General features: G+C 44.7%; 1 protein-coding gene across 1 annotated transcript; it reads left to right on the top strand.

Annotated features, from left to right (window-relative positions):
* Positions 1-30,165: 30,165 nt before the first annotated feature.
* On the top strand, positions 30,166-55,989 carry LOC308276747 (protein SSXT-like; the record flags this gene model as incomplete). Its single annotated transcript, XM_080715586.1, is given in 3 exon segments — positions 30,166-30,307; positions 54,978-55,181; positions 55,184-55,989. Coding segments are annotated over 3 exon segments (1,152 nt in total).
* Positions 55,990-72,089: the final 16,100 nt, after the last annotated feature.

The following is a 72,089-nucleotide window of genomic DNA, read 5'->3' as shown; positions in this document are numbered from 1 at the left end:
AGATGAGCCAACATCAAGGGCTGCCATAGCTTGCACCAATATGCGCTGTTGTTGCAGTGTTTGTTACCGAATCCGCCTGATATATCCAACCAAGAAACAGCAAGAATTCTTGCTTACCATCAGCAAGAATGCCCAGAATGCCATGCCACCCCAATCTTTTAAGAAACCCAATGTTCCATGTATTAAGTCCATCCATTGTTGTACTGTGGCGACTTCTACGCGGGTAGAATTAATTGTAACGATGGACGCTCGAAGCTCAACCGTGGTGTGCTCAAATTCACGGCTCCACTTCCCTAGAAGCATCCTGCTTAATTGACGAGATAAATCGCCTGCACGGGAGAAATTTTGATACTGCATATACGTTATACATAATCCAGATAATTTATGAATACATGGTACCATGGCCATCTGCCCCAGAATGTCAACCTGTTCTTGTAACAGGTCTACTCTTTGATTTACCATTAATATGCCAGCTTTAAGTTGTCCATTTATTTGAGCTTGCTGAGCCATGGCAGTAGCCACATGTGAGGATAGGGCATTCATAGTGGCTGCAGTATTTATAGATGTCGCCAAAGTGGCAGCAGCTGTAACTGCTGCGGTCACAGAGGCCACAATCACAGCAATAAGAGCATAAATTCCAAAATCTCTCTTCTCTCATTTCAGCAAGACTGGAAGGGAATTCACATCCACTCTTACTGGCCAAGGGACTGCTATAGGCAGTCGCATTACTACTGCCCAAGGGTGCATAGAAGCATTCCAGCAGAAAGTTAGAAAACAGGTATCAATAAAACAACCTAGACTATCATTAACCAAGGAACTATTAGAAACAAGCCAAAAAAATGGAGTAGTCACACAAACAGGAGTGGGCCCAAACAGGAATCGTGGTCCCATAGAACAATTTACCTTGACGCTATCCTCAAAAGTATCGGAAAAATTCTGAGAATAGCTGCAATTTTTTACAGTTCCCCCTAAAATCATAGACATAGCTGTTATATCAGTACAGCCTCCTGCTATCCCACAGAGAAGCCAAACATTAAAGGGGTTGGGCGGCTTATACTGTGTAGGATTTTGATATGTATAATTATATCCTGCCCAAGTATGATTGCACATAGCATAGTAGATATGCCTGGAGAAAAACTTAAATCATAGCCTGAAGAGGCCCAGACTACCTTAGAGTCTTGGCAATCAGTCCATTTAAACGGCCAGCTACGTGGGCTATAACATTTTGGGGCCCACCGCGGCTGTGAAGGGGCTGTCTTGTTTTCGGGATGTCCATATCTAGAAAATGCTAAAGGAGCATATCCTTCTAAAACAGTAACATTTCCTATGGGACTGGAATCATTAAATGGCTGAATTTTTCCCATAACCTGATTATATAGCTGCACACATGGATTGGAACTATCATAGGTATCATTCAAAATTTTATTAGCATAAAAACATAAACTGCCATTTAAAGTTATATTGAATAATGCATAAGGTCTAATTTCTTCATCAAAGGGAATCCAGGGCAAATTTAAGGAACTATTGGTCGTAAAGAACCGAGGAAAAATGGTGGCAGTGGTGGACACAGGTAAAGGGAGAGGGAAAGCAGAAATAATTCCCCAAAGATCCTTTTCACCCATTCCAATGTGAAACATTACCAACAGAGTTAGCCATATCCACTTGCCGCTTGGCATCTTCCCCTGGCTCCTGTACATGGCGCACCAATCTTTCAGGGACCCAAATTGGCGAGTCTTTGTCCTGTGGGAAAACACACACCGACCCTCGAGCCCACATTAGCACTGGATCCGGACCATTCCATGCTCCTGTAAGGATATTTTTCCACATTGCTTGCCCCGCATAGCGCTCATGAGGCCTGTGATGTCTTTCCACTGCCGTTCATCCATTGGCATCCAGCGTTAAAAAATTTAGAATAAATAATATAAGATTTAGTTTATCTTTTGGTGTTCTCCATTGGGCCCCTATTCCCCCTTTTTGTTTGATTAAAGCGGACTTAATAGTGGCATGGGCTCATTCTACTATGCCCTGGCCCTGTGGATTATATGGTAATCCATGATTTAATTGCATAGCCAGTTGGGTACAAAAATGAGAAAATCTTTGAGAAACATAAGCAGGCCCATTATCAGTTTTAATTTGGTGAGGGACGCCCCAGGCCACAAAAGCCTGCAGACAATGTGAAATTACATGTTGGGCCTTTTCCCCAGCATGAGCAGAGGCAAAGATAATTCCGGAACATGTATCCATGGAAACATGTACATATTTAAGAGAGCCAAATTTAAGAACATGCATGACATCCATCTGCCATAGGTGAAGAGGTCGCAAACCTCGAGGATTTACCCCTTTAGTGGGCTGCGGCAACAATGTCAAACAATTTTTGCATTGTAATTCAATGCGTCGAACTTGTTTTTTAGTAATCTTAAATTTTAGTCTCAATGTTTGAGAATTTACATGAAATTTATTGTGAAATTCTTGAGCCTGCAACACTTTGTCTTCATTTGAAAAAACAAGCACAGTTCGGGTATGAAAATGTGCAATAGCATTGCCTTCGGCAAGTGGTCCGGGAAGTCCTGAATGAGCTTGTATGTGGGTTGCATAGAATGGACACTTTCAGTTCCAAATATATTGTTGCAACTTAGCCAATAATCGAAGAATAGTAGATTGTCCCTTAATATGTCCTACACATTCAAGGCTATTAAGTGCCTGTACAACATATAGGCTATCCGAAATTAAATTAAATGGAGTTGAATCATAGAGCATAAATACTTGAATCACTACTAAAATCTCTATTGCCTGCGCTGATGAATGGGGAAAAAGAAAAGTTTGTGGATCCGAGCCTTCTTTGAATATCACCCCCAAACCTCCTTTGGATCCATCTGTAAAAATATTTGGCGCTCCAGCAATCGGTGCAGATTGAGTGATTTTAGGAAAAATAATAGGATGAGCCAGAACAAACCTGAGCCATGGATGTTGCGGATAATGATTATCGAATTGTCCTGTGGCCATTACATGGACAATGGCCCAGTCGGAATTGGTGGCAGCAAGAGTGGCAAGTTGTTCTTTAGTATATGGAGTGATGATAAGATCAGGCTGCACCCCAAATGCAGTCAGAGCCGCCTTTAGTGGCTTGATGATTATTTGCGCAACACAGGCTGGATACCATGGCAACACTTTATTGGGATAATGAGAGAGGTGTATCTATATAATGGGCCCATCTTGCCATAACACCCCAGTTGGTGTAAGATCTGTGGTAAGAATATGTAATAGCAGTTTTTTCTGATAATCTATATGATCCACTGATCCACTTGTGCTTCAGATAATCTTTTCTCTACGAGTTGAATACAAGTTCACGCCTCAGGTGTTAATGATCGTGAAGAAAGTAAATCTGAATCTCCTTTTAGCAAATCAAACAAAGGTTTTAGGTCAGCATTACTAAGCCTGTAATACGGCCGAATCCAATTTATATCCCCTAAAAGTTTTTGGAAATCATTTAAAGTTTGTAAATTGTCCACCCACAAGCTAACCTTGAGATGACAAATAACGGTATCTTCTAATTTGGTGCCAAGGTATTGTTTAACATTTCCCTGTTGTATTTTCTCTGGAGCTATAATTAAGTTCCATTATTTAAGACATTGTATAGTTTTTATAAGCATTTTGTCCAAAATTTCTGGGGTTTTAGCACATAATAAAATATCATCCATATAATGACAAATCATGGAAGAGGTAAATTCTCTCCTAATAGAGTGTAGGGCTTTATCTACATATATTTGGCACAACGTAGGGCTATTGGCCATACCCTGTGGTAGCACTGTCCATTCATATCTTTGATCCACCTGCTGATGGTTAATGGACGGTATTGTAAAAGCAAATCGAGAGGTATCTGCAGGATGCAGTGGGATAGAGAAGAAACAGTCTTTGATGTCCAACACAACAGTGGGCCAATTGGCAGGGAGGGCTGATATGACTGGTAGCCCCAATTGCACTGGTCCCATGATCTCCATACTATTATTTACTGCTCGGAGATCATGTAACAATCTCCATTTACCTGATTTCTTTTTAATGACAAAAATAGGGGTATTCCATGGAGATGTGGAGGACTGTAATGTCCTGCCGATAACTGCTCCTGTACCAGCTCGTGGGCTGCTGTAACTTTTTCTTTAGGAAGGGGCCACTGAGAGACCCACACTGGCACATCTGTTTTCCATTTAATCTTCAATTGTTCAGTAGCCCCATGGAAAAACCCAGTCCTCTTTTATCTTTGGGATTGTTTCTTCCCGTCATGGGAATAGGGGTCTTTTGGCCTTCTTCATACTGGCCAAGCCCACCTGTCCCTGAATAGCCTGCATTATGCATTAGTTGTTGACTTTGAGGGCTATATACAGATTCAGTGGTCAATTTTGCTCCCATTTGCTGTCGCACATCCCGCCCCCACAAGGATACCAGAATTTCCAGAACAAAAGGTTGGAATGTCCCTGAATGACCTTCCTGATCTTTTCAATTAAGGTGAACTGTGCTGCAGCTTGGACTTTTTGCATACCCTAATCCCTTAAGTAATTGATCTGTTTGTTGTAATCCCCAGTCTTTTGGCCATTCAGATAATTTAATGATACTACGGTCTGCACCTGAGTCCAAGAGACCCCAAAAGGAGACTCCCTGTATAATAAATTGACACATGGGATGGGACCCCCATATCCATAGTGAGCCATGCTCCAGGAGGACCTGTAGAACCAAAGCCCTTATCTTTTTTTTGCCTTTCCTTGCCTAGGAAAAAGAGAATGCTTGCTAGACAACAGAATTATCTGAGCAATGCGATCCCCATCATTTATAACAGAAATTCCATGAGGGGAAGAAACTAATATTTTCACATTGCCTGTATACTCCTGGTCAATAACTCTGGATGTACCACTAGACCCGATAAAGTGGTGGAACTTCGACCTAGAAGCAGTCCTACAGTATCAGAAGGGGTCCATGAAAATCTGAATCTAATTTTTGAACTCCCATTTCAGGCGTTAATACGAATCTGGTGGTGGCACAGACGTCCAATCCTGCACTTCCCGGGGAGGCTCTTCGAACGGCGGCAGAGGCTGTTGAAACCTGGGAATTTGTCTGATTTGCGGTCCTTGAGGCGAACTGACCTGTTGCACTGCCCCATACATTTGAGGGCCCTGAGGCATGGGGCCCCTCTGCCCGTTTTTTGGCCTAGCACCTGGTTGTACAGGGGGAAGGGGATTGCCATCTACATCCCAGCGGGAACGGCACTCCCCAGACCAGTGATTGCCCTTTCTACAGCGCGGACATAATTTTGGAGTCCTCGCCAGTGGCTGGGAAGAGATATTAGGGGCATTTTGTGGGCAATTTTTCTTAAAATGACCTTGCTGACCACATTGAAAACAAGCCCCTGATATTCCTTTTGCTTTTTGCCCATAAGACCTTCCTTGCAATCCAGCTACTATGGCAGCAGCAATAGCTTGTCCCTGAATAACGGTGTCAGTAATATCTCTGCATACCTTGAGCCAAATTTCTAGGCGTTTGTTTTTATAGGGACGTATTGCATCCCAACAGGGCTTATTGGCTTGCTCATAAGCTAGCTGTTTAATCAATGGCATGGCAGCGTCCACATCAGGGAAAACCCGAGAAGCTGTTTCCACAAGCTGTGATAAAAAATCAGCAAAAGGCTCATTGGGTCCTTGAGTAACTTTTGACAGACTGGCCCCTAAATTACCTGTCCCTGATAACATCTTCCATGCCCTTAATGCTGCTTGATTAATCTGCCCATACACCTGCTGTGGGTACCCATTTTGATTATTTGCAAACGGTCCCTGTCCCATTAGCATATCTAAATTCCAAGCTGGTTGCCCTGCCTAAGCATTAACATGGGCTTGATCAGAGCAATATTCTATATAGGCTGACTTCCAATTAAGATAGGCCCCACCAGACAGTACAGCCCTGCACAAATTCATCCAATCATTTGGAGTCATGGAGTACCTTTCAAAGGATTCCACCAGTGACAAGGTAAACGAGGCCTGCACTCCATATGTGGACACAGCTTCTTTTAATCTTTGTACAATCTTCCAATCTAATGGCTCACGATACCTTTGCTGATTCTGGTCAAGGAACACAGGAAATGCCCCTGGGGTGGGTAAGATTTCCGCCCAGGAGCTAACCTCGGGTTTCTTCCGCCTATCAGACTTTCCCTTCTCAGTAAGATATGGCGGCTGACTAGGGAAGAGAGGGGGAGGAGCGGAAGGTCCAGGGGATTCCTTTTTTCTGTTATAAGACACTTGGAATATGTGCCATGATTCTAACAGGGCTTCCTCCTCCTCATTTCTCTTTGGTGGGACAGGCCATATCTCTCGTTCCTCCTCAGAGGAGTCACTTTTGGAGGACTCCTCGTCCCTCTGAGAGTCTATCTGTTGACCTTGCCCTGAAATTTCTTCTTTTGCTTCCTCTAAAGCATTAGAGCCTTCAGCCAGTACTTGATGATACCTCCCTGTTTTATCAGTCAGGCATGATTTAATTAAGCTCCAGATAGCCAATGTCCCTGGTGGAAGAGCCCCTTCGGCATCAGCCCTAAGAAGATTCTGACCAAGATGTTTCCACTGAGGAGTATTAACATATCCTTCCTCTAAAAACCACGGAGCTACAGTTTTAACTGTGTTAAGAAAATTTTCTATAGTGGCTGCTTTCACTTTCACTCCTCCCTTAGACAGAATGTTACAAAGAGCCTCTTTGACTTTCATAGTAGCAACCTTGGACCCCATGATAAGTTTTACTTCGGTGCTATCTGCGAGCCTTGTGCTTCGTCGCTAAATCCTGCGAACCTACACAGCGCTGTCCCTACGTCACTTACCTGCGAACCTTTTCCACGGCGTTCCCCGTACGGGCCACCACTTGTCCCGTCCCTAAGGCTCCGACCTGCAGAGCCCCAGGAAAGAAGACACAAACGCCGAGTCTGCTGATGATACTTTTTTAAATGTGTACAGCAAGCAAATATATAACAGCAGCATAACCCCTCCCTCTTTACCCTACCAACCCCAAACTTCTCACAGCTAGGGCATGCACCCTCTCATAGGCAGGCTGGTGGTAGCATGATCTGGTAGGGTCACTGATCATCCTGCAGGCATGTACTATGACACACTGCGCATGCACAAGGAGATGTCAATCTTGTGAGTCTTATGACTTGGCAGCAAGCATAGGCGCCATCTTGAGTGAACGCTGGCAACAAGCCTAGGCACCATCTCGGTCCAGCCGAGTGGGCCCCGACAAATATATAATGTAAAATGTTTTTTTCTGATAATCCTAGATAGGAACCTACCACGTGAACTCAGTAAAAAAAATCCCAGCAATGAATAAAAACGCTCATGTTTCAGTGGCTCAATACCACAATCATTTAAAATCTAAATAAAATTAGATCTACTAAAATACTGCAAACAGATATTACTTGAGCCCTGTTCAGAAATAGGAAAAGCTTTATTACCCCATTTGATTTTTAAAAGACACTATTTATTAAAATCATACATAGTGAATCCTTGGCAATTTAGTGAGACTCTGTTTCAAAAATATATATATAAAATAAGGCAGGGGTGTAGATCAGAGGTCAAATGTCTGGGTTCCATCCCAGATCTTCCCCCCAAAAAGTAAATAACTCTAAGAGTGGGCCACTGATGAACGCAATCTCTTTCTAAGGTTTAGATCATTTATTTTACCCTGTGTGTTTTCTGCAGTATTCCACACAAATCGACTGCACTGACGTCTTCATATTGTCTTTAGAGGATTCCACTACATGGGGAATTTTCATAGGACTTGGAAATTATTTGTTAAAACTGACAACTTTCACCTGGGGTGGTGGCACACGCTTGTAATCCCAGCGTTTGTGAGGCCGAGACAAGAGGATCGCGGTTCGTGGCCAGCCTCAGCTACTTACTGAGGCCTCCGCAACTCAGTGAGACCCTGCTTCAAAATAAAGAACAAGAGTCACTTATTTGCAAGTTGCTCCACTGCATTTATTCCTTAATGCAGTGCTTTAACTCTGTCCCTTTTTCTCTGCCTTTGTAATAATATAATTAGTTAAGTTTACAGCAAAAACAAATAAATAAAATAAAGAATATAAAATAGAGCTGGTGGTGTAACATGGAGGTACCATAACCCTGGGTTCCCCCACCAGTATCACAGAATAAAAAAAAAAATTGACAGGTGTATTCATTTCAAGTCATCCCTATCCATACATGCCAGTCTGGTATGGAGCTGTATTTCAATTTTCTGTATTTCTATCTTTCTAATAAACTTCTTTAAATCTTAAAAAACAACAATTGACAACTTTCTTGTACTTTTCACAGCTGCTTTAATCCAGTGTGCACCTGTACACGTGGACCAAATGAAGACTTCTGCACATCTCTTACAGACAAGGTTTCTCCCCATCCTGTGTTTTTTGTATCTGTGAATTGGTCCAAGATTGCTACGGGCATCCCCCAAGATTCACACTCATAGGCACACTCTCAACTATGCATTTTTCTGTGGGAGTAAAGCGTTCCCAGTGTACATTTGGGGTGACTCTTGTGTGAGTTCTTATATGTCTGCACAAGAACCGCATCCTTTGAAGGCTTTCCCATAGTGCTTACACACAGGACTTCTCACCAGTGTGAATCCTCTCATGCCTCTGAAGGTTACCAGAAGTACTAAAGGCTTTCCCACATTCCTTACACACATAGGGCTTCTCCCCAGAGTGAATTCGCTCATGGATCTGAAGGTAACTGGAAGAACTAAAGGCTTTCCCACATTGCTTGCATACACAGAGCTTCTTGTGAGAGTGAATTTGTTCATGCCTCTGAAGGTTACTGGAAGAAAGAAAGGTCTTCCCACAGTGCTTACATACATAGGGCTTCTCCCCAGAGTGAATTTGCTCATGGATCTGAAGGTAACTGGAATAACCAAAGGCTTTCCCACATTGCTTACACACATAGGGCTTCTTCCCAGAGTGAATTCGCTCATGGATCTTAAGGTAACTGGAAACATTAAAGGCTTTCCCACATTGCTTGCATACATAGGGTTTCTCACCAGAATGAATTTGCTCATGTATCTGAAGGTGACTGGAAACACTAAAGGCTTTCCCACATTGCTTACAGATGTAGGGCTTCTCACCAGAGTGAATTCGCTCATGCCTATGAAGTCTACTGGCAGAACTAAAGCCTTTCTCACATTCCTTACATACATAGGGCTTCTCCCCAGAGTGAATTTGTCATGCCTACAAAGTATACTAGAAGAAATAAAGGCTTTCCCACATTCCTTACATACATATGACTTCTCCCCAGAGTGAATTCGCTCATGGAACTTAAGGTAACTGGAAGAAATAAAGCCTTTCCCACATTCCTTACATACATAGGGCTTCTCCCCAGAGTGAATTCGCTCATGGATGTGAAGGTAACTGGAAGAACTAAAGGCTTTCCCACAGTGCTTGCATACACAGGGCTTCTTATCAAAGTGAATTCGCTCATGCATCTTAAGGTAACTGGAAACATTAAAGGCTTTCCCACAGTGCTTACATACGTAGGGCTTCTCTCCAGAGTGAGTCCTTTCATGGATTTTAATGTAACGTGAACCACTGAAGGCTTTCCCACAGTGCTTACATTCATAGGGCTTGTCGCTACTGCGATGCCCTTTATGCTCCATAAAGCCTCTGGGAGGACTGAAGGCTTTCCCCCATGCCTCACATTTATCAGATGTCTCTCCATGTTTCAAATGCGCACACAGTTCCTGTCCACACTGAGCTCTGTGGGGCTCATTTGAGGATAAATGAACAGTGAGAACTTCTCCACACAGCTGCCTGTCTCCTGGTGTGAGTCCAGCACGAGGTTTCTTCCCGAGACTAGGATCTGGAGACCAGCTCAAGATTATTTCACATCCACTACCAAGCTTATTTTCAAAGAATCTCGCCAACACTTGAGTTCTAAAAAAGAAAAAACACACAGAAGCATTACGAGTGATGTCATGTATTTTTAATGAATTTCCATGGGACACGCCGCTGCTTTTATGTCATGTAGAAATTTAGGACCATGAGTGGCTGGAATGCTCTGCAGGACAGATCTAGGACTGTCATTATGAAAGCAGTAGTATTCATATCAGCGCTCTCCCTCTCCCTCTCCCTCTCTCTCTCCTCTTGCAGTCCAGCAGATAGAACCAAGGAGAATTCTACTCCCAAACTATACCCCCAGCCGTGTATTTTTTCATTTATGTTTTGCAACAAGGTCTCACTAGGTTGCTGAGTGCCTCACTAAGCAGCTGAGGCTGGCTGTGAACCTCCATCCTCCTGTCGCAGCCTCCCAAGTACTGAGATTAGAGTGTGCACTACCATGGCCAGCTCAGAACTTTTTCTTTTTTTAATCATTCTTTCTGTCCTGTCTTTTTTATTTATTCTGGGGTACTGTGGATAGAACCTAGTTCCTTATACATGTTACAAGTGCATTACTGCTTGGCCTTGTGACAGATGCTTGGAATACCAGTACTTGGGAAGCTGAGACAGAGGGATCATTGCACGTTCAAAGGCAGCTGCAGGCATTTAGCCAGGCTCTCAGCAACTTTGAGAAACCCCGTATCAAAATAAAAACAAAAAGGAGGTAGAAGGCACCTGGGTCCCATTCCTAGTATAAACAAAAAATAAAGAAAAGCATTCTAATACTGAGTTATATCACCAGCTTTATTTCCTTTTCCTTTTTAGGTATTGGGCAATGAACCCAGGGGATGCCCAAGGAACACACTCTACCTTTTTAATTTTTATTCTGAAATAAGAATCTTGCTACTCTGCTGAGCATTTCCAAACTGTGATCCTTCTCTCGTGGCTTTTGAAGTATTTGTATTATAGGGACATGTCAGCACATCCCGCCTTTTAAATTAAGATTGAACCCAGGGACATTCTACCTCCGAGCTATACCCCAACCCCAGCCCTTTTATTGTGACACAGGGTCTCTCTGCATTTGAAGCAGGATTTCTCTACACCTCACTCATTTCTGAGGCTGGATTCAAACCTGTGATTCTCCTGTCGCAGCCTCCCAAGTACTGGGATTACAGGCCTGCTCTGCCTTCCCTGTTTTTGTTTTCTCAAAAATTGGCCATTCTACTTCCAAGCTACACATCCAGCCTTACTTCTTTCCTTCTTTCTTTCTTTCTTTCTCTCTTTCTCTCTCTTTTTTTTTTTTTTTTTGCAGGTCTTGTATGGAACACAGGGACATTGACCCCCGAGCTACACCCCTTGCCCTTTTTTTATTCTTTATTTTGAAACCAGGTCCCAATGAGTTGCAAAGGACCTCACTAAGTACTAGAGGCTGTCTGTGAACCACGATCCTCTGGTCTCAGCCTCCTGAATGCTGGTATTATAAGCGTGCAACACCATGCTCGGCCTTTATTCTTTATTTTGAAACAGGGCCTCATCGAGTTGCAGAGCGTCTCCCTAAGTAGTAGCTGAGGCTGCCCGTGAATCGTGATCCTTCTGTCCCCAGCTCCGGATTGCTGGCATTACAAGTGCGCCCACCATGCCCAGCTCTTCCCTGTCTCCTTAATTGAACTTTAGACAGGGTCTCCCTTAAGTTTCCAGTCTGGTTGAAAACTCACCTTCCTCCTGCCCAGGCCTTACATGTAGTTGGGATTACAGGCATGGGCCCCATCTGGCTCACACTGACTTCTGTAATGCACTTTCCCACTTAACTATGTGATTATGCTGAATATTTATATCTTATTGAAAAACATCCCACCATCTAGTGTACTGGGCACTCATTATTTTCACTCTCACTCTTTTTTCCCTCTCTCTGTGTGAGCACGTGGTTCTAGAGATTGAAGTGACAGACAGTGTACCTCAAATTATACCTCTGCCCTCATTATACACCTGGCAGGTCAAGGTCTCGCTAAGTTGCAGAGGCTGGTCTTGAACCTGGGATCCTCTGACTCAGCGTCCCAAACACTAGGATTATAAGCTTGTACCCTTATACCTGACCCTGTGCTTTCTTCTGGGAGTGAAAATTACCTTAGATTTCTCCTGGAAGTCTTGTAGTCATCTTTAATGTTCTGCTCTTCCTGGTCATGACCTAAAATGCAGACCCAGAAGGATCATTATGAATTATTACAACATTATACAAAAAGTATTAAATTCTAGGCTGAATAAATGATATAAGAAATGAGATGATGTCTGGTCTATTTACCAAATGTTTCCTTTCAATATTTCAAATCATGCCACGGCTCTGATGAGCAAGAACCACGTGCACTCCATTGACTAACGGAGGGAATGACGCCACCCTTACCTACGCAGGCCAGGTGCCTCAAGGTTTCCTGCATCACATCGCGGTAGAGGTTTTTTTGAGATGGATCCAGCAAAGCCCACTCCTCTGGGGTGAAGGTCACGGCCACATCCTCAAAAGCCACCAGCACCTAAAACATGTCACATATTTCTAGGATGAAGGGGGAGACTCAGATCACTGCTGATCTATACCAACTTCACGAGACGTTCACAGGATGTTCTGTTCCCTAAACGTTCCCTCCATGTATTTATTTATTTATTTAGTTAGTTAGTTAGTTAGTTAGTTAATTATTTTTGCAGGTCTAGGGATAGAACCCAGAGGCATTTGACCTCTGAACTGCAGCCCCTGCCCTATTTTTTAATCTTTATTTTAAAACCGGGTCTCACTGAGTTGCAGAGGGCCTCACTATGTATCTGAGGCTGTCTGCGAACCCTGGTCCTCCAGTCTCCACCTCCAGAATGCTGGGATTACAAGCGTGCGCCACCATGCCCGGCCTTACAGCAATCTTGATGCAAGGCTCCAACTCTACGGCAATTCCCCAGCAGAGGAGGAACACCCACAGTCTTTCGGGTCATCTCAACTCCTCTTTGCGCACTGTAGCATCTCTCAAAACACAGTCCTTGCTGTGTGTGGTCCCACAGGCCTGTAAAGGGAATACTTGGGAGGCTCAGACAAGAGAATAGAAGGTCCAGCCTCAGCAACTTAGAGCAACCCTCTTCCAAAATAAAAAGAAATAAAAACGGCTGGGGATGTAGCTCTGAGATAGACTGCCCTTGGATTCAGCTCCAAATACATACTGACTCCTATGTGTTTACCTACACTGTAAGGGGGCCGTGTGACCCGTACTTCACACACTAGGCAACAACAAACAGCAGCAGAGCTCACAGGACCCCAGAGGCCCAGCAGGCAGAGGTCAGAGCGCAGGCTGCCACCAGGCAGGAGAGCAGGGGGCAAGCCAGAGAAGAAAAGCAGACGCGGGAGGGGGGCGAGGTCTGCGCACCCGGGGACGAGTTGTTAGGCTCGCTGGCAGATCTGTGGTTCTATAGTTTACACTGAAGAGAAAATGGCACAAACAATTCAGAGGACAGCAGGGTGTGGGGCAACGCCTACACCGAGTACTTGGGAAGCTGAACCAGAGGCTCACAGTTCAAAGCCAACCTCTGCAATTCAGCGAGGCTCCCATTAACTTACTGACAACCTATTACAAACAGAAATTAAAAATAAGGCTGGGGGTGTAGTTTAAAGGTAAAATGTCTGCGGGAGTCAACTGCAGCCTTGTGAATAGAAAAATAAATGAAATTACAGTACTGTGAATGCAGCACTTGGGAGGCTAAAAGAGGAGGACCTCAGCATGTGGCAAAGCTCAGCAATGTCAGAAAACATTAAAAAAAAAAAAATCAAGCCAGGCGTGGTGGTGCACGCTTGTTGTCCAAGAGTTGGGAGGCTGGAAAAGGAAGATTGCTGTTCAAGGACCGCTTCAGCCAATTAGGACTTTGGCAAATCAGTGAGACCATGTTTCACTGTTTCATTCTCTTTTTTTTTTTTTTTTTGCGGGTTTGGGGATGGAACCCAGGGGCATTTGACCTCCGAGCTACACCCCCTGCCCTATTTTTTCTTTACTTTGAAACCGGGTCTCACTGAGTTGCAGAGGGCCTCACTAAGTAGCTGAGGCTGTCCGCGAACCACGATCCTCTGGTCTCAGCCCCCCGAATGCTGGGATTACAAGCGTGCATGACCACGCCTGGCTTACATTCTTCTTTAAAATTATCTCTTTCTGTTTTGGTATGGGAGAGTCACCCATGGGCATTCATTGCGAGCTATACCCTCAGCCCTTTTAACTTTTTATTTTTAAATGTGGTGTTGATGAATCATGGAGTGTCTCACTGAGGTGCTGAGGCTGGTCTCCAACTGTGATGCTCATATTGCAGGTCCCAAGAAGTGGGACTACAGTTGTGCACACCCGCATCCAGCTCAATTCACTATTAAACACCTTATTTCAACAATTCTCTTTGCTTCCTCAGAATTCATCATTCTTTCTACTCAGGTTCCAGCAAGAAAATCACCATCTTACATGTAAATCTTGAAAGCAATTCTTAGACAGTAAAGGAAAATGCTATTTTACTGCAAGAAGATTCTACTAAGAAAGCCCCAGGGAAGCAGCTCAGGGAAGCCCAGCCTCACCCACAGCACACAGGAGAACACACCTCAGAAGGCCACACAGGACCCTGAGCTTAGATGGAGACACTCTCACTGAGCAGCTGCAGCCCAGGGGCCTCAGGCCCAGGAGGGAGGGAGGGAACCTGAGCAGCAGGAACTGAATTCTGGGACCTCCACACCCCACATTCCCCAGCACTCACCCAGAGTCAGGTGTAGGTTCTGACCTGAGGGATCTTGCTGACTCCCAATCTGTGGGCTTTGCTGGACACCCACCCATTCTCCAACACCACCTGGGTGCCCCACCATTCAATCTGACACCACCCAGAGTCAACACCGTCCTGACAAGTTCAGGGCTCAGGTGGACCACACTGTCCCCTGCAGATGCCATGCAGAGCGTGAGCTTGCTCTGACTGCTACCAGACCCCATCCTAAGTTGTACAAAAGTGGCATCGTGAGTCACTCGGTTAGAGCAAATTCAGATATTACCTAAAAAGTGTTTATGATACACAACAAAAGACATATCTTTTTGTAGAATTTATAAGGGTTTGAAGAGTCTCTGTGCCAGAATCAAATAGAAAACAAGCAATATATATATTTGTTTGTTTGTTTTGAGTCTTTGATTGGAATCCAGGGGCATTTGACCTCCGAACTACACCCCCCGCCTTATTTTATTCTTTATTTTGAAACCAGATCTCACTAAGTTGCAAAGGGCCTCAGTAAGTATCTGAAGCTGACTGTGAACTGTGATCCTCTCAAACTCTCAAATTCTGGAATTATAAGCATGTGCCACCACACTGGGATTTTTTTTTTTTTTTTGGCAGTAATGGATATAGAAACAGGGAGGGGCATTCTACCTCTGAACTACACTCTTACACCTATTTTATATTATTTTGTTTGCAAATAGCGTCTCACTAAATTGCTGAGAGCCTCACTAAGTAGCTGAGGCTGGCTTTGAACCTGAAGAATTCTCCTGTCTCAGCCTCCCAAGTACTGGGATTACAAGCATTGGCCACCACACCCAGTTTCTATTATTATTATTATTATTATTATTATTATTATTATTATATACACCCAAATAATCACATTCTCATTTAAATCAATACCAGTGATTAAATATCCCAACCTCTTAGTCAGGCCTAGTAGACAAGCTTGTAATCCCAGCATTTGGGAGGCTGAGACCTTAAGATCACGGTTTGCAGACAGCCTCAGCTGCTTAGTGAGGCCCTCCGCAACTCAGTGAGACCCAGCTTCAAAATAGGGAATAAAAAACCGGGCACGGTGTGTAGCTCGCAGGTCAAATGACTCTGGGTTCCATCCCCAGACCCGCAAATAAAATAAAATAAAATAAAATAAAAAGTAAAAACATAAATATCCCGACCTCCAATGCTGTGGTCTAGAGAAACATCCTACTGTATACAAATAAGAGTCTCTGGTACAATTACAGAATGCAGCATTCTTGTCTGACTAGGCCTCACACACATTCTAAATTCCCACTTTTGTCCTAAAATAACTAACTGACCAGCAGAAAGAAACCAGTTTTTTTTTTGTTTGTTTGTTTTATTTTTGTTTTTGTTTTTGTTTTTCAGTACTGAGGATTGAACCCAGGTGCATTCTGCCTCCAAGATACACTCCCAGCCTATTTTCTTTATTTATTTCTTTGTTTTTATTTTTTTCTCTTTGGGGATAGAACCCAGGGGCATTCTACCTCGGGGTATACCACAGACCTAATTTTTAGTCTTTTTATTTTTGAAACAGGGTCTCACTGAATTGCGGAGGGTCTCACTAAGTAGCTGAGGCTGGCGAAGAACCTATCTATGACCCTCCTGTCTCAGACTCCCAAATCCTGGGATTACAAGCAGGCGCCACCACGCCAGGCCAAGACACCTACTGAGTAAGTTTTCCTTGGGTTTCTCCTGTCTAGCCATCCCACCTGGCTCACACCAGGCGAAACCTTCTCAAGTCTGGGGTCTGATGTCACCACCCCACCCTACTCTCCTCTCCCATTTTCTTTACTCCTGTAGCTCCTGCCTAGAAAGAAACGTCCCTTCTGACTCCACACTGAGAAGTCTGCAGACCTCACGTCTGAGATCTTCCCAGCTGCAAAGTTCCTTTCTCTCTCTATTATTCATTCTGTCTTTCCTAGTTCTTTCACGTACCAGAGGCTTCCAGACAACGAGAAAACTCGGGTTGGAATTTGCCCAGGGAGGCTGGCTGGATGAGGATCCACCTCTGGCCCTGCATGCCCAGCCCTCGGCCCCCCAGGCAGGTCCCCCACTGCAGGGAGACAAGGGCTCCAAGGTCGGTGTGCTGCACCTGGGCAGGGGAAGGAGCCGCCAGACACACCACGTTGCTGGGGCTGCAGGACAAGGTCGCCCCGGGCTGGATGGAGCCCGCAGCCAGCTCACCTGCCCTCCTCTCGCCCTCAGCCCCAGAGATAAATATCTCCTACTTCTGGGCCCCAGGCCTCACCATCTCCTGCTTCTGGACGCCAGACCTCACCATCTTCTGTTTCTGACTCCCTGGAGTCCCGCCCAGAGACTCTGGCATCCCCGGGTTCACGGTGAAGGGTCTAAGCAATCCACACTGAAGCTGAGAAGCAGTCTGAGCCAGTGGTGCAGACTTAAAGATCCCAGAGAGGCTTGCCGCCCCACCCCCTGCCGCCTCCACACCTCATTGGACCGTTCCGCGGGATCTGGAGCCTGTGATTGGATACTGTTCTGGACCCGCCCCTGGGAACTTAGCCACTAGGAAGTAACCTGGGCTGGGCCCAGAGCAGCCTAAGAGGGTGCAGACACAACCGACCCAGGCCTCCTCCATCCCCAGGCCCAGACTGGCCCCCGCGGAGGGATCTCTGGATCTAAGCAGAGCAGCTAAGGCTTTCCAGAGCGGCACCTGCTTCTGCCTGCACTTCCTAGGTTCTTCCTGCCTTTTCCTCCTGGACATTGATGGGGATTGAGCCTGTATTGAGTGTTGATAACAGCTGTATTAATCAGTAATAAGAACAAGCTTTCATATTTAGGCAGAACAATAAAATCATTTTTTCTGCCTCTAAGCTGTCAGCCAAGAGCTGCAGCCAGGATTGACCTTGGTCAGCTAAGAGTTGGCTGTTATCCCAGCTGGGCACTAGAATTATATGGATTTTTACAATAGTTTAGGCTAAAGTTAAAGAGAAAAAGCAAACAATGATAATGTGATAGAAATTACTAATGTCACAAAATAGTTGTAGCCAAAAACCTTCATACCTAAATAGACTATTCCTGTGTCTTTCTTTTCTTTATTGTAAGACAAGTTTTTTTTTAACATAATAAGCAACTTTTTAGCAGCAAAGATAGGGAAAGTCTACCACTCACCAAGGACATAGGTAGACAGTGTATGCTTTAAGATTAAAACCAAAGATAAAGCAGGGCCTCTGACTTTGGTAACCAAAAACACTTTTTTTAATTTTTATTTTTATTTTTTTTTTTTGCGGGTCTGGGGATGGAACCCACGGGCATTAGACCTCTGAGCTATACCCCCTGCTCTATCTTTTATCCTTTAATTTGAAACAGGGTCTCACTGAGTGGCAAAGGGCCTCAGTAAATAGCTGAGGCTGTCCATGAACCGTGATCCTCCAGTCTCAACCTCCCAAATGCTGGGATTACAAGTGTGTGCCACCACAACTGCCTTCAAGTAACATATTTTGATCAGACTCATCTGTCCCTGTGAGGAAAGTCTAACACAGCAGAGATAACTGTTAAGCCTGCCTCTCCTTTTAGTGGGAAAAGAGGACTATTGGCTAAGAAGGATGGGAGGAGCAGATAATAAATTCTTATGAGAAATGTTACATGTTCAGAGACCTCAGTGTCTTATTTTCAAGGCACTCCACTCTGTTTTCTCTGACATGGTGCTTTATTGATCTGTCTCTTCTTTCTACCTTTGTCATAATAAACTTTACGTAAGTTTGCAGCAGTAAAGTTCTAGCTATTTTTTAAACTAGCTAGGAACAGGAACTCACCTTTGATACCTAAAGCCATTACAGACAGGAGGCCATGAATGTGCACAGTGTCCAACAGTGTCCCATGGAGACGACGCTGCACACACTGACCATTAACATGGATCCCCACTGAAATGGAGCCCTGCTCAGTTGGGGCTTGCCTCAGCACCAAGACGTGATTCTGGCACAAAGACTGGAGCTCTGGAGGCTCCCCATGCCCTGCAGTTCCGACCTTGAGGTATGGAAAGTCCCGCCTTCAACACCTAAAATTTCAGCAAATTTTCTCTTAAGAGACAGTTAAAGATCTGACACAAAATAAAGGGTAAATTCATTAACCATTTTTCCAGGAGACTGCCTCAAGAGTCTTCCTCTGAGACTGACCTTCTTAGATTTCCTTTTTGTGTATAAATGAGAGCAGGACCACAGCTGTAGTTCCAGCATTCAGGAGGCTGAGACAGGAGGATCTCGGTTCACGGACAAACTCAGCTGCTTTTGAGGGCACTTGCAACTCAGTGAGACCTGTTTCAAAATAAAAAATAAAAAAATTGAGCATAGAGCCAAGGGTGGTGGCACACACTTGTAATTCCAGTATTCAGGAGGCTAAGACTGGAGGGTTGTGGTTCGCTGATAGCCTCATTTCTTAGGTGGCACCACGTAAGTAGATGACAAGCATGCACCATCATGCCTGGCTTTTTTTTCTTTTTTTTGGTAATGGGGATTGAACCCTGGGACATTTTACCTTCAAGCTACACCCAGTCCTCTTTAATTTTTATTTTAAAACACAGTCTCGCTGGGCGTGGTGGTGCACGCTTGTAATCCCAGAATTCGGGAGACTGACACCGAAGGGTCTTGGTTTGCAGACAGCCTCAGCTACTTAGTGGGGCTCTCGGCAACTCATCAAGACCCAGTTTCAAAATAAAGAATAAAAAAATAGGGCAGGGGTTTCAGCTCAGGGGTCGAATGCCCCTGGGTTCCACCCCAGAACCGAAAAAAAAACAACAACCACAGTCTCACATGTTGGGCATGAGGCACATGCTTGTAATCCCAGCTTTGAGAGGCTGAGACCAGAGGATCAAGATTCAGGAACAACCTCAGCTACTAAGCGAGGCCCTCCATAACTCAGTGAGACCCTGTTTCAAAATAAAGAATAAAAAATAGGGTAGGGGTTGTAGCTCAAAGGTTGAATGCTCCTGAGTTCCTTTCCCAGACCTGCAATAAATAAATAAATATAAATAAATAAAAACAATCTCACAAATTTGCTGAGAGCCTCAAACCTGTGATTTTCCCTTCTTAGTCCATGATGTGTAATCCTTGACACATGAAGAAAAAGCACCTAAGACAGGCGCAGTCTTCTTTGAATATACGAAGAAAGGGAGAATTATGGGAAGCCATTAAGGCTTTCCCCTAAATTAATATTCCTGACTCAGCTGACTGTCCTTTGCCCAGAGTCAACAAGGTTTGGGGTCATGGAAAGTTCAAAGTAAAAGGTCTGGGAAAAGATCAGATGGTGATGGCACAAGGGTACCGATTACCCTATCTGTAATATATGTGCTTTGGATTGGTCTTTATTGTATTCTGGTGGTGATAGCATGAGGATATTGACCTGTAACTACATAAATTCCTCTGGAAAAACAAACCCAGCATCAGCCCAATAGAGAATACTGACCCAGGAGTAGTTGTTGACCAGTAGGAAATATTGACCCAAGAACAGGGGTCAGCCAGTAGAGATAGTAGGCTGGCATTCCCCCCCACATTAATATAAATTAAATATTCTGAGAATCAAATTCTTAAATTCTTCATCCTCATGCCTCTCTTCAAACCCGTACTTTTGCTGACTAGCTCTGGCATTGGGCTTGATAAGCAAAATAAAAAAGATCAGGATATAGAGTGGGCTTTGTAGCCTGATCTGCCTGATCTCATTTTTAGGTGGGAGAGTCAGGCATCATGGCTATTTTGGTCTCGGTTTCCACTATTTGCTCTGAAGCGCATTCTCGATCAATCTGAGCCCAGTCAGAGGCTTCTTTGGAGTCCTCAGATTTAGCCTCCTGTGTTTCTTTTTGCCCCTCTCTCTCTCAGACAATTGGGAGGGATGAAAGAGCATCAGGGTGGAAGGATGCCTTAAGGGATCTCCTTGTAAGACTGACCTTCACACTATTCTTCTACATAGGTAGACAACATATGCTTTAAGGATAAAACCAAAGAGAAAGCATGTGCCACCATGCCCAGCTTCACATTTTCATCAGACTCATTTTGAGTAACACATTTTGATCAGACTCATCTGTCCCTGTGAGGAAAGGCTAACACAGCAGAGATAACTGGTGAGTCTGCATCTGCTTTTGGTGGGAAAAGAGGACAATTGGCTAAGCAGGATGGGAGGAAGCAGATAATAAATTCTTATGAGAAATGTTACATGTGCAGAGACCTCAGTGTCTTATTTTCAAGGCACCCCACTCTGTTTCATCTGACGTAGTGCTTTATTGACCTGTCCCTTCTTTCTACCTTTGCAATAATAAACATTATGCAAGCTTGCTGCAGTATAGTTCTGGCTATTTTTTCTAAACTAGCGAGGAACAAGAACTCACCTTGGACACCTAAAGCCGTTACAGACATGAGGCCATGAAATTATTTGTTAAGATTGACAACTTTCAGCCTGGGGTGGTGGCGCATGCTTGTAATCCCAGCGTTCGTGAGGCCGAGACAAGAGGATCGCGGTTCGTGGCCAGCCTCAGCTACTTAGTGAGGCCTCTGCAACTCAGTGAGACCCTGTTTCAAAATAAAGAACAAGAGTAACTTATTGTCAAGTTGCTCCACTGCATTTATTCCTTAATGCAGTGCTTTAACTCTGTCCCTTCTCTCTGCCTTTGTAATAATACAATTAGTTAAGTTGACAGCAAAAACAAATAAATAAAATGAAGACTAAAAAGTAGAGCTGGGGGTGTAACTTGGAGGTACCATGCCCCTGGGTTGCACCCACAGTATCACAAGAAAAAAACAACAATTGACAACTTTCTTGTACTTTTCACAGCTGCTTTAATCCAGTGTGCACCTGTACACGTGGACCAAATGAAGACTTCTGCACATCTCTTACAGTCAAGGTTTCTCCCCATCCTGTGTTTTTTGTATCTGTGAATTGGTCCAAGATTGCTACGGGCATCCCCCAAGATTCACACTCACAGGCACACTCTCAACTATACATTTTTCCGTGGGAGTAAAGCGTTCCCAGTGTACATCTGGGGTGACTCTTGTGTGAGTTCTTATATGTCTGCACAAGAACCGCATCCTTTGAAGGCTTTCCCACAGTGCTTACACACAGGACTTCTCACCAGTGTGAATCCTCTCATGCCTCTGAAGGTTACTGGAAGAAATAAAGGCTTTCCCACAAAGCTTACATACATAGGGCTTCTCACCAGAGTGAATCCTCTCATGCCTCTGAAGGTTACCAGAAGTACTAAAGGCTTTCCCACATTGCTTACATACGTAGGGCTTCTCCCCAGAGTGAATTCGCTCATGGATCTGAAGGTAACTGGATACACTAAAGCCTTTCCCACATTGCTTGCACACATAGGGTTTCTCACCAGAATGAATTCTGTCATGGATCTGAAGTTTACTAGAAGAACTAAAGGCTTTCCCACATTGCTTGCACACATAGGGCTTCTCAGCAGAGTGAATTAGCTCCTGTACCTTAAGGCTCATGGAAGAAATAGACGCTTTCCCATATTGCGTAAATACGTAGGGCTTTTCCCCAGAATGAATTCTCTCATGCCTCTGAAGGTTGCTAGAAGAAATAAAGGTCTTCCCACAGTGCTTACATACGTAGGGCTTCTCCCCAGAGTGAATGCGCTCATGGATCTGAAGGTAACTAGAATAACCAAAGGCTTTCCCACATTGCTTGCATACATAGGGCTTCTCCCCAGAGTGAATTCGCTCATGCATCTGAAGATTACCACAAGAACTAAAGCCTTTCCCACACTGATTACACACATAGGGCTTCTCAACAGAGTGAATTTGTTCATGCACCTTAAGGCTACTGGAAGAAATACAGGCTTTCCCACAGTGCTTACATACATACGGCTTCTCTCCAGAGTGAATTCGCTCATGGATCTGAAGGTAACTGGAAGAACTAAAGGCTTTCCCACATTGCTTGCATACACAGAGCTTCTTATCAGAGTGAATTCGTTCATGCACCTTAAGGTTACTGGAAAAATTAAAGCCTTTCCCACATTGCTGACATACGTAGGGCTTCTCCCCAGAGTGAATTCGCTCATGGAACTGAAGGTAACTGGAAACACTAAAGCCTTTCCCACATTGCTTACATACATAGGGCTTTTCCCCAGAGTGAATGCGCTCATGGATCTGAAAGTTGCCGGAAGAACTAAAGGCTTTCCCACATTGCTTACATACATAAGGTTTCTCCCCAGAGTGAATTCTGTCATGGACCTGAAGTTTACTGGAAGAATTAAAGGCCTTCCCACAGTGCTTGCACACATAGGGCTTCTCCCCAGAGTGAATCTGCTCGTGTACCTTAAGGCTACTGGAACAAATATAAGCTTTCCCACATTCCTTACATACATAGGGCTTCTCCCCAGAGTGAATTCGCTCATGGATCTGAAGGTAACTGGAAACGCTAAAGGCTTTCCCACATTGCTTGCATACACAGGGCTTCTTATCAGAGTGAATTCGTTCATGCATCTTAAGGTTACTGGAAAAATTAAAGCCTTTCCCACATTGCTTACATATGTAGGGCTTCTCCCCAGAGTGAATTTGCTCATGGATCTGAAGGTAACTGGAAACACTAAAGCCTTTCCCACACTGCTTACACACATAGGGCTTCTCACCAGAGTGAATTCTGTCATGGATCTGAAGGTTACTGGAAGAATTAAAGGCTTTCCCACACTGCTTACACACATAGGGCTTCTCACCAGAGTGAATTCGCTCATGCACCTTAAGGCTACTGGAAGAATTAAAGGCGTTCCCACATTGCTTACATATGTAGGGCTTCTCACCAGTGTGAATTCGCTCATGCCTCTGAAGTTTACTGGAACAATTAAAGGCTTTCCCACAGTGCTTACACACATAGGGCTTCTCACCAGAGTGGATTCTCTTATGCCTGTGAAGATGACTGGAAGAACTAAATGCTTTCCCACATTGCTTACATATGTAGGGCTTCTCACCAGAGTGGATTCGCTCATGCATACGAAGTCTACTGGAAGAAATAAAGGCTTTCCCACATTGCTTGCATACATACGGCTTCTCCCCAGAGTGAATTCGCTCATGGATCTGAAGGTCACTGGAAACACTAAAGGCTTTCCCACACTGCTTACATACATAGGGCTTGTCTCCAGAGTGAGTCCTTTCATGGATTTTAAGGCAACGTGAACCACTGAAGGCTTTCCCACAGTGCTTACATTCAAAGGGCTTCTCCCTACTGCAATGCCCTTTAAGTTCCTGAAAGCCTCTGGGAGAACTGAAGGCTTTCCCCCACTCCTTACATTTATCAGATGTCTCTCCATGTTTCAAAAGTGCACACAGTTCCTGTCCAGACTGAGCTCTGTGGGGCTCATTTGAGGATAAATGACCAGTGAGAACTTCTCCACACAGGTGCTTTCCGCCTGGTTTGACTACAGGATGAGTATTCTTCTTGAGTCTAGGATCTGGAGACCAGCTAAACATTATTCCACATTCATTATGAAGATTATTTTCAAAGAATCTCACCAAAACTTGACTTCTAAAAAAGACACAAAAACCATTACTAGTGATGTGATGTGTTGTTTTTAATGAGTTTCCATGAGACACGCCGCTGCTTTTATGTCATGTAGAAATTTAGGACCATGAGTGGCTGGAATGCTCTGCAGGACAGATCTAGGACTGTCATTATGAAAGCAATAGTATTCATATCAGATCTCTCTCTCTCTCTCTCTCTCTCTCTCTCTCTCTCTCTCTCTCTCTCTCCTCTCTCTTTCTCTCCTCCCCCCCCCCTCCTCTTGCAGTCCTGGGGATAGAACCGAGGAGCATTTTACTCCCAAACCACACCCCCAGTCCTATACTTTTTCTTTATTTCTGCAACAGGGTCTGACTACGTTGCTGAGTGCCTCACTAAGTAGCTGGGGTGGCTGTGAACCTCCATCCTCCTGTCGCAGCCTCCCAAGTATGGGGATTAGAGTGGCGCCACCATGCCTGTCTCAGAAATTTTTTTAATCAATTTTTCTATCCTGTCTTTCTTAATTATTTGGGGGTACTGTGGATAGAACCTACTGCCTTAAACATGGTACAAGTGCATTACTGCTTGGCCTTGTGACACATGCTTGGAATACCAGTACTTGGGAAGCTGAGACAGAGGGATCATTACACGTTCAAAAGCAGGTGCAGGCATTTAGCCAGGCTCTCAGCAACTTTGAGAAACCCTGTATCAAAATAAAAAACAAAAAGGAGGTAGAAGGCACCTGGGTCCCATTCCTAGTATTAACAAAAAATAAAGAAAAGCATTCTAATACTGAGTTATGTCAACAGCTTTTATTTCTTTTTCTGTTTTAGGTATTGGACATAACCCAGGGGAATGGCCAAGGGACACCCTCTACATTTTTAAATTTTTTCTGAAATAAGAATCTTCCTACTCTGCTGAGCATTTCAAAACTGTGATCCTTCTCTCATGGTTTCTGAAGTATTTGTATTATAGGGACATGTCAGCACATCCCGCCTTTTAAATTAAGATTGAACCCAGGGGCATTCTACCTCTGAGCTATACCCCAACCCCAGCCCTTTTTATTGTGACACAGGGTCTCTCTGCATTTGAAGCATGATTTCTCTACACCTCACTAATTTCTGAGGCTGGATTCAAACCTGTGATTCTCCTGTCGTAGCCTCTCAAGTACTGGGATTACAGGCCTGCTCTGCCTTTTTGTTTTTTGGTTTTTGTTTTTCTCAAAACTGGGCCATTCTACCTCCAAGCTACACCCCCAGCCTTAGTTTTTATTCTTTATTTTGAAACAGGGTCTCATCAAGTTGCAGAGCGTCTCCCTAAGTAGTAGCTGAGGCTGCCCGTGAATCATGATCCTTCTGTCCCCGGCTCCGGATTGCTGGCATTACACGTGGCCTACCATGCCCGGCTCTTCCCTGTCTTCTTAATTGAACTTTAACGGGGTCTCCCTTAAGTTTCCAGTCTGGTTGAAAACTCACCTTCCTCCTGCCCAGGCCTTACATGTATTTGGGATTACAGGCATGAGCCCCATCTGGCTCACACTGACTTTCGTAATGCACTGTCCCAATTAACTGTTCGATTATACTGAATATTTATATCTTATTGAAAAACATCCCACCATCTAGTGTTCTTGGCACTCATTTTCACTCTCACTCTTTTTTCCATCTCTGTGTGAGCACGTGGTTCTAGACATTGAAGTGACAGACAGTGTTCTTCAATTATACCTCGGCCCTCATTATACCCCTGGCAGATCAGGGTCTCGCTAAGTTGCAGAGGCTGGTCTTGAACCTGGGATCCTCTGACTCAGCGTCCCAAACACTAGGATTATAAGCTTGTACCCTTATACCTGACCCTCTGCTTTCTTCTGGGAGTGAAAATTACCTTAGATTTCTCCTGGAAGTCTTGTAGTCATCTTTAATGTTCTGCTTTTCCTGGTCATGACCTAAAATGCAGACCCAGAAGGATCATGATGAATTATTACAACATTATACAAAAAGTATTAAATTCTAGGCTGAATAAATGATATAAGAAATGAGATGATGTCTGGTCTATTTATCAAATGTTTCCTTTGAAAGTTTCAAATCATGCCATGGCCCTGATGAGCAAGAACCACGTGCACTCCATTGACTAAGGAGGGAAGGACGCCACCCTTACCTACGCAGGCCAGGTGCCTCAAGGTTTCCTGCATCACATCGCGGTAGAGGTTCTTTTGAGATGGGTCCAGCAAAGCCCACTCCTCCCGGGTGAAGATCACAGCCACATCCTCAAATGCTACCAACACCTACAACAAGTGACATATTTCTTGGATGGAGGGTGAGACTCAGATCTCTGCAGATCTACACCAACTCCATAAGACGTTCACACGATGCTCTGATCTCTAAATGTCCCCTCCATGTCTTGCTCAGCACACTCTATGCTCCAGTCATCCCCACAACTTCTCATGCAGCAAGTGTAGCCCAGAGGTAGAAGGGTTCTATCCCACACCATCAAAAAAAAAGTCTTTGCTGTGTGTGGTAACACAGGCCTGTAAAGGCAATACTTAGGAGGCTAAGACAAGAAAATATTAGGTCCCAGGTCAGCCTCAGCAACTTAGAGAGACCCTTTTCCCAAAAAAAGAAAAAAAAGGGCTAGGGATGTAGCTCAGAATTAGATTGCCCATGGATTCAGTTCCTAATACATACTGACTTCTATGTGTGTACCTACATTGTAAGTGTGACTCGTAATTCAGATATTAGCCAATAACAAACCGCAGCAAAGGTCACAGGATCAGATTCCAGAGGCCCAGCAGGCAGAGGTCAGAGCGCAGGCTGCCACCAGGCAGGAGAGCTGGTGGGCAAGCAAGAGAAGAAAAGCAGACACGGGAGGTGGGCGAGGACTGCGCACCCGGGGACGAGTTGTTAGGCTCCCTTGCAGATCTGTGGTTCTATAGTTTACATTGAAGAGAAAACTGCACAAAGAATTCAGAGGACAGCAGGGTGTGCGGCAACGCCTACACCGAGTACTTGGGAAGCTGAACCAGAGGCTCACACTTCAAAGCCAACCTCTGCAATTCAGCGAGGCTGCCAATAACTGACAACATACTACAAATAGAAGATTAAAAATAAGGCTGGGGGTGTGGTGTAAAGGTAAAATGTCTGGAGGACTCAACTGCAGACCTATGAAAAAAATATAAATAAAATTACAGTGCTGTGAACGCAGTACTTGAGAGGCTAAAAGAGGAGGACTGCAGGTTTGAGGCCATCTGCAGCACGTGGCAAAATGCTCAGCAATGATGTGAAATATTAAAAAAAAAAAGTGTCCAGCCGGGCGTGGTGGTGCATGCTTTTAATCCCCATGCTTGGAGGCAGAGACAGGGGGATCATGCAGGTTCGCGTCCAGCCTCTCTGGTGTAAGAGACCCTGTTTCAAATAAAACATAAAACAGGTCTGGGAGTGTAGCCCGGTGGCAGAAGGGTTTTGCCTCCAGTACCACCAAAAAATTAAAAAAATAAAATAATAAATGTGGGATCTGACTCCCAATCTGTGGGGTTTGCTGGACACCCACCAGTTCTCCAACACCACCTGGGTGCCCCACCATTCAATCTGACACCACCCAGAGTTAACACCGTCCTGACAAGTTCAGGGCTCAGGTGGACCACACTGTCCCCTGCAGATGCCGTGCAGAGCGTGAGCTTGCTCTGACTGCTACCAGACCCCAGCCTAAGTTGTAGAAAAGTGGTATCATGAGTCACTCGGTTAGAGCAAATTCAGATATTACCTAAAAAGGGTTTATGATACACAACCAAAGACACTTCTTTTCACAGAATTTCTAAGGGTTTGAGGGGTCTTTTGCCAGAATCAAATATAAAACAAACAAAATATATATTTGTTTGTTTTGCAAGTCTTTGGATGGAATCCAGGGGCATTTGACCTCTGAGCTACACCCCCTGCCTTATTTTTTATTCTTTATTTAAAACAGGATCTCACTAAGTTGCAAAGGGCCTGAGTAAGTAGCTGAAGCTGGATGTGAACCGTGAGCCTTGGGTCTCAGCCTCCTGAATTCTGGGATTACAAGCATGTCTACCACGCAGGGCTTTGTTTTTATTTTTTTTTTATTTTTTATTTTTTATTTTTTTCAGTACTGGAGATGGAAACCAGGAATAGACATTCTACCTCTGGACTACACTCTTAGACCTATTTTATATTATTTTGTTTGGAAATCAGGTTTCACTAGTTGCTGAGAGCCTCACTAAGTAGCTGAGTCTGGCTTTGAACCTGCAGAATTCTCCTGTCTCAGCCTCTCAACTACTGGGATTACAAGCATGAGCCACCATATTTTCAAATATTATCATTATTATAGTACACACCCAAATAACCAAATTCTCATTTAAATAAATAGCAGTGATTAAATATCCCAACGTCGTAGCCAGGCATGTATGACGGGCATGGTGAAGACGCTTGTAATCCCAGCATTTGGGAGGCTGAGACCTTGGGATCACAGTTAGTGGACAGCAGCAACTACTTAGTGAGGCCATCTGTAACTCAATGAGACCCAGTTTCAAATAAAGAATAAAAAATTGGGCAGGGAGTGTAGCTTGGAGGTCAAATGGCCCAAGGGTCCATCCCCAGACACGCAAAAGAAAAATATAAAATAAAAAAAATAAATATCCCAGCCTCCAATGCTGTGGTCTAGAGAAACTTCACCTTCCTGTATACAAATAAGAATTTCTGTTACAATTAAAGAATGAAGCATTTTTGTCTTATGACTAGGTCTCACACACATTCTAAACTCCCACTTTTCTCCTAAAATAACTAACTAATCGGCAAAAAGAAACCAGTTGTTTGTTTTTGTTTTTTATTTTTGCAGGAGCAAACCTAGGCGCATTCTACCTCCAAGATACACTCCCAGCCTATTTTCTCTCTTTCTTTTTCCCCCCCTTTGGGGACAGAACCCAGGGGCATTCTACCTCGTTGGTATACCCCCAGACCTATTTTTTAGTCTCTTTATTTTTTGAAACAGGGTCTCACTGAGTTGCAGTGGGTCTCACTAAGAAGCTGAGGCTGGCGGAGAACCTATGATCCTCCTGTCTCAGACTCCCAAATACTGGGATTACAAGCATGCGCCACCACGCCAGACCAGGACACCTACTGAGTAAGTTTTCCTTGGGTTTCTCCTGTCTGGCCATCCCACCTGGCTCACACCAGGCGAAACCTTCTCAAGTCTGGGGTCTGAAGTCACCACCCCACCCTCCTCTCCTCCCATTTCCTTTTACTCCTCTGGCTCCTGCCTAGAAAGAATCGTCCCTTCTGACTCCACACTGAGAAGTCTGCAGACCTCACGTCTGAGATCTTCCCTGCTGCAAAGTTCCTTTCAGATAAAGTCCTGTTCTCTCTCTCTTATTCATTCTGTCTTTCCTCGTTCTTTCCTGAGCCAGAGGCTTCCAGACAATCAGAACACTCGGGCTGGAATCCGCCCGGGGAGGCTGCAGGGACGAGGACCCCCCTCCTGCCCTGCACGCCCAGCCCTCGGCCCCCAGGATGGTCCAAGCTGCGGCGACACAAAGGGCTCCGGGTCGGCGTGGCTGCGCCCGGGCAGGGAAGGAGCCGCCGCCAGACACACCGTGTGCCCAGGGCCGGGGCTGGGGACGAGGGCGCCCCGGGCTGGCGGGTCTCACCGCCCTCCTCCACCTGGCCCCAGGGCTCACCATCTCCTGCTTCTGGACCCCAGGGCTCACCATCTCCTGCTTCTGGACCCCAGAGTCCCGCCCAGACTCTCCGGCATCCCCGGGTTCACAGCGAGGGGTTTAAGCCAAAGGCAACTCCCCGCAGAAGCTGAGAAGCAGTCTGAGCCGGCTGTGCAAACCGGAAGATCCCAGAAAGGGCTTGCCGCCCCACCCCCTGCCGCCTCCGCATCTCATTGGTCTGTTCTGCGGGACCTGGAGCCTATGATTGGATAGTATTCTGCACCCGCCCCTTGGAACTTAGCCACTAGGAAGTAACCTGCGCTGGGCCCAGAGCAGCCCAAGAGAGATGCAGACACAACCTACCCAGGCCTCCTCCATCCCCAGGCCCAGACTGGCCCCCATGGCGGGATCTCTGGATCTAAGCAGAGCAGCTAAGGCTTTCCAGAGCGGCACCTGCTTCTGCCTGCACTTCCTAGGTTCTTCCTGCCTCTTCCTCCTGGACATTGATAGGGTTGAGCCTGTATTGAGTGTTGACAACAGCTGTATTAATCAGTAATAAGAACAAGCTTTCATATTTAGGCAGAACAATAAAATCATTTTTTCTGCCTCTAAGCTGTCAGCCAAGAGCTGCAGCCAGGATTGACCTTGGTCAGCTAAGAGTTGGCTGTTAGCCCAGCTGGGCACTAGAATTATATAGATTTTTACAATAGTTTAGGCTAAAGTTAAAGAGAAAAGGCAAACAATGATAACGTGATAGAAATTACTAATGTCACAAAATAGTTATAGCCCTAAACATTCATACCTTAATAGACTGTTCCTGTGTCTTTCTTTTCTTTATTGTAAGACAAGTTTTTAACATAATAAGCAACTTTTTAGTAGCAGAGATAGGGAAAGTCTACCACTGCCCAAGGACATAGGTACAAAATGTATGCTTTAAGATAAAAACCAAAGATAAAGCGGGTCCTCTGACTTAGTTAACCAAATAACACTTTTTTTTTTCGATCGGGGGATGGAACCCAGGGGCATTAGATCTCTGAATTATACCCCCTGCTCTATTTTTTATTCTTTATTTTGAAACAGGGTCTCACTGAGTTCAAAGGGCCTCACTAGTAGCTGAGGCTGTCCATGAACCGCGATCCTCCGTTCTCAGCCTCCCAAATGCTGGGATTACAAGCTTGGGCCACCACACCCAGCTTACAGTTGCAGTCACAACCACAACTCTCTGTGGTCTTGAGCTGAGCAGCAAAAGCCGGTCCATGGTTATCCAAGGTGCTCCCGCACATGTTTATCTAGGATGGTATCTGGAGCATCATCTGGAGCTTGACAGCTTAAGTCTGTGGGAAACAAAACTCATTATACAGTTTTCATTAGGAGCCTTATTTGTCATGAGAACCCACACAGATTTTCACGAGCAATCTGGTGGGATTTTTCTGGTGGGTTGTTTCTGGAACCATTGGCTCTGAGGCTGCTGACTTCAGGCAGCTGTGGTAAACTGAGGTAGCTAAACTGATGTTTTGTTTTAATACTGATTTTATATAGATAACCATAGAAACCAGAAACATAGGAAAATATCTTAATTTTACTGTAATCCTTTTGAATAATTTTTAAATATAACCATCTCTATCACATGCAATATTCCTTTCAGAAACTTAATTCTACACAATCATTCTTCAACATGCTCAGACCTTCTGCGACTTGCTTTTAGCCTTCTCATATTATCCAACCTTTTCCTTTCCCATTTGGGACAATCTGAGGATAAACTTTTTTTTTTTATCATGCAAGACACTTTTATCCCTTTCCTTTGTTTTTGTTCTTCTTTACCAACATTTTTATAACTATATACCTTCTTTACATCTTTCTCTCATCCCTATATACTGGTTCCTTTCTGCCATAATTCCCTTCTTGAATTTACATTTTGAAATAATTCTGCACAATTTTAATCAAATTAACATTTTCTCTCCAAGTTTTACAGCGGCCTGGACTTAAATGAGTTACAGTTTTTCTTTTCAGATATTTGCATATTAGCCATAACTGACTGAGATAGCAATGTTTTAAACATCCTTGAACAGCAAAGTTTGGAATGAAATGTAACAGACTCTTAGCACTCTTAGGAATGTTTCTGAGGGCTTAGTACGGCATAGCCTGATTTCTGAGTTTTCTTACTTATGAAGCTGCTTTTATTAGCAAGTTATTTTACATCAGAGTTAGAGACTGATCATCAGATCATCAGTGGAAGATGTGACAGCTTTCTTGGTCGAAGGATGTTCATCTTTTACTGGAATATCTGAAATATGAATCATAGAAAATGTCTTCTCAAGGGTGCTGAGCCCTTGACAATACTTTAGAGACAACTTATTTTTCTTATTTCTTTTTCTTGGGCTATTGACTACGTTATGGAGCCACCATTCTCTCTTTCTTTGTTTGTTGGTTTTTGCCAACCCTGTGGGTGCCATGGTAGTCTGTTAATAGATTCTGGGGAGAGAATTTAAGATTTCTGGCAGGAACCCATATAGGTGTGGTTTCTCCTGTGGGAAATACACATCCGAATCCCCTTCCCATTGTTAGTAAGGGATGTTCTGGGCCCCGCCAATGATGGGTGAGGGGTCCCTCCAGAGTACCTCTACTTGAGGCTTAGGGCATATATGTCCGCAATGTTTATGAAATAAGATTAAGATTGACCCTTTTGCAAATTTAAAATGTTAATATTAAACAAGGCCAACCCCAATTTCTGATGGGGACTGATTCCCCCTTTTTGTTTTTGTAGCTGTATATTAAGATTTAAATGATTTTTTTTTTCAACAATAGCTTGTCCCTGTGGGTTTTATGGAATACCTGTAAAATGTTTAATATGCCATTGAGTAAAAACACAAGCTAAAGATGAGCTTGTAAAGCAGGGCCCATTATCTGTTTTGATTTTACCAACAAACTTAAACTAGATGAATTAAGATGTAATAAGAATAAGCTTTTATACATAGGTAAAACAATAAAATCCTCTTCTGCCTCCAAGCTGACAGCCAAGAGCTGCAGCCAGTATTGACCTTGGTCAGCTAAAAGTTGGCTGTTATCCCAGCTGAACTCCAAATGTTAAAACATAAACACCGGCACTTTAAAAAATATTACATATTTTTCACAATAGTTGAGTCTAAAGTTAAAAGATAAAAAGCAAGCAGTATTAACCCAATACCAATTACCAATTATACAAAAGAGCTTTGCCTTACAATTTTTATACTCTTTTTGTGTGTGGTGTTGGGGTGGAACCCAGAGGCTTTTACCTCCAGTCTACACTCCCAGACTTATTTTATATTTTATTTGGAAACAGGGTCTGAGTTGCTGAGAGACTCACTAAGTAGCTGAGGCTGGCTTCAAATCTGCTCCATCCTCCTGTCTCAGACTTCCAGGTACTGGGTTTACAGGGGTACACCATCACGCCCAGTTTACAATCTTTATACTTTAAAGGTATTTTCCTGTATATTTTATCTTTATAAACTGAGCTTTTGACACAAAAAAAAACACTTTTAGCAGATAGAGATGAACAAAAGGCTAAAAACTCACCAATAGCCGGGCGTGGTGGTGCACGCTTGTAATCCCTGCGCTTGGGAGGCAGAGACAGGATGATTGCGCAAGTTCGAAGCCAGCGGCGCGCGCTGGCTTAGGAGACCCTGTTTCCAAATAAAAATGTAAAAATAGGTCTGTGAGTGTAGCCCGGAGGTAGAAGGGCTTCCAGGAACCCCAGTACCACCAAAAAATAAAAATAAAAACTCACCAAGGACACAGGTGGACAATACATGTCCCAAACTTCAAAGTGGGAATGTACCATGTAACCCCTGACTTTGCCAGGCAAGTAACATATTTTATCATAAATTTAATACAGGAGGCAAAAATCATTGGTGAACCTGCAGATATATTTGGAAAAAGAAAAACTTCTGCTGGGCGTGGTGGCGCACGCTTGTAATCCCCACACTTGGGAGGCTGAGACAGGAGGATCACACAGGTTCGAAGCCAGCCTCAGCTACTTAGTGAGGTTCTCTGCAACTTAGTGAGACCCTGTTTCCAAATAAAATATAAAATAGGTCTGGGAGTATAGCCCAGAGGTAGGGAGCCTCTGGGTTTCACCCCCAGTACCACCAAAAAAAAAAAAAAAAAAAAAAGAAAGAAAAAGAAAAAGAAAAACTTTTTGCCAAGCAGGATGAGAGATGGGATATAACTTAAAAGATAAACTCATGTTGTAATCTCAACCTGTATAATTTGCAAGGCTTACTTTTGTAACTTTGAAGACATTTCTTTCTCAGCCTCCTGAATGCTGGGATTACAAACATGCACAATGATGCCCAGACTATTCTATATTTTGGGACATGGCCTCACTAAGTTGAGGAGGGCCTCACTACCTGAGACAGGCCACAAACCTGTGATCTTCCTATCTCAGCCTCCCACATACTAAGATTATAAGCATGTACCACCATGCCTGCCTTAGCCGATTTTATTTTGAAAATAAGGTCTCCCTATATTTGAACCAGTCCCCCTTGTTCCTCAGAGGTGGAGACCTGGCTGTAGGTGTGCAAAGAGCTCACGCACTTGGTGTCACAAGTGTGGTGAGCAAGCTGGGTGTAGTGGTGCATGCCTGTAATCCCAGCCCTTTGGAAGTTGAGACAGGAGGAGCCCAGATTCTAAACCAGCCTCGATGAGTTAGCAAGACTTATTTCAAAATAAATAAGGGAGTCTGGGGGTGCAGCTGACGAGTAGCATCCCCATGGCTTCAATCCCCAGTACCACAGGAGAAAAAAAAGTGTGGTTGGTAAGCACAAGTCACTTTCTCTTTCCATCTCTTGGAATTTGTAACACCCTCCGTTCCACCTCTGAAGTCAGTCCCAAATCTGATCACTTGTGCGATTCCTGGACCCACACACAGCACTGCCCAGCTTTCCTTGGGCTCCACAAACCTTTCTCCTTCTTCTTCCTTTTTTACCCCCAGTACATCCAAGCTAAAACTCCAGCTCTATCTTAATTCCCTTTCTTTCTTTCTTTCTTTCTTTCTTTCTTTCTTTCTTTCTTTCTTTCTTTCTTTCTTTCTTTCTTTCTTTCTTGTGGGTCTGGGGATGGAACCCAGAGGCATTTGACCTCTGAGATAAACCCCCTGCTGTATTTTTTATTCTTAATTTTAAAACAAGGTCTCACTAAGTTGTGGATGGCATTTCTAAGTAGCTCAGGGTGTCTGCAAACGTGATCCCCCTGTCTCAGCCTCCCAAATGCTGGGATTACAAGGGTGCGCCATCACACCTGGTTGCAAACTCTTACTTTAATCTGATTTTGATTGAATATTTGCTGATCCTCCATCCCCCCCCTTTTTTTGTCTGTACTGGGAGTTGAACCCATGGGCGCTCTACCTCTGAGCTACACCACCAGTCCTATTTTATTTATTTGGAAACATGATCTTACTAAGTTGATAAGGGCCTTGGTAGGCTGCTGAGGTTGGCCTCGAACCTGCAACAGTCTGGTAACAGACACGTACTACCATTCCTAATTTATTGGTCTCTTCTTTATTTATTCATTTGTGTGTGTGTGTGTGTGTGTGTGTGTGTGTGTGTGCGTGTGCGTGTGCGTGTTGCTAGGGATGGAACTGAAGGACATTCTGCCTCTGAGATACAATCCCAGCCATATTTTTTTCTTTATTTCGAAACTGGGTTTCACTAAGTTGAGGAGGGCCCTACTAAGTGGCTGAGGTTGGACAAGAACTTGCAATCCTCCTGTCTCAGCCTCCCAAGTAATGAGATTACAAGTGTGCACCACCATGCTCCGCTCTATCTCTTTTCAGCATAAACAAGGTATTTATAAATAAACAAGTGCTGTGATATTTTAACTCTCAATATATAATGTAAAATGTTTTTTCTGATAATCCTAGATAGGAACCTACTACGTGAACTCAGTAAAAAAAATACCAGCAATGAATAAAAGCTCTCATTTTTCAGTGGCTCAATACCCCAATTATTTAAAATCTAAATAAAATTAGATCTACTAAAATACTGCAACAGATATCACTTGAGCCCTGTTAAGAAACAGGAAAAGCTATATGACCTGATTTGATTTTCAAAATACACTATTTATTAAAATCATACATTAATTACTGAGTGAACCCTCTGCAATTTAGTGAGACTCTGTTTCAAAAAATATATATAAAATAGGGCAGGGGGTGAAAGTCAGAGGTCAAATGTCTAGGTTCCATCCCAGACCTTCTCCACAAAAAGTAAAAATCAGCAATGCATACCACAGAGGTTAAGAGTGGGCCGCTGAGGAACGTAATCTCTTCTTAAGGTTTAGATCATTTATTTTACCCTGTGTGTTTTCTGCAGTATTCCACACAAATCGACTGCACTGACATCTTCATATTGTCTTTAGAGGATTCCACTACATGGGGAATTTTCATAGGACTTGGAAATTATTTCTTAAAACTGACAACTTTCAGCCTGCGGTGGTGGCGCACGCTTGTGATCCCAGCGTTCGTGAGGCCGAGACAAGAGGATCGCGGTTCGCGGCCAGCCTCAGCTACTTAGTGAGGCCTCTGCAACTCAGTGAGACACTGTTTCAAAACAAAGAACAAGAGTCACTTATTGTCAAGTTGCTCCACTGCATTTATTCCTTAATGCAGTGCTTTAACTTTGTCCCTTCTTTCTGCCTTTGTAATAATAAAATTAGTTAAGTTTACAGCAAAAACAAATAAATAAAATGAAGAATAAAAAGTAGAGCTGTGGGTGTAACTTGGAGGTACCATGCCCCTAGGTTCCACCCCCAGTATCACAGAATAAAAATAAAACCATTGACAACTTTCTTGTACTTTTCACAGCTGTTTTAATCCAGTGTGCACCTGTACATGTGGACCAAAAGAAGACTTCTGCACATCTCTTACAGTCAAGGTTTCTCCCCATCCTGTGTTTTTTGTATCTGTGAACTGGTCCAAGATTGCTATGGGCATCCCCTAAGATTCACACTGATAGGCACACATGTCTGCACAAAGAACTGCATCCTTTGAAGGCTTTCCCACATTGCATACACACATAAGACTTCTCACAGGTGTGAATTCTCTCATGCCACTGAAAGCTACCAGAAGTCCTAAAGGCTTTCCCACATTGCTTACACACATAGGGCTTCTCCCCAGAGTGAATTCGCTCATGGATCTGAAGGTAACTGGAAGAACTAAAGGCTTTCCCACACTGCTTGCATACACAGAGCTTCTTGTGAGAGTGAATTCTCTCATGCCTCTGAAGGTTACTGGAAGAAAGAAAAGTCTTCCCACAGTGCTTACATACATAGGGCTTCTCCTCAGAGTGAATTTGCTCATGGATCTGAAGGTAACTGGAAACACTAAAGGCTTTCCCACATTCCTTACATATGTAAGGCTTCTACCCAGAGTGAATTTGCTCATGCCTATGAAGTCTACTGGAACAAATATAGGCTTTTCCACATTGCTTACATACGTAGGGCCTCTTCTCAGAGTGAATTCGCTCATGGATCTTAAGGTAATTGGAAACACTAAAGGCTTTCCCACATTGCTTGCATATGTAGGGCTTCTCACCAGAGTGAATTTGCTTATGTATATAAAGGTTACTGGGAGAATAAAAAGCTTTCCCACATTGCTTACATATGTAGGGCTTCTCACCAGAGTGAATTCGTTCATGCATACGAAGTCTACTGGAAGCAGTAAAGGCTTTCCCACATTCCTGACATACATATGGCTTCTCCCCAGAGTGAATTCGCTCATGGATCTGAAGGTAACTGGAAGAACTAAAGGCTTTCCCACATTGCTTGCATACACAGAGCTTCTTGTGAGAGTGAATTCTCTCATGCCTCTGAAGGTTACTGGAAGAAAGAAAGGTCTTCCCACAGTGGTTACATACATAGGGCTTCTCCCCAGAGTGAATTCGCTCATGGATCTGAAGGTAACTGGAAGATCTAAAGGCTTTCCCACATTGCTTGCATACATATGGCTTCTCCCCAGAGTGAGTTCGCTTATGCGTACAAAGTATACTGGATTTACTAAAGCCTTTCCCACATTCTTTACATACACATGGCTTCTCCCCAGTGTGAATTCGCTAATGGATCTGAAGGTAACTGGAAGATCTAAAGGCTTTCCCACATTGCTTACATACAAATGGCTTCTCCCCAGAGTGAATTTGCTTATGCCTACGAAGTATACTGGATTTACTAAAGCCTTTCCCACATTCCTTACATACATAAGGCTTCTCACCAAAGTGAATTCGCTCATGGATCTGAAGGTAACTGAAATAACTAAAGGCTTTCCCACAGTGCTCACATTCATAGGCCTTCTCCCTACTGCAATGCCCTTTAAGCTCCTGAAAGCCTCTGGGAGAGCTGAAGGCTTTCCCCCATGCCTCACATTTATCAGATGTCTCTCCATGTTTCAAATGCGCACACAGTTCCTGTCCACACTGAGCTCTGTGGGGCTCATTTGAGGATAAATGACCAGTGAGAACTTCTCCACACAGCTGCCTGTCTCCTGGTGTGAGTCCAGCACGAGGTTTCTTCCCGAGACTAGGATCTGGAGACCAGCTCAAGATTATTTCACATCCACTACCAAGCTTATTGTCAAAGAATCTCGCCAACACTTGAGTTCTAAAACAGAAAAAACACACAGAAGCATTACCAGTGATGTCATGTGTTTTTAATGAGTCTCCATGATACACGCTGCTGCTTTTATGTCATGTAGAAATTTAGGACCATGAATGGTGGAATGCTCTGCAGGACAGATCTAGGACTGTCATTATGAAAGCAATAGTATTCATATCAGATCTCTCTCTCTCTCTCTCTCTCTCTCTCTCTCTCTCTTCTCTCTCTTCTCTCTCTCTCTCTCCTCTTGCAGTCCTGGGGATAAAACCGAGGAGCATTCTACTCCCAAACTACAACCCCAGCCCTTTATTTTTTCTTTATTTTTGCAACAGGGTCTCACTAGCTTGCTGAGTGCCTCACTAAGTAGCTGAGGCTGGCTGTGAACCTCCATCCTCCTGTCGCAGCCTTGCAAATACAGGGATTAGAGTGTACACTACCATGGCCAGCTCATAACTTTTTCTTTTTTTAATCATTCTTTCTGTCCTGTCTTTTTTATTTATTTTGGAGTACTGTGGATAGAACCTAGTGCCTTATACATGTTACAAGTGCATTACTGCTTGGCCTTGTGACACATGCTTGTGACCAGTACTTGGGAAGCTGAGACAGAGGGTTCATTGCACATTCAAAAGCAGCTGCAGGCATTTAGCCAGGCTCTCAGCAACTTTGTGAATCCCGTATCAAAATAAAAACAAAAAGGAGGTAGAAGGCACCTGGGTCCCATTCCTAGTATAAACAAAAATAAAGAAAAGCATTCTAATACTGAGTTATATCACCAGCTTTATTTCCTTTTCCTTTTTAGGTACTGGGCAATGAACCCAGGGGGAGGATGCCAAAGGAACACCCTCTACCTTTTTAATTTTTATTCTGAAATAAGAATCTTCCTACTCTGCTAAGCATTTCCAAACTGTGATCCTTCTCTCGTGGCTTTTGAAGTATTTGTATTACAGGGACATGTCAGCACATCCCGCCTTTTAAATTAAGATTGAACCCAGGGACATTCTACCTCCGAGCTATACCCCAACCCCAGCCCTTTTATTGTGACACAGGGTCTCTCTGCATTTGAAGCAGGATTTCTCTACACCTCACTCATTTCTGAGGCTGGATTCAAACCTGTGATTCTCCTGTCGCAGCCTCCCAAGTACTGGGATTACAGGCCTGCTCTGCCTTCCCTGTTTTTGTTTTCTCAAACCTAAGCCATTCTACTTCCAACCTACACCCCCAGCCTTACTCCTTTCTTGAACCTGGGATCCTCTGGCTCAGCGTCCCAAATACTAGGATTACAAGCTTGTCCCCCTATACATGACCGATTGCTTTCTTCTGGGAGTGGAAATTACCTTAGATTTCTTCTGGAAGTCTTGTAGTCATCTTTAATGTTCTGCTTTTCTTGGTCATGACCTAAAATGCAGACCCAGAAGGATCATTATGAATTATCACAACAATCCACCAAAATTACTCAATTCTAGGTTGAAACTGTGATATAAATAAGGCAATGATACCTGGTCTATTTACCAAATGTTTCCTTTCCATATTTCAAATCATGCCACAGCCCTGATGAGCAAGAACCACGTGCACTCCATTGACTAAGGGAGGGAGCGATGCCACCCTTACCTACGCAGGCCAGGTGCCTCAAGGTTTCCTGCATCACATCGCGGTAGAGGTTCTTTTGAGATGGGTCCAGCAAAGCCCACTCCTCTGGGGTGAAGATCACGGCCACATCCTCAAAAGCCACCAACACCTAAAACATGTCACATATTTCTAGGATGAGGGGTGAGACTCAGATCTCTGCAGATCTACACCAACTTTATAAGAAGTTCACATGATGGTTTGTTCCCTAAATGTTGCCTCCATGGATTTATTTATTTATTTAGTTAGTTAGTTAGTTAGTTACTTTTGTAGGTCCTGGGATAGAACCCAGGGGCATCTGACCTCTGAACTACAGCCCCTGCCCTATTTTTTAATCTTTATTTTAAAACCGGGTCTCACTGAGTTGCAGAGGGCCTCACTATGTAGCTCAGGCTGTCTGCGAACCCTGGTCCTCCAGGCTCCACCTCCCGAATGCTGGGATTATAAGCATGTGCCACCATGCCCGGCCTTACAGCAATCTTGATGCAAGGCTCCAACTCTACGGCAATTCCCCAGCAGAGGAGGAACACCCACAGTCTTTTTGGGTCATCTCAACTCCTCTTTGCACACTGTAGCATCTTTCAAAACACAGTCCTCGCTGTGTGTGATCCCACAGGCCTGTAAAGGGAATACTTGGGAGGCTCAGACAAGAGAATAGAAGGTCCAGCCTCAGCGACTTAGAGCAACCCTCTTCCAAAATAAAACATTAAAAAATAAAAACATTAAAAAACATTAATTAATTTTTTAAACATTAAAAAAAAATCAAGCCAGGCGTGGTGGTGCACGCTTGTTGTCCAAGAGTTGGGAGGCTGGAAAAGGAAGATTGCTGTTCAAGGACAGCTTCAGCCAATTAGGACTTTGGCAAATCAGTGAGACCCTGTTTCATTCATTATAAAGAATAAAAAATAAGCAGGTGGTGTAGCTCGGAGGTAGAATGTCCCTGGGTACCATCCCCAGTGCCATACACAAACAAAGTCAAACTGATGGGGATGTAGTTTGGAGACAGAATCACAAGTTCAGAGCCGGGCGTGGTGGCGCACGCTTGTCATCCCAGCATTCGGGAGGCTGAGACCTGGAGGATCGCGGTTCGCGGACAGCCTCAGCTACTTAGTGAGGCCCTCTGCAACTCAGTGAGACACGGTTTCAAAATAAAGAATAAAAAATAGGGCAGAGGGTGTAGCTCGGAGGTCAAATGCCCCTGGGTTCCATCCCCAGACCCGAAAAAAAAAAAAAAAAAAAGAATCACAAGTTCAATCTCCAGTCCAACATAAATAAATGAATAAGGCTAAGAATGTAGCTCAGAGGAACAACGTCCCTTTGTTGAATTCACAGTGCCACTTATATCTTAAGAAAAATAGAAGCTTACATACTGACCACCATAGTGATTTGATAACTACTTATATTCTTCTTTTTCTTTTTCTTTTTTTTCTTGAAGGTTTGAGAATAGAACCCTGGGTCATTTTGACCTCAGAGCTAGCCATTCTGACTATTTTTTTTATTCTTTCTTTTGAAACCAGGTCTCACTGAGTTGCAGAGGGCCTCACTAAGTAGCTGAGGCTGTCCGCGAACCGCGATCCTCTGGTCTCAGCCCCCCGAATGCTGGGATTACAAGCGTGCATGACCACGCCTGGCTTACATTCTTCTTTAAAATTATCTCTTTCTGTTTTGGTATGGGAGAGTCACCCATGGGCATTCATTGCGAGCTATACCCTCAGCCCCTTTAACTTTTTATTTTTAAATGTGGTGTTGATGAATCATGGAGTGTCTCACTGAGGTGCTGAGGCTGGTCTCCAACTGTGATGCTCATATTGCAGGTCCCAAGAACTGGGACTACAGTTGTGCACACCCGCATCCAGCTCAATTCACTATTAAACAACTTATTTCAACAATTCTCTTTGCTTCCTCAGAATTCATCATTCTTTCCACTCAGGTTCCAGCAAGAAAATCACCATCTTACATGTAAATCTTGATAGCAATTCCTAGACAGTGAAGTAAAATGCTATTTTACTGCAAGAAGATTCTACTAAGAAATCCACAGGGAAGCCCAGCCTCACCCACAGCACACAGGGGAACAAACCTCAGAAGGCCACACAGGACCCTGAGCTTAGATGGAGACACTCTCACTGAGCAGCTGCAGCCCAGGGGCCTCAGGCCCAGGAGGGAGGGAGGGAACCTGAGCAGCAGGAACTGAATTCTGGGACCTTCACACCCCACATTCCCCAGCGCTCACCCAGAGTCAGGTGTAGGTTCTGACCTGAGAGATCTTGCTGACTCCCAATCTGTGGGTTTGCTGGACACCCACCAGTTCTCCAACACCACCTGGGTGCCCCACCATTCAATCTGACACCACCCAGAGTCAACACCGTCCTGACAAGTTCAGGGCTCAGGTGGACCACACTGTCCCTGCAGATGCCGTGCAGAGCGTGAGCTTGCTCTGTCTGCTACCAGACCCCAGCCTAAGTTGTAGAAAAGTGGCATCATGAGTCACTTGGTTAGAGCAAGTTCAGATATTACCTAAAAAGGGTGTATGATACACAACCAAAGACACTTCTTTTTGTAGAATTATAAGGTTTGAAGAGTCTCTGTGCCAGAATCAAATAGAAAACAAACAATATATATATTTGTTTGTTTGTATGGAATCCAGGGGCATCTGACCTCCGAACTACACCCCCTGCCCTATTTTTTTTTTTAATTCTTTATTTTGAAACCAGATCTTACTAAGTTGCAAAGGGCCTCAGTAAGTATCTGAAGCTGACTGAGAACCGTGATCCTCTGGTCTCAACCTCTCAAATTCTGGAATTACAAGCATGTGCCACCACACTGGCCTTTTCTTTTTTTTGGTAGTAATGGATATGGAACCAGGGAGGGGCATTCTACCTCTGAACTATATATACTCTTAGACCTATTTTATGTTATTTTGTTTGGAAATACGGTCTCACTAAGTTGCTGAGAACCTCACTAAGTAGCTGAGGCTGGCTTTGAACCAGCTATTCTCATGTCTCAGCCTCCCAACTACCGGGATTATAAGCATTGGCCATCACACCCAGTTTCTATCATTATTATTATTATTATTACACACACCCAAATAACCAAATTCTCAGTTAAATAAATAGCAGTGATTAAATAGCCCAACCTCTTTGCCGGGCCTAGTAGACAAGCTTGTAATCCCAGCATTTGGGAGGCTGAGACCTTATGATCACGGTTTGCAGACACCCTCAGCTGCTTAGTGAGGCCCTCCGCAACTCAGTGAGACCCAGCTTCAAAATAGAGAATAAAAAACCAGGCACGGTGGGTAGCTCGCATGTCAAAAGCCTCTGGGTTCCATCCCCAGACCCGCAAAATAAATAAATAAATAAATACATAAATAAATAAAAATAAAAAATAAAAACATAAATATCCCGACCTCCAATGCTGTGGTCTACAGAAACATCCTACTGTATACAAATAAGAGTCTCTGTTACAATTACAGAATACAGCATTCTTGTCTGACTAGGTCTCACACACATTCTAAATTCCCACTTTTGTCCTAAACATAACTAACTGACCAGCAGAAAGAAACCAGTTTATTTTTTTTGTTTTTTTTTGTTTGTTTGTTTGTTTTTTTCAGTACTGAGGATTGAACCCAGGTGCATTCTACCTCCAAGATACACTCCCAGCCTATTTTCTTTCTTTGTTTTTTTTTCCCCCCCTTTGGGGATAGAATCCATGGGCATTCTACCTCGGACCTGATTTTTAGTCTTTTTATTTTTGAAACAGGGTCTCACTGAGTTGCGGAGGGTCTCACTAAGTAGCTGAGGCTGGCGAAGAACCTATCTATGACCCTCCTGTCTCAGACTCCCAAATACTGGGATTACAAGCGTGCACCACCACGCCCGGCCAAGACACCTATTACGTAAGTTTTCCTTGGGTTTCTCCTGTCTGGCCATCCCACCTGGCTCACACCAGGCGAAACCTTCTCAAGTCTGGGGTCTGAAGTCACCACCCCACCCTCCTCTCCTCTCCCATTTTCTTTACTCCTGTGGTTCCTGCCTAGAAAGAAACGTCCCTTCTGACTCCACACTGAGAAGTCTGCAGACCTCACGTCTGAGATCTTCCCAGCTGCAAAGTTCCTTTCTCTATTATTCATTCTGTCTTTCCTCGTTCTTTCACGTGCCAGAGGCTTCCAGACAATCAGAAAACTCGGGTTGGAATCCGCCCAGGGAGGCTGGCTAGATGAGGACCCACCTCAGACCCTGCATGCCCAGCCCTCGGCCCCCCAGGCAGGTCCCCCTCTGCAGGGAGACAAGGGCTCCAAGGTCGGTGTGCTGCGCCCGGGCAGGGGAAGGAGCCGCCAGACACACCACGTGGCTGGGGCTGCAGGACAAGGTCGCCCCGGGCTGGATGGAGCCCGCAGCCAGCTCACCTGCCCTCCTCCCGCCCTCAGCCCCAGAGATAAATATCTCCTACTTCTGGGCCCCAGGCCTCACCATCTCCTGCTTCTGGACGCCAGACCTCACCATCTTCTGTTTCTGGAGTCCAGACCTCACCATCTTCTATTTCTGGCTCCCTGGAGTCCCGCCCAGAGCCTCCGGCATCCCCGGGTTCACAGCGAAGGGTCTAAGCAATCCGCAAATCCACACTGAAGCTGAGAAACAGTCTGAGCCTTGGTGCGGACCTAAAGATCGCAGAGAGACTTGCTGCCCCACCTCCTGACACCTCCACACCTCATTGGACCGTTCCGCGGGACCTGGAGCCTGTGATTGGATAGTGATCAGGACCCATCCCTGGGAACTGAGCCACTAGGAAGTAACCTGCGCTGGGCCCAGAGCAGCCCAAGAGGGTGCAGACACTACCGACCCAGGCCTCCTCCATCCCCAGGCCCAGACTGGCCCCCATGGCGGGAAATCTGGCTCTAGGCAAAGCAGCTAAGGCTTTCCAGAGCGGCACCTGCTTCTGCCTGCACTTCCTAGGTTCTTCCTGCCTCTTCCTCCTGGACATTGATAGGGTTGAGCCTGTATTGAGTGTTGATAACAGCTGTATTAATTGGTAATAAGAACAGGCTTTCATATTTAGGCAGAACAATAAAATCATCTTTTCTGCCTCTAAGCTGTCAGCCAAGAGCTGCAGCCAGGACTGACCTTGGTCAGCTAAGAGTTGGCTGTTAGTGTTGCGGGGTGAAATGTGCGTGGTGTGTGCGTGGGGAGAAGTAATTCCCCCACACACACACACACAAACAGACAAACAGAAAAACCGCGGATTCTTGTCCTAATCTAAGAATAAGTATTCATCTCTTGGACCATTGCTGAAGATTTAAAGAAGTTTATTAGAAAGATAAAAATACAGAAAATAGAAATACAGCCCCATGCCAAGATGGCATGAGGGGATGACTCGAATGAGCACACCAAAGGGCTTACACGTGGACTCGGCCTTTTATACCCATGACCTCCATCTTGTTTGCGTGACTCTGACGTAGTGAACGTCCCTGTAAGGTACCTCCCCTAGCAATGTGTCATGAGGTGTCTCCTTTCATGAAGGCAAGGTCAAACCCTGCCCCATCCTCCCTAGCTCATCATGTAGATCTGTCTTTAGAAAGAGGAAGCCCTAGCTCTCCTCTATGGACTTGTTAATTACTTTGAGCTAGGTTAATTTACATTGGAATAGCTGCCTGTTTTAGGCAGAAATCAAGTCCTTTCTTTACCCATGTCTGCTGCCATTCTGACACAACTATTTTGAAATATACCAATTATTTTCTTTTGAAACATATTAATAATCAGAGCTTTCCCAAATCTTCCTAGGTCATTCCCAATACTGGCACAGTTAGCCCAGGTGGTCACTAGAATTATATGGATTTTTGCAATAGTTTAGGCTAACGTTAAAGAGAAAAAGCAAACAATGTTAACGCGATAGAAATTACTAATGTCACAAAATAGCTGTAGCCCCAAACCTTCATACCTTAAAAGACTGTTCCTGTGTCTTTTCTTTATTGTAAGACAAGTTTTTTTTAACATAATAAGCAACTTTTTAGCAGCAAAGATAGGAAAAGCCTACCACTCCCCAAGGACATAGGTAGACAGTGTATGCTTTAAGATTAAAACCAAAGATAAAGCAGGGCCTCTGACTTTGGTAACCAAAAACTTTTTTTTTTTTTTTTTTTTCAGGTCTGGGGATGGAACCCAGGGGCATTAGACCTCTGAGCTATACCCCCTGCTCTATCTTTTATTCTTTAATTTGAAACAGGGTCTCACTGAGTGGCAAAGGGCCTCAGTAAATAGCTGAGGCTGTCCATGAACCGTGATCCTCCAGTCTCAGCCTCCTAAATGCTGGGATTACAAGTATTTCCCACCACAACTGCCTTCAAGTAACACATTTTGATCAGACTCATCTGTCCCTGTGAGGAAAGGCTAACACAGCAGAGATAACTGTAAAGCCTGCATCTCCTTTTGGTGGGAAAAGAGGACTATTGGCTAAGCAGGATGGGAGGAAGCAGATAATAAATTCTTATGAGAAATGTTACATGTTCAGAGACCTCAGTGCCTTATTTTCAAGGCACTCCACTCTGTTTTCTGTGACGTGGTGCTTTATTGACCTGTCCCTTCTTTCTACCTTTGCAATAATAAACGTATGTAAGCTTGCCGCAGTATACTTCTGGCTATTTTTTCTAAACTAGCGAGGAACAAGAACTCACCTTTGACACCTAAAGCGATTACAGACATGAGGCCACGAATGTGCACAGTGTCCAATAGTGTCCCATGGAGACAACACCCGAGTGCAGCCTGAACACTAACATGGATCCCCACTGAAATGGAGCCCTGCTGAATTGGGGCCTGCCTCAGCACCAGGACGTGATTCAGGCACAAAGGATGGAACTCTGGGGGACACAAAGGATCGAACTCTGAGCTATACCCCTGCTCTGTTTTTTATTCTTTATTTTGAAGCAGGTTCTCACTGAGTTGCAGAGGGTCTCACTAAGTAGTACCGGAAGCTGTCCAGGAATGGCGATTCTCCGTGCCCAGCTTTTTCTTTATTTTGAAACAAGGTCTCACTAAGAATAGGAGGGCCTCAATAAATACCGGAGACTGGCCACAAACCTGTGTTCCTCCTATCTCAGCCTCCCACCTACTAGGATTATAAGCATGCACCACCATGCCTGCCTTAGCCTGTTTTATTTTGACAAAAGGTCTCCCTACATTTGAATCAGTCTCTAGTTGCTGAGAGGTGGAGACCTGGCTGTAGGTGTGCAAAGAACTCACGCACTTGGTGTCACAAGTGTGGTGAGCAAACTGGGTGTAGTGGTGCATGCCTGTAATCCCAGCCCTTTGGAAGCTGAGACAGGAGGAGCCCAGATTCTAAACCAGCCTCAGTGAGTTAGCAAGACTTATTTCAAAATAAATAAAGCCTCGGGGTGTAGCTGATAAGTAGAATCCCCATAGGTTCTTCCCCAGGACCACAGGAAGAAAAAAAAGACGTGTGGTTGGTAAGTACAAGTCACTTTCTCTTTGTCTCTCTTGGAATTTGTAACACCCTCCGTTCACCTCTGCAGTCAGTGTCAAATCTGATCACTTGCGCCATTCCTGAACCCACACACAGCACTGCCCAGCTTTCCTTGGGCTCCACAAACCTTTCTCCTTCTCCTTCTCCTCCTTCTTCTTCTATTAACTTTTTTTTTAAATGCAGTACCTCCAAGCTAAGTCCCCAGCTCTACTTTTATTCTTTCTTTCTTTCTTTCTTTCTTTCTTTCTTTCTTTCTTTCTTTTTCTTTCTTATTTATTTGCGGGTCTGGGGATGGAACTCAGAGGAATTTGACCTCTGACATACATCCCCTGCCATATTTTTTATTCTTAATTTTAAAACAAGGTCTCACTAAGTTGTGGAGGGCATTTCTAAGTAGCTCAGGCTGTCTGCAAACTGCGATCCTCCTGTCTCAGCCTCCAAAATGTTGGGATTACAAGTGTGCCCTACCACGCCTGGTTAGAAACTCATACTTTTTTTTTTTTTTTTTTTGTGGTACTGGGGTTCCTGGAAGCCCTTCTACCTCTGGGCCACACTCCCAGGCCTATTTTTTATATATTTTTGAAACAAGGTCTCTTAAGCCAGCGTGGCTGGCCTTGATCCTCCCATCTCCACCTCCCAAGCGCGGGATTACAAGCGTGCACCAACATTACCGGCTTACAAACTCATACTTTAATCTGTGATTATGATTCAATATTTGCAGATCCTCCATCCCCCCCCTTTTTTTGTCTGTACTGGGAGTTGAACCCATGGGCGCTCTACCTCTGAGCTACACCACCAGTCCTAGTTTATTTATTTGGAAACATGATCTTACTAAGTTGATAAGGGCCTTGGTAGGCTGCTGAGGTTGGCCTCGAACCTGCAATATTCCTGGTTACAGACATGTACTACCCTTCCTAGTTTGTAGATCTTTTCTTTATTCATTTGTTTGTTTGTTTGTTTGTTTGTTTGTTTTTTGCGGGTCTAGGGATGGAACCCAGGGGCATTCAACCTCTGAGCTATACTCCCTGCCCTATTTTTCTTTATTTTGAAACCAGGGCTCACTGAGTTGCAGAGGGCCTCACTAAGTAGCTGAGGCTGTCCGCGAACCACAATCCTCTGGCCTCAGCCTCCCAAATGCTGGGATTACAAGCGTGAGCCACCACGACTGGCTTCTTTATTCATCATGTGTGTGTGTGTGTGTGTGTGTGTGTGTTGCTAGGATGGAACCGAAGGACATTCTACCTCTGAGCTACAATCTCTGCCCTATTTTTTTCTTTATTTTAAAATGAGCTTCACTAAATTGTGGAGGGCCTTACTTAGTGGCTGCGGTTGGCCAAGAACTTGCAATCCTCCTATTTCAGCCTCCAAGTACTGAGATTACAAGTGTGCACCACCACACTCAGCTCCACAGATCTCTTTTCAGCAAAAACAAGATAATTATGGCCGGGTGTGGTGGGGCACGCTTGTATTCCCCACGCTTGCAAGGCAGAGACAGGAGAATCGCACAGGTCTGAAGCCAGCAGCACTGGCTTAAGAGACCCTGTTTCCACATAAAAAAAAGTAAAAAATAGGTCTGGGAGTGTAGCCCATGGGAGTGTATCCTGGAGGTAAAAGGGCTTTCAGGAACCCCAGTATCATAAAAAAAAAAAAAACCAACCAACCAAACAAACAAACAAACAAAAAAACAAGATAATTATAAATATACAAGTGCTTTGATGTTTTAAAACTCAATATATATCATGTAAAATGTTTTTTCTGATAATCCTAGATAAAAGGTAGGATCCTACCATGTGAACTCAGTAAAAAAATCAAAGCAATTAATAAAAACACATTTTTCAGTGGCTCACTAACGACAATTATTTAAAATCTAAATAAAATTAGATCTAGTAAAACACTGCAAACTGATCTTGAGCCCTGATCAGAAAGAGGAAAAGCTTTATGATCCAATTTGATTTTTAAAAGACACTACTTATTAAACTCATACATTAATTACTTAGCGAACCCTCTGCAATTTAGTAAGACTCTCTTTCAAATAAAAATACAAAATAGGGCAGGGAGTGTAGGTCAGATGTCAAATGTCTTGGTTCCATCCCTGGACCATCCCCCAAAAATGTAAAAATTAGCAATGCATATCACAGAGCATAACTCTAAGAGTGAGCCACTGATGAACATAATCTCTTCCTAAGGTTTAGATTATTTATTTTACCTTGTGTGTTTTCTGCAGTATTCCAAAAAAATTGTTTGCACTGACATCTTCATATTGTCTCTAAAGGATTCCACTACATGGGGAATTTTCATAGGACTTGAAAATTATTTGTTAAAATTGACAACTTTAGCCTGGGGTGGTGGCGCACGCTTGTAGTCCCAGCGTTCAGGAGGCCGAGACAAGAGGATCGCAGTTCGTGGCCAGCCTCAGCTACTTACTGAGGCCTCCGTAACTCAGTGAGACCCTGTTTCAAAATAAAGAACAAGAGTAACTTATTTTCAAGCTGTTCCACTGCATTTATTTCTTAGTGCAGTGCTTTAACTATGCCCCTTCTTTCTGCGTTTGTAATAATAAAATTAGTTGACAGCAAAACCAAATAAATAACTAAAATAAATAATAAAAAATAGAGCTGGGGATGTAACTTGGAGGTACCATGTCCCTGGGTTCTACCCCAGTATTACAAAAAAAAAAAAAAAACAATTGACAACTTTCTTGTACTTTTCACAGCTGCTTTAATCCAGTGTGCACCTGTACACGTGGACCAAATGAAGACTTCTGCACATCTCTTACAGACAAGGTTTCTCCCCATCCTGTGTTTTTTGTATCTGTGAATTGGTCCAAGATTGCTACGGGCATCCCCCAAGATTCACACTCATAGGCACACTCTCAACTATGCATTTTTCTGTGGGAGTAAAGCGTTCCCAGTGTACATCTGGGGTGACTCTTGTGTGAGTTCTTATATGTCTGCACAAGAACTGCATCCTTTGAAGTCTTTCCCATAGTGCTTACACACAGGACTTCTCACCAGTGTGAATCCTCTTATGCCTCTGAAGGTTACCAGAAGTACTAAAGGCTTTCCCACATTGCTTACATACGTAGGGCTTCTCCCCAGAGTGAATTCGCTCATGGATCTGAAGGTGACTGGAAAAACTAAAGCCTTTCCCACATTGCTTGCATGCATAGGGTTTCTCACCAGAGTGAATTCGCTCATGGATCTGAAGTTTACTGGAAGAACTAAAGCCTTTCCCACATTGCTTGCACACATAGGGCTTCTCACCAGAATGAATTCTGTCATGGATCTGAAGTTTACTGGAAGAACTAAAGGCTTTCCCACATTGCTTGCACACATAGGGCTTCTCAGCAGAGTGAATTAGCTCCTGTACCTTAAGGCTAATGGAAGAAAGAGAGGCTTTCCCACATTGCGTAAATACGTAGGGCTTTTCCCCAGAGTGAATCCTCTCATGCCTCTGAAGGTTACTGGAAGAATTAAAGGTCTTCCCACAGTGCTTACATAAGTAGGGCTTCTCCCCAGAGTGAATGCGCTCATGGATCTGAAGGTAACTGGAATAACCAAAGGCTTTCCCACAGTGCTTGCACACATAGGGCTTCTCCCCAGAGTGAATCTGCTCGTGCACCTTAAGGCTACTGGAACAAATATAAGCTTTCCCACATTGCTTACATACATAGGGCTTCTCCCCAGAGTGAATTCTGTCATGGACCTGAAGTTTACTGGAAGAATTAAAGGCCTTCCCACAGTGCTTGCACACATAGGGCTTCTCCCCAGAGTGAGTCTGCTCGTGCACCTTAAGGCTACTGGAACAAATATAAGCTTTCCCACATTGCTTACATACATAGGGCTTCTCCCCAGAGTGAATTCGCTCATGGATCTGAAGGTAACTGGAAACGCTAAAGGCTTTCCCACATTGCTTGCACACACAGGGCTTCTTATCAGAGTGAATTCGTTCATGCATCTTAAGGTTACTGGAAAAATTAAAGCCTTTCCCACATTGCTTACATATGTAGGGCTTCTCCCCAGAGTGAATTTGCTCATGGATATGAAGGTAACTGGAAACACTAAAGCCTTTCCCACATTGCTTGCACACATAGGGCTTCTCACCAGAGTGAATTCGCTCATGCACCTTAAGGCTACTGGAAGAATTAAAGGCGTTCCCACATTGCTTACATATGTCGGGCTTCTCACCAGTGTGAATTTGCTCATGCCTCTGAAGTTTACCGGAACAATTAAAGGCTTTCCCACAGTGCTTACATACATAGGGCTTCTCACCAGAGTGGATTCGCTCATGCATACGAAGTCTACTGGAAGAAATAAATGCTTTCCCACATTGCTTACATACATACGGCTTCTCCCCAGAGTGAATTCGCTCATGGATCTGAAGGTCACTGGAAACACTAAAGCCTTTCCCACATTGCTTACATACGTAGGGCTTCTCCCCAGAGTGGATTCTCTTATGCCTGTGAAGGTGACTGGATGATCTAAAGGCTTTCCCACACTGCTTACATATGTAGGGCTTCTCACCAGAATGAGTTCGCTCATGCATACAAAGTCCACTGGAAGAACTAAAGGCTTTCCCACAGGGCTTACACACATAGGGCTTGTCTCCAGAGTGAGTCCTTTCATGGATTTTAAGGCAACGTGAACCACTGAAGGCTTTCCCACAGTGCTCACATTCATGGGGCTTCTCCCTACTGCAATGCCCTTTAAGTTCCTGAAAGCCTCTGGGAGAGCTAAAGGCTTTCCCCCGCTCCTTACATTTATCAGATGTCTCTCCATGTTTCAAATGCGCACACAGTTCCTGTCCAGACTGAGCTCTGTGGGGCTCATTTGAGGATAAATGACCAGTGAGAACTTCTCCACACAGCTGCCTGTCTCCTGGTGTGACTCCAGCACGAGGTTTCTTCCTGAGTCTAGGATCTGGAGACCAGCTAAACATTATTCCACATTCATTATGAAGATTATTTTCAAAGAATCTCACCAAAACTTGACTTCTAAAAAAAAGACACAAAATCCATTACTAGTGATGTCATGTTTTTTTAATGAGTTTCATGAGACATGCCTCTGCTTTTATGTCATGTAGAAATTTAGGACCATGAATGGCTGGAATGCTCTGCAGGACAGATCTAGGACTGTCATTATGAAAGCAGTAGTATCAGCCCTCTCCCTCCCTCCCCCCACCCCCACCCCACTCTCTCCTCTTGCAGTCCTGGGGATAGAACCGAGGAGCATTCTACTCCCAAACTACACCCCCAGCCCTATATTTTTTCTTTATTTTTGCAACAGAGTCTGACTACGTTGCTGAGTGCCTCACTAAGTAGCTGAGGCTGGCTGCGAACCTTCATCCTCCTGTCGCAGCCTCCCAAGTATTGGGATTAGAGTGGCACCACCATGCCTGGCTCAGAACTTTTTCTTTTTTAATCATTCTTTCTGTCCTGTCTTTCTTAATTATTTGGGGGTACTGTGGATAGAACCTAGTTCCTTAAACATGTTACAAGTACATCTACTGCTTGGCATTGTGACACAAGCTGGGAATACCAGTACTTGGGAAGCTGAGACAGAGGGATCATTGCACGTTCAAAAGTAGCTGCAGGCATTTAGCCAGGATCAAAGCAACTTTGTGAAACCCCGTATCAAAAAAAAAAAAAAAAGGAGGTAGAAGGCACCTGGGTTCCATTCCTAGTATAAACAAAAAATTAAAAAAAGCATTCTAATACTGAGTTATAATAACAGCTTTTATTTCTTTTCTTTTTTAGGTATTGGGCATTGAACCCAGGGGAATGGCCAAGAGACACCCTCTACCTTTTTAATTTTATTCTGAAATAAGAATCTTGCTACTCTGCTGAGCATTTCCAAACTGTGATCCTTCTCTTGTGGCTTTTGAAGTATTTGTATTATAGGGACATGTCAGCACATCCCGCCTTTTAAATTAAGATTAAACCCAGGGACATTCTACCTCCGAGCTATACCCCAACCCCAGCCCTTTTATTGTGACACAGGGTCTCTCTGCATTTGAAGCAGGATTTCTCTACACCTCACTAACTTCTGAGGCTGGATTCAAACCTGTGATTCTCCTGTCGCAGCCTCCCAAGTACTGGGATTACAGGCCTGCTCCGCCTTCCCTGTTCTTGTTTTTTGGTTTTTGTTTTTCTCAAAACTGGGCCATTCTAACTCCAAGCTACACCCCCAGCCTTATTTATTATTCTTTATTTTGAAACAGGGCCTCATCGAGTTGCAGAGGGCCTCCCTAAGTAGTAGCTGAGGCTGCCCATGAATCGTGATCCTTCTGTCCCCGGCTCCGGATTGCTGGCATTACAAGTGCGCCTACCATGCCCGGCTCTTCCCTGTCTTCTTAATTGAACTTTAGACGGGGTTTCCCTTAAGTTTCCAGTCTGGTTGAAAACTCACCTTCCTCCTGCCCAGGCCTTACATGTATTTGGGATTACAGGCATGGGCCACATCTGACTCACACTGACTTCTGTAATGCACTGTCCCAATTAACTGTTTGATTATGCTGAATATTTATATCTTATTGAAAAACATCTCACCATCTAGTGTTCTGGGCACTCATTATTTTCATTCTCACTCCTTTTCCCTCTCTCTGTGTGAGCACGTGGTTCTAGAGATTGGAGTGACAGACAGTGTACCTCAATTATACCTCTGCCCTCATTATACCCCTGGCAGGTCAGGGTCTCGCTAAGTTGCAGAGGCTGGTCTTGAACCTGGGATCCTCTGACTCAGCGTCCCAAACACTAGGATTACAAGGATGTACCCTTATACCTGACCCTCTGCTTTCTTTTGGGAGTGAAAATTACCTTAGATTTCTCCTGGAAGTCTTGTAGTCATCTTTAATGTTCTGCTCTTCCTGGTCATGACCTAAAATGCAGACCCAGAAGGATCATTATGAATTATTACAACATTATACAAAAAGTATTAAATTCTAGGCTGAAAAAATGATATAAGAAATGAGATGATGCCTGGTCTATTTACCAAGTGTTTCCTTTCAATATTTCAAATTGTGCCACAGCCCTGATGAGCAAGAACCGCGTGCACTCCATTGACTAATGCAGAGAAGGACGCCGCCCTTACCTACGCAGGCCAGGTGCCTCAAGGTTTCCTGCATCACATCCTGGTAGAGGTTCTTTTGAGATGGGTCCAGCAAAGCCCACTCCTCCTTGGTGAAGGTCACAGCCACCTCCTCAAAAGCCACCAACACCTAAAACGTCACATATTTCTAGGATGAGGGGTGAGATCAGATCACTGCAGATCTACACCAACTTCATAAGATGTTCACACGATGCTCTGATCTCTAAATGTCCCCTTCATGTCTTGCTCAGCACACTCTTATGCTCCAGCCATGCCCACATCTTCTCATTCAGCTAGTGTAGCCCAGAGGTAGAAGGGTTCTATCCCACACCACCAAAAAAAACCCCCAAACAAACAAAAAAAGTCTTTGCTGTGTGTGGTAACACAGGCCTGTAAAGGCAATACTTAGGAGGCTAAGACAAGAAAATAGAAGAGCAAGGTAAGGGGGAGATCATGCCCGCCGCCATCCAGAAGATGTTGGATGAAAATAACCATCTTATTCAATGTATAATGGACTATCAGAATAAAGGAAAGACCTCAGAGTGTTCTCAGTATCAGCAGAGGTTGCATACAAACTTGGTATACCTTGCTACGACAGGAGATTGTAATCAAAATATGCAGTCTTTTTACCAGCACCACCCACACAGAATATGCCTATGGGTCCTGGAGTGAAGAATCAGAGCGGCCCTCCCCCACCTCCACGCTCTCACAACACGCCTTCAGATGGAATGGTAGGTGGGGGTCCTCCTGCACCACACATGCAGAACCAGATGAACGGCCAGATGCCTGGTCCAATGATACACCAGCAGCCTCCTTCTCAGCAGTACAGTATGCCACAGGGAGGCGGGCAGCATTACCAAGGCCAGCAGCCACCGATGGGGATGATGGGCCGAGGTAACCAAGGCAACCATATGATGGGCCAGAGGCAGATTCCGCCCTCTAGGCCTCCTCAACAGGGCCCACCACAGCAGTACTCGGGCCAGGAAGACGATTATGGGGACCAATACAGTCATGGTGGACAAGGTCCTCCAGAAGGCATGAACCAGCAATATTACCCTGATGGTCATAATGATTATGGTTATCAGAAACCGTCATATCCTAAACAAGGCTACCAGAGGCCTTCTGAGGATTCCTCACAACATTACTACGAAGGAGAAAATTCACAATATGGCCAACAGCAAGATGCTTACCAAGGGCCACCTCCACAGCAAGGATACCCACCCCAGCAGCAGCGATACCCAGGACGGCAAGGTTATCCAGGACAGCAGCAGGGCTATGGTCCTTCACAGGGTGGTCCAGGTCCTCAGTATCCTAACTATCCTCAGGGACAAGGTCAGCCGGATGGGGGTTATCCACCAACACAGCCTGGACCACCCCAGCCGAGGCCTTATGGATATGACCAGGGACAGTATGGAAATTACCAGCAGTGAAAAAGTGCTTACATTCCAATACCCAGTATCAGTTAGCAGCCATATTGTCACCTCAGCACTGCGGACTCTTCCCTGTGAAGAGATCCTTCCATTCCATCTAGTTTTTGGAAAAACCTTGTGGATAAGTGGCTGTTTCATCAGTAAGCAGCCTTCGTGGTTTAGTTGTAAAGGCTTTAGGGGCTCAAAAATACTCAATTTCGCATTTCTACTCTAGATGGCAACATTGGACAGAAAATGGACCGACATCACCCATTTGCGGTGATTTCCGAGTCGTGTTTCAAGTGGACTGTTACAGACTGAAAGGTGTGAACGGCTTTGTATGTTTATGAAGGTTAAGGGAATTTAATACTTTTCCACAGAATCTTTTGTAAGGGGAAGAGGGAAAGGAACACTTTTTACAGCAGCAATATTTTGTATATTATGTTTATTTCATGTGGCAAATATGCAATAGTTACACTACGCACTGGACAGAACAAAACTCCTCTGTTCATGTGGACTAGAGTGGCAGGAGCTTGAGTGTTTGGGTCTCGAAATGGTGTGCTTTGAAGAGAAAGGTAAGAGGAAGGACAAAGCACACCAAGTGTCCACTCTTAATGTTCTTACAGAGGAGATCTAAATCTCTTTTATCTGTCAGATAATCAAGGGCACTGTGATACCATTTTGAGTAAAGAGAAATTTTTTTTTTTTTTTTTTTTTTTTGCGGGTCTGGGGATGGAACCCAGGGGCATTTGACCTCCGAGCTACACCCCCTGCCCTATTTTTTATTCTTTATTTTGAAACCAGGTCTCACTGAGTTGCAGAGGGCCTCACTAAGTAGATGAGGCTGTCCGCGAACCACGATCCTCCAGGTCTCAGCCTCCCAAATGCTGGGATTTCAAGCGTGCGCCACCACGCCCGGCTAGTAAAGAGAAATTTTTAAAAAAAGAGACAATAGAAGGTCCCAGGTCAGCCTCAGCAACTTAGAGAGACCCTTTTCCAAAATAAAAAGAAATAAAAAGGGCTAGGGATGTAGCTCAGAATTAGATTGCCCATGGATTCAGTTCCTAATACATACTGACTCCTATGTGTGTACCTACATTGTAAGTGAGACTCGTAATTCACACACTAGGCAATAACAAACAGCAGCAAAGCTCACAGCACCCCAGAGGCCCAGCAGGCAGAGGGCAGAGCGCAGGCTGCCACCAGGTAGGGCAAGCCAGAGAAGAAAGACAGACAGGGGAGGTGGGCGAGGACTGCACGCCCTGGGACAAGTTGGTAGGCTCACTTGCAGATCTGTGGTTCTATAGTTTACATTGAAGAGAAAACTGCACAAAGAATTCAGTGGACAGCAGGGTGTGGGGCAACGCCTACACCGTGTACTTGGGAAGCCGAACCAGAGGCTCACAGTTCAAAGCCAACCTCAGCAATTCAGCGAGGCTGCCAATAGATGACAACGTACTACAAATAGAAAATTAAAAATAAGGCTGGGGGTGTAGTGTAAAGGTAAAGTGTCTGGGGGCGTCAACTGCAGACCTATGAAAAAAATATAAATAAAATTAAAGTGCTGTGAACGTAGTACTGGAGATGGAAACCAGGGATAGGCATTCTACCTCTGGACTACACTCTTAGACCTATTTTATATTATTTTGTTTGGAAATAGGGTCTCACTAAGTTGCTGAGGGCCACACTAAGTAGCTAATACTGGCTTTGAACCTGCAGAATTCTCCTGTCTCAGCCTCTCAACTACTGGGATTACAAGCATGGGTCACCACACTCAGTTTCAATTATTTATTATTATTATTATTATTATTTATTATTATTATTATTATTAGACACACCCAAATAACCAAATTATCATTTAAATAAATACTAGTGATTAAATATCCCAACGTCTTAGCCAGGTATGGTCACAACGTTTGTAATCCCAGCATTTGGGAGGCTGAGACCTTGGGATCACGGTTAGCAGACAGCATCAGCTACTTAGTGAGGCCTTCCGCAACTCAATGAGACCCAGTTTCAAAATAAAGAATAAAAAATTGGGCAGGGGGTGTAGCTCGGAAGTCAAATACCCCAGGGGTCCATCCCCAGACCCGCAAAAGAAAATTTAAAATAAAAAAAATAAATACCCCAACCTGCAATGCTGTGATCTAGAGAAACTTCACCTTCCTGCATACAAATAAGAGTCTCTGTTAGAATTAAAGAATGCAGCATTCTTGTCTTATGACTAGGTCTCACACACATTCTAAATTCCCACTTTTGTCCTAAAATAACTAACTGATCAGCAGAAACAAACCAGTTTTTTTTTTTTTGGTATTTTTTTGCAGCCGCAAAACCTGGCGCATTCTACCTCCAAGATACACTCCCAGCCTATTTTCTTTCTTCTCTCTTTCTTTCTCTCTTTCTTTCTTCCTTCCCTTCTTTCTTTCTTTTTTCCTCCCTTGGGGATATAACCCAGGCACATTCTACCTCGGAGGTATACCCCCAGACCTATTTTTTAGTCTCTTTATTTTTTGAAACAGGGTCTCACTGAGTTGCGGAGGGTCTCACTAAGAAGCTGAGGCTGGCGGAGAACCTATGATCCTCCTGTCTCCGACTCCCAAATACAGGGATTACAAGCATGCGCCACCAGGCCCGGCCAAGACACCTATTAAGTAAGTTTTCCTTAGGTTTCTCCTGTCTAGCCATCCCACCTGGCTCACACCAGGCGAAACCTCCTCAAGTCTGGGGTCTGAAGTCACCACCCCACCCTCCTCTCCTATTTCCTTTTACTCCTCTGGCTCCTGCCTAGAAAGAATCGTCCCTTCTGACTCCACACTGAGAAGTCTGCAGACCTCACGTCTGAGATCTTCCCTGCTGCAAAGTTCCTTTCAGATAAAGTCCTGTCCTCTCTCTTATTCATTCTGTCTTCCCTCGTTCTTTCCTGTGCCAGAGGCTTCCAGACAATCAGAACACTCGGGTTGGAATCCGCCCGGGGAGGCTGCAGGGACGAGGACCCCCCTCCTGCCCTGCACGCCCAGCCCTCGGCCCCCAGGATGGTCCAAGCTGCGGCGACACAAAGGGCTCCGGGTCGGCGTGGCTGCGCCCGGGCAGGGAAGGAGCCGCCGCCAGACACACCGTGTGCCCAGGGCCGGGGCTGGGGACGAGGGCGCCCCGGGCTGGCGGGTCTCACCGCCCTCCTCCACCTGGCCCCAGGGCTCACCATCTCCTGCTTCTGGACCCCAGGGCTCACCATCTCCTGCTTCTGGACCCCAGGGCTCACCATCTCCTGCTTCAGGCTCCCCAGAGTCCCGCCCAGAGTCTCCGGCATCCCGGGGTTAGCAGCGAGGGGTTTAAGCAATAGACAATTCCCTATAGAAGATGAAAAGCACTCTGAGCCGGCTGTGCAACCGGAAGATCCTGGAGAAGGCTTGCCGCCCCACCCCCTGCTCCCACCGCACCTCATTGGCTGCTACCCGTGGGCCCTGGAGCCTATGATTGGATACTGATCAGGACCGCCCCTGGGAACTGAGCCACTAGGAAGTAACCTGGCTGGGTCCACAGAAGCCCAAGAGGGATGCAGACACAACCAACCCAGGCCTCTTGTCCTCCCCATGCCCAGACTGGGCCCCATGGCGGGATCTCTGGATCTGGCAGAGCAGCTAAGGCTTTCCAGAGCGGCACCTGCTTCTTCCAGCACTTCCTAGGGTCCTCCTTGCCACTTCCTCCTGGACAGTGATGGGGATTGAGCCTGTATTGATTATTTATAACAGCTGTATTAAATGGTAATAAGAACAAGCTTTCATATTAAGGCAGAACAATAAAATCCTTTTTTCTGCCCCTAAGCTGTCAGCCAAGAGCTGCAGCCAGGATTGACCTTGGTCAGCTAAGAGTTGGCTGTTAGCCCAGCTGGGCACTAGAATTATATGAATTTTTACAATAGTTTAGGCTAAAGTTAAAGAGAAAAGCAAACAATGTTAACTCGGTTGTAATTACTAATGTCACAAAATAGTTATAGTCCAAAACCTTCATACCTTAAAAGACTATTCCTGTGTCTTTCTTTTCTTTATTGTAAGACAAGTTTTTAATATAATAAGCAACTTTTTAGCAACAGAGATAGGGACAGTCTACCACTCACCAAGGACATAGGTAGACAATGTATGCATTAAGATAAAACCAGCATCAGAGCCTTCCGTGAGGCAAGGCCGCTATTGAGGCCTCTGAGGCCGGGATTGGAGCCTGCAGAGGGGTTAGACTGGTGCTGGGGCCAGCGAGGCCGGGATCAGAGCCTGCTGTGAGGCAAGGCCAGTGCTGGGGCCAGCGAGGCCGGGATCAGAGCCTGCTGAGAGGTTAGGCCAGTGCCAGGGCCACTGGCTGGCATCGGAGCCTTCCGTGAGGCAAGGCCGCTACTGAGGCCTCTGAGGCCTGGATCAGAGCCTGCTGAGGGGTAAGGCCGATGCCGGGACCATCGCCTAACATCGGAGCCTGCTGTGAGGAAGGCCGGTGCTGGGGCCTCTGAGGCCGGGATCGGAGCCAGCTGAGGGGTCAGGTCGGTGTCAGGGCCAGTGAAGCCAGAACCGGGCCCTCCCATGAGGCAAGGCCGCTGCTTGAGCCAGCGAGGTCTGAATCAGTCCACCGGGTAGCCAGGCCATAACTGGGGCTGTCAAGAGTGGGATCAGTTTGCAACATGGCATGCACAGAGAAATATCGCAGAAAATTAAAACCAGATGCTTCCCCTAATCAGCAATAACTAGGAGGAAAGGGGCAACAGGAAGTGGTCGAGCTATGGAAAGGGCCCTATAGTGAAGCAATTAAGGTGACCAATCAGAGGGTATGGAATAGGGGAGGATGGAGCCTCTTTAAAAAGCAGGAGGTACATAAACATATGTATCAAAGTTAATCACCAAACAAGCATGGGATCAAGGTTAATCACCAAACAAGCATGGGATCAAGGGAGGGGGAGGGAGGGGGAGGGAATGGGATGGGGGCTGGATGAGGGCTAACTGGATGATGTGTGCTTGTATATCCTCTCAAGTCTTGTATTCCAATGTGATGTATGATTACAATGCACCAATAAAAATAAATTAAAAAAATAAACCTAGTGCAAATTAAAAAAAAAGATTAAAACCAAAGATAAAGCGGGTCCTCTGACTTTGGTAACCAAAAACACTTTTTTTTTTTTTTTGTGGGTCTGGGGATGGAACCCAGGGGCATTAGATCTCTGAGCTATACCCCCTGCTCTATTTTTTATTCTTTATTTCGAAACAGGGTCTCACTGAGTTGCAAAGGGCCTCACTAGTAGCTGAGGCTGTCCATGAACCGCGATCCTCCGTTCTCAGCCTCCCAAATGTTGGGATTACAAGCTTGGGTCACCACACCCAGCTTACAGTTGCAGTCGCAACCACAACTCTCTGTGGTCTTGAGCTGAGCAGCAAAAGCCGGTCCATGGTTATCCAAGGTGCTCCCCCTGCACATGTTTATCTTGGATGTTATCTGGAGCATCATCTGGAGCTTGACAGCTTAAGTCTGAGAGAAACAAAACTCATAATATAGTTTTCTTTAGGAGCTGTATATGTCATGAGGAACCATACAGATTTTCATGAGCAATCTGGTGGGTTGTTTCTGGTGTGTTGTTTCTGGAACTGTTGGCTCTGAGGCTGCTACTTCAGGCAGCTGTGGTAAACTGAGGTAGCTAAACTGATGTTTTGTTTTAATACTGATTTTATATAGATAACCATAGAAAACAGAAACATAGGAAATTATCTTAATTTTACTGTAAACCTTTTGAATAATTTTTAAATATAACCATCTTTATCACATGCAATATTTCTTTCAGAAACTTAATTCTACACAATCATTCTTCAACATGCTCAGACCTTCTGCGACTTGCTTTTAGCCTTCTCATATTATCCTACCTTTTCCTTTCCCATTTGGGACAATCTGAGGATAAACTTTTTTTTTTTTTTATCATGCAAGACACTTTTATTCCTTTCCTTTCCTTTTGTCCTTCTTTACCAACATTTTTATAACTATGTACCTTCTTTACATCTTTCTCTCATCCCTACATACTGGTTCCTTCCTGCCATAATTCCCTTCTTGAATTTACATTTTGAAATAATTTTGCACAATTTTAATCAAATTAACATTTTCTCTCCAAGTTTTTACAGCGGCCTGGACTTAAATGAGTTACAGTTTTTCTTTTCAGATGTTTGCATATTAGCCATAACTGACTGAGATAGCAATGTTTTAAACATCCTTGAACAGCAAAGTTTGGAATGAAATGTGCCGCAAACCGGCTCAGTTCTGTGGGGGGCGAGTCCACTCGCGATCCAGAACCTCAGTAAAGGTGGGGAAGGATTAGAGTGAAATGCTGCAGCCTCTTAACTGCAGTGATTCTTTCCCTTCAGGGACTAAATTTCTTTAGGTCCCTAAATGACGGCGCTCCCTAGAAAGAATCTGACATGTGTAAGATTGTAGAAATGCGGGGTGTGCCCCACTAGCATAGAGACACGCCGAGATCCATAATAAGTTACGAGAGGCTTTATTCGTGGGGGGTCAACCCCAGCCCCCGCGGGGGCGCGGGGGCCGGTGGCCGGCGGGAGAATACCTCCCTCACTCTCCGGATCCTCTCTGAACTCTGCTCTTCCGGGGCGGGAGGTCTGGTCCCCGGAATCGCAGGCTCCACCTCCTAGCTCTCGGCCCTGCCCCCACTTTACATTCCGACCTCTTTGACTCAGGGGTGCAGAAGGGCTTTGACTAAGGGGGTGCAGAAGGGCGTGGGTTTTGCTCATCTAGCGGCTTCATGCTGATACTGGGCGACGTCAATCAAGGGCCCCAGTCAAAGGCCCCAGGTCGGGAGAAGTCGGAATTTGAGCCGCCGGAAGGGAGCAGGTGGCTGTTGGAGTTGGAGGTTACCCTGGAGAGCTCGGTGGCCGGTTTGTTTTGAGGAGACTAACAGGCAAGGTGCTATTAAAGAAAAAGAAAATTGTGAGAATGGAACCCAGGCTGGGCAGAAGCCCTTTTAGACACAAGGCAGTCACTAGATCTACTAACTTAAATAGCAACATTTTCCTGAGGAGAACGTCTATCGCCCCTTTAGCAATTTTTTATTAGATCAGAGTTATTAATAGCAGCAACTCCCAAAGCAGACCCACACCACTCTTTTTAGCATTGAGTGAGTATGGATATGTCTGGTTAAACACCTGTCACTGCCTTGGGAGCATCAGTTACCCATTTTAGAAGTTTAATACTTAGGCAATTTGGCATCCGAGGAGGGAGAGCACCATAGTATGTAAACAAGTGGACCTGCTAAAATATAAACATCAAAGAGAGTTATGTTGAAAGAAACAAAGTTTAGTGGATCCCAACACCGTGTAAGAGAATTTGTCCCTGGAGCTGTTGTAACAGAGCCCTTTTAGATATGGCCTAAGCTGTGGGCAGAGGCTGGAGGGCTTGCCTCATCATCCTGAACTGAGACTTGAGAAGGAAAGTAAGGCCTGAAAGATCGAGCAGGCCACCAAAGAGGAAACTGGCTTACCCTGTACCTGCAGTTACCCTGGGCCAGCAAGGAAGATGGAGGAAGGAGGACGAGGGATTCCAGGAGCTGTCAGTCCTTGGTCAGGCCAGATAGGGCCAGCGGCGGGTCCTTGTCCAGAAGGGTAGACCCCCTGTAGTGAGGTACCTGAGGTCCACCGCTTTTTAAAGGATACTCGCCTTTCAATGGCCATATATTCCACACCTGAAACAGGCTACTGGAGGTGGTTGTCTTTACTGTCGTCCTCTCCTGGGTGGCGCTTGCCACCCGGAGGGCTGACCTTCCTCCTCCGGCCTCAGGGCTGCAATCAGGGCCTGGGACTGTAAGTCCGCCATCTGACGAAGATGGAGAGTACGCTCCGATTCGGCCTGTTCCTCTCTGGAATTAAAGACTTTAAATGCCATGTTCATCAAGTCTCGAATAGGAGTCTGTGGGCCATCCTCAACTTTCTTTAGCTTTTTTCTTATATCAGGAGCCGCTTGCCCAATGAAATGGGTGGCCAATATGATCGAGCCTGCCTCAGAGGATGGATCTAGACGGGTATAGCATGTAAGAGCCTCTTGCAACCGATTAAGAAAAACTGCTGGGTTTTCATTTGGACCCTGGGTGATTTCCCTGAGCTTATCATAATTAACCGCCTTATGGGAAGCATCTCGCATACCATCAAGAAGACATTGTATCATATAATTTCTCATTTCTATTCCCTCCTTTACATTATAATTCCAATGGGGCTCCTCAGATGGAACTGCAGCTGCACCGATAGGAAGCCCTGGATCTGTTAAATGACTCTGGTCAGCCCTCTCTCTGGCTGCCTTCAGGATCCGATCACGTTCGTCTGGAGTTAGAGAAGAGGTTAGAATGACATGCAAATCCCGCCACGTTAGATCGTATGCCTGCACAATGTGCTGGAATTCCTTGATAAAACCAGAAGGATTGGAAGAAAAGGACCCCAATCTCTTTTCTAGTTGAGTGAGGTCAGGAAGGGAAAAAGGAACATGGACCCGTATCACCCCTTCTGCTCCAGCCACTTCGCGAAGTGGGGCCAGGAGAGAGGAAGATGGGGCTTGTAACCCAGCTGGGTCAGACCCCGGCCCCCATGTTTTATTGCAAGATGGCTGCTGTGGGTCTGCAGAATTGTAAGCCTGTGACCCAGAATGGCCACCAGGTGGCGCCTGTGATTTGCCACGTGGTGTCCAAGATGGCGGCTGTGACTGCCAGGATACTCCAGCCAGCATGCCCTGGGCAGCAGTAGAGCCGGTAGAGGGAGAAAACAGAAAATGCAGCCGCCAGAAGGGCTGTAAATATTCGAGGTCACACCATTTTGCTGACCGGGTGCAATATTCACTGAGAGCCATCAGCGTCCTAGAGTCTAGCGTGCCCATGGCAGGCCATCGAATGTCATTGGCTAAATTATATGTCGGCCAGATCTTAGTACAAAGAGAAATAAGTCTCTCTGGGGACAGTTCCCCTGAGAATCCCAGAGCCTGCAGATTAGATAACACACGGCCCAGCGGGGATTGAGAATCGATCTCAATCTTAGATGGCTGACTTCCCCCATGAGTTGTAAGTGGGCGAGAACAAAGGCAGGAAACTCCAGCGTCCCAGGGCCCTGCCTAGTTCGGTACAGAGTAGCTGTGACCGAGAAAAGACGTCTCTTTGTCTCTTTCATACCTCGCGATCGTCCCGGACGGTCGGAGAACTGGAGGATACCGGTATACCAGATTTTACAGCAGTCAGTCAGTCAGAACCCTCCGAGTTAGGCAGAACCCACTTATTCCCTTAAGAGGAAGCTCACCGCCGAGAGAGGCTGCTGTGGAGATCTGGCCTGAAGATGGCTGCGAAAAGTTTTTTAAAAATGGCCGCCAACTCCTAGGATTGGTTAGGAATGGAAAGTGGGCGGGAATAAAGATGGCGGGGCCTCCAGCGAGGCCATGAAGTGGGAGGGGTCAAATATGGCGGGGCCTCCAGTGAGGCCATGAGGGGGGAGGGGTTAAAGAAACATGGCGAACCTCCAGCAAGGCCGTGAGGGGGGAGGGGTGCAGAAACATGGCGGCTCCTCAGTGATTACACGTGGGCCAAAGATGGCGGGCCTCCCCCCCACAGTGATGCCCTGTGGGTGCTTACCGAAATGGCCGGGTCCGGGCAGCGGGGGTGGGCGGGCAGAGGGTGAAGGGCGCAATCAGCAGAGAGCCGGCGCAGGGGCCTGCGCCATCTGGCAGGCAGGGGCGGGCGGGTCTAAGCACTCCAGGCGCAGAGAAGGAATGTGCAGCACAGGCTGGAGTTGGCAGGTCGGGGGGAGAGAGAGGTCCGCGGGGCCGCGGGCCTGCCCCGGTGATGGGAGCGCGCGTGCCGGCAGTGCGACCCCATCCTGGGTCCGCGGGCGCGGCGGCGCGGTGGGCGCGGCGCCAGGCGCAGAGAAAGCCAAGGCGCGCCAAGTGGCACAGTGCGGTGGGGTCCGCGGACGCTCGGGCCGCGGGCGTACTCGCCGCGCGGCTCGGACCCGGGCACAGCCGGGGTGCAGCCGGGGCACGGCTCAGAAGCGGCTCAAGCCGCGGCGTGCCGCGGGCGGGCGGGCGCCGCAGCCCATCCCGGTGGAGGCAGCGCCGGGTACCTTTTTTCAGCAGTTTGTAGAAGTCTGCGGGACGGGCGGGCGGGCGCGCAGAGAGGGATGGAAAGTCCGAGTCCAGTAAGCGCAGATTTAAGCCAGGTCCCAAAAGTCCGATGCGAGTTTCAGCACCAAAATGTAAGATTGTAGAAATGCGGGGTGTGCCCCACTAGCATAGAGACACGCCGAGATCCATAATAAGTTACGAGAGGCTTTATTCGTGGGGGGTCAACCCCCAGCCCCCGCAGGGGCGCGGGGGCCGGTGGCCGGCGGGAGAATACCTCCCTCACTCTCCGGATCCTCTCTGAACTCTGCTCTTCCGAGGCGGGAGGTCTGGTCCCCGGAATCGCAGGCTCCACCTCCTAGCTCTCGGCCCTGCCCCCACTTTACAACATGGACAAAGGCTTCTTGAATCAATGACAATTTATTACAGGAACCCAGAGAAAATTTATACCCTTCACCAGTGAGATTAATAATAGGAGAAAAAAAAAAAAAGAAAGGGAAGGGGGGCAATCACAGCAAAACAATAGTGAATTACATATAAACAAAGTAAATGACTAGTCCAGCATTTAGGAGATAAGCTCCGGATCTTTCTTCCGATATTGCACCAGGGCAAGTCCAAAGGTAAATTCCAAAGGCAATACAGGCACGCCCAAGGCCCAGGGCTTGGAGAATACGCCTTCTCGTGGAATCTTCTTTTGCTTTCTCTTTTGAAGTTTCCATCTATATCCATATGACAAGCATGGGGAGATGTGGCGTCCAGGGAGATGCGATGGGAGTCTCTCAGATCTCATCCGCTTTGCCTTCTGAAATCTGAGAGCTTACAAAAACTCACAACACAGCTTGGCAAATAAGACACCACAAACAACACCTTGAAGTTCTTGGATTTAGTTGTCAGATGTATTTCCTTAACTGCCCTTATCACAAACCCTCTGCAACCTGCTTCTAACTTTTTAATTCCTTTCTTTCCCAGTTGGGACATTCTTATGATAAGCTCTTCTTCATGAAAAAAGTGCTTTCTTACTCTTACGGTATTTCCTTTCCTTCATACATATATATTTAGAATATCTGTCCTTTATTTTGTCATTTTCATTTCTAGCCATGCGGCATTCTCCCTGTCTCGGGAAATCATACTAGGCGTAAAGGTCAACAATCTTTCTCCTTGGCTCTATTGTATTTTGGCAACTAAGTTGTTCATCAACTAAATTGCTTCGAAGTCACACACAAAATTTTATCTTCTCTGTCTCTAGGCAGGATCTCAAGGGTAAACAAAGTTTCCTTAAACTGAGCTATCGGTTACCGGAGTTAATAGCTTAACCTAGTGACAGGAGTGAGGGTCGGAGACCCTTTGTGATTGCTGCAGCTGGAATGCTTATCACATCATCTGAGTTCTGGCCAGTTTTTTCATTACTATTGAGCAAGGCCAAGGACGTTTAGACTAATTATTAGAAAATTTGTATCCACGGACTCAATTTCTTTTTCATAGTCCTGATCTCACATCATCAGAGCAATTCGTGTAGAGAGTTAAAAGAATACCAAGAGAATAATAGTTATGAAGGATATCTAAACGGGGGGGATATTTTGGCCAGAGACGATACCTCTTTCTCGGGGCGTTTTTGCCGATTAACTATGTGGAGTGGGGTCTCGACACATAGATGCCGAGGCAGCAGGATGTCTTGGCAGAAATGTAACAGACTCTTAGCACTTTTAGAAATGTTCTGGAGGGCTTATTACGGCATAGCCTGATTTCTGAGTTTTCTTACTTATGAAGCTGCTTTTATTAGCAACTTATTTTACATCAGAGTTAGAGACTGATCATCAGATCATCAGTGGAAGATGTGGCAGCTTCCCTGGTTGGAGGACGTTCATCTTTTACTGGAATATCTGAAATACGAATGATTGAAAATGTCTTCTCAAGGGTGCTGAGCCCTTGACAATACTTTAGAGACAACTTATTTTTCTTATTTCTTTTTCTTGGGCTATTGACTACATTATGGAGCCACCATTCTCTCTTTTTTGTTACTTGGTTTTTGCCAACCCTGTGGGTGCCATGGTAGTCCGTTAACAGACCCTGGGGAGAGAATTTAAGATTTCTGGCAGGAACCCATATAGGTGTGGTTTCTCCTGTGGGAAATACACATCCAAATCCCCTTCCCATTGTTAGTAAGGGATGTTCTGGGCCCTGCCAATGATGGGTGAGGGGGTCCCTCCAGAGTACCTCTATTTGAAGTTTAGGGCATATATATCCCCAATGTTTTTGAAGTAAGATTCAGATTGACCCTTTTGCAAATTTAAAATAGTAATATTAAACAAGGCCAACCCCAATTCCTGATGGGGACTGATTCCCCATTTTAGATTTTGTAGCTGTACCTTAAGATTAAAATGAATTTTTCAACAATAGCTTGTCCCTGTGGGTTTTATGGAATACCTGTAAAATGTTTAATATGCCATAGAGTAAAAAAGCAAGCCAAAGATGAGCTTGTAAAGCAGGGCCCATTATCTGTTTTGATTTCACCAACAAACTTAAACTAGATGTATTAAGATGTAATAAGAATAAGCTTTTATACATAGGTAAAACAACAAAATCCTTTTCTGCCTCCAAGCTGACAGCCAAGAGCTGCAGCCGGTATTGGCCTTGGTCAGCTAAAAGTTGGCTGTTATCCCAGCTGAACTCCAAATGTTAAAACATAAACACCAGCACTTTAAAAAATATTATATATTTTTCACAATAGTTGAGTCTAAAGTTAAAAGATAAAAGGCAAGCTGTATTAACCCAATACCAATTACCAATTACACAAAAGAGCTTTGCCTTACAATCTTTATAGTTTTTTTTTGTGTGTGGTATTGGGGTAGAACCCAGAGGCTTTTACCTCCAGGCTACACTCCCAGACTTATTTTATATTTTATTTGGAAACAGGGTCTCACTGAGTTGCTGAGAGCCTCACTGAGTAGCTGAGGCTGGCTTCAAATCTGCGCCATCCTCCTGTCTCAGCCTCCCAGGTACTGAGATTACAGGGGTGCACCATCACGCCCAGCTTACAATCTTTATACTTTAAAGGTATTTTTCTGTCTATTTTATCTTTATAAACTGAGCTTTTGACACAAAAAACTACTTTTAGCAGATAGAGATGGACAAAAGCTAAAAACTCACCAAGGACACAGGTGGACAATACATGTCCCAAACTTCAAAGTGGGAATGTACCATGTAATGTTATAGTGTGCCTTTAAACTCATGAACGCAGTGTTGTATGCCGTTTTTGATAATCAATGATAGATAATTAATTTAGTTAATAACTAGTTAAGTAATAAGTTTTTAATGTTACATATGGATTTGTGCTAAATTGACAGGCAAAAAGCAACCGAACAGGAAACACGCAAAGCAGGTGCCCAGGCCTAGCCTGCCTGTATGTCTTAGATAAGAAGCCCCTGCCTATGCCTAGTTGAAGTTAGATGTTTTAGGAATTGGTTTAAGTTTTATAAGTTTGCTGTGATTAAAATTAAGATTAGTAATTTTGACAATAATATTATGTAATAATATTATTGTAAAAAAATAACAATCAATAGTATTTAGATCAATAGTATTGTGCGCCAATAGTTCAATAGTATTGGGTGTTAATTATAAGCAAGCGCAAATGGCCAATATTAACGGGAGAATTCCTAGAAAAGCTAAAAAGTGTAGAGTATCCGCCCTGGCTGAGAGCACCTGCCCCTATCAGAGCTGTAAACTTAGATAAGAGACCCCTACCCTTGCCCTTATTATCCCAAAGACCAAATGTGTAAGTTACTTCAACGTATAAAAGCTGTAAAACTTAAAACGTCATCAATATAGTACAATGACTTGCAGTTTAATGTGAATGGTATAAATTTGGCCCCTGAGTGGAGCTCTGGGCCCATGGCATTTCTGCTGTGCCAGAGGTGCTTGGGTCCAGGTTCAAACCTGTAATAAAGTGTGGCTTTTTCGACAAACAATTGGCTTTGGACAGTTATTCTCACCTGGTTTCTATACAACAGTAACCCCTGACTTTGCCAGCCAAGTAACATGTTTTATCATAAATTTAATACAGAAGGCAAAAGTAATTGGTGAACCTGCAGCTACATTTGGGAAAAGAAAGACTTTTGCCAAGCAGGATGAGAGATGGGAGATAACTAAAAAGATAAACCCGTGTTGTAATCTCAAACTGTATAATTTGCAAGGCTTACTTTTGTAACTTTTTTTTTTTATAGTTTAAACTTTATATATTCTAGTTTTTCTTTCTTTTTTTTTTTTTTTTTGCGGGTCTGGGGATAGAACCCAGGGGCATCTGACCTCCGAGCTACACCCCCTGCCCTAGTTTTTATTCTTTATTTTGAAACTGGGTCTCACTGAGTTGCAGAGGGCCTCACTGAGTAGCTGAGGCTGTCCGCGAACCGCGATCCTCCAGGTTTCAGCCTCCCGAATGCTAGGATTACAAGCGTGTGCCACCACGCCCGGCTACTTTTGTAACTTTGAGGACATTTTTCAGCACATAAATCCCTCTGGAGGTTACCAGACCTTTTGTCGATGACATGGGACAGGTGAGGAAGGCAGGACACTGAATGCTTTCCTGCTTTGACATGGAAGAAACTTCTCAGCAGCCATCCCCCAAAAGGAGTTTGTTTAACATTGTTTCTGTTGTGCTTGATCAGAAAACTGAGAAAGGTCAGGATGTAGGGCAGGTTTTGTAGCCTGATCTGCCTGATCTTGTTTTTAGGTGGGAGAGTCAGGCATCATGGCTATTTTGGTCTCGATTTTTTCTTTGTTTTGAAATGGGTTTCACTAAGTTGTGGAGTGTCTTACTAAGCAGCTGAGGTTGGCCAAGAACTTGCAATCCTCCTGTCTCAGCTTCCCAAGTACTGAGATTACTGAGTGTGCACAACCATGCTCGACTCTAACGATCTCTTTTCAGCATAAACAAGATATTTGTAAATATACAAGTGCTTTGATATTTTAAAACTCAATATATAATGTAAAATGGGTTTTCTGATAATCCTAGATAGGAACCTACCACGTGTGAACTCAGTAAAAAAATACCAGCAATGAATAAAAGCTCTCATTTTTCAGTGGCTCAATACCACAATTATTTGAAATCTAAATAAAATTAGATCTACTAAAATACTGCAAAAGGATATCACTTGAGCCCTGTTAAGAAATAGGAAAAGCTTTATGACCCGATTTGATTTTCAAAATACACTATTTATTAAAATCATACATTAATTACTGAGTGAACCCTCTGCAATTTAGTGAGACTGTTTCAAAAAATATATATAAAATAGGGCAGGGGGTGAAAGTCAGAGGTCAAATGTCTAGGTTCCATCCCAGACCTTCTCCACAAAAAGTAAAAATCAGCAATGCATACCACAGAGGTTAAGAGTGGGCCGCTGAGGAACGTAATCTCTTCCTAAGGTTTAGATCATTTATTTTACCCTGTGTGTTTTCTGCAGTATTCCACACAAATTGACTGCACTGACGTCTTCATATTGTCTTTAGAGGATTCCACTACATGGGGAATGTTCACAGGACTTGGAAATTATTTGTTAAAACTGACAACTTTCAGCCTGGGGTGGTGGCGCACGCTTGTGATCCCAGCGTTCGTGAGGCCGAGACAAGAGGATCGCGGTTCGCGGCCAGCCTCAGCTACTTACTGAGGCCTCCGCAACTCAGTGAGACCCTGTTTCAAAATAAAGAACAAGAGTCACTTATTGTCAAGTTGCTCCACTGTATTTATTTTTTAATGCAGTGCTTTAACTCTGTCCCCTCTTTTCTGCCTTTGTAATAATAAAATTAGTTAAGTTGACAGCAAAAACAAATAAATAAAGAATATAAAATAGAGCTGGGGGTGTAACATGGATGTACCATAACCCTGGGTTCCCTCAGCAGTATCACAGAATAAAAATAAACATTGACAACTTTCTTGTACTTTTCACAGCTGTTTTAATCCAGTGTGCATCTGTACACGTGGACCAAATGAAGACTTCTGCACAGCTCTT

Source organism: Muscardinus avellanarius, assembly GCF_963383645.1.
Source record: "Muscardinus avellanarius genome assembly, chromosome: 18".
NCBI lineage: Eukaryota > Metazoa > Chordata > Mammalia > Rodentia > Gliridae > Muscardinus > Muscardinus avellanarius.
This window is presented reverse-complemented; position numbering and strand designations above follow the sequence as displayed.